At 38.1% G+C, this 72,089-nt stretch overlaps 2 protein-coding genes and 2 pseudogenes across 2 annotated transcripts; 1 reads left to right on the plus strand and 3 right to left on the minus strand.

Annotated features, from left to right (window-relative positions):
* The first annotated feature begins 9,355 nt into the window (after window positions 1-9,355).
* On the plus strand, window positions 9,356-10,304 carry LOC143399088 (RING-box protein 2). The gene has a single exon (XM_077109382.1). It carries the CDS (start codon window positions 9,419-9,421, stop codon window positions 9,758-9,760), a length of 342 nt encoding a protein of 113 aa, XP_076965497.1. The 5' UTR covers window positions 9,356-9,418; the 3' UTR covers window positions 9,761-10,304.
* Window positions 10,305-31,810: 21,506 nt separating this feature from the next.
* LOC143400356 (olfactory receptor 2Y1B-like) lies at window positions 31,811-32,773 on the minus strand (annotated as a pseudogene).
* Window positions 32,774-33,367: 594 nt separating this feature from the next.
* LOC143406156 (swi5-dependent recombination DNA repair protein 1 homolog pseudogene) lies at window positions 33,368-34,514 on the minus strand (annotated as a pseudogene).
* Window positions 34,515-68,605: 34,091 nt separating this feature from the next.
* LOC143399089 (olfactory receptor 2Y1B-like) lies at window positions 68,606-69,535 on the minus strand. The gene has a single exon (XM_076855811.2). The coding sequence runs from the start codon at window positions 69,533-69,535 to the stop codon at window positions 68,606-68,608; it is 930 nt and encodes a 309-aa protein (XP_076711926.2).
* Between the last annotated feature and the right edge of the window lie 2,554 nt (window positions 69,536-72,089).

Below are 72,089 nucleotides of genomic sequence, written 5' to 3' on the forward strand. Positions count from 1 at the left end.
TGGACTTAGCCTAAGCAAATCCATTTTAAAATAAAACTGCAGTTCCCACCGGGCAAGCCTACAGAGCCCTCCAATACTGTCATCAGGCATAGCCTGATAAAATAAGTCACTTTTCACAACCCTGATAAAACTCAGAATGCAGTCACTGTCATTTGCCTTCACCCTGATAAGAGATCAGGGCAAAAACTACCAAATCATATGTCCTGATTCTAAGATGTGAAATGTCATTAAGAAACCTGGTTAACAGCTGATAGGGACCCGAAGGGCAAGCAGAAGCTCCCAAAATTTAGTATAAATGATGGAGCAAGTAAACAGACATTTGGGCCTACTGACACAGATGCACACAAGCCTGAGAGCCTGATGAAGACCCAGACTGACATCCAACTCTCCTCATCATCTGCCTGATCCTCTGCATCATCCTCAACACTCTCAAACTCTACAGCAGCCTCTTGACCCTGGTAAGGATGGCGACATCTCCTTATGACCATCTTCTCAGTCAGCCATCAGCTCCACACCAGAATAAGCCTCTATCAGTTCCTGATCTTGTTGCTGCAGTCTAAGTGAGTGTGCATCTGCTGGACTGAAGACCTAACTTAAGACTTTAAATCTGGCACTTAAATTTAGCATGCAGAGGGAATGTCTGTAATAGGTCTAGTAGATTAAGTGTTTTTTCAGTGCTTTGAATTAACTTAGAATTGTTTGCTTTGAATTGATCATGTCTATTGCAGTGCCCAGCATTAAGGATTGTCATTTCTTGATTAAGAACCTATAGTGTAAAATTGTATTGAGTGATTTTGAATGAATAAAGCATTGGAAAGGGCATTAGCGCATGGACATTCTTTCTCTCTCCCCTCAACTGCAGATGTCTGACTTTTGCCCATTGCAGCACCAATCTGTAAAGCAGTATGGAGATTGCTTAGGAAACTTGGAATGGAACCACCATATGACCCAGCTATCCCACTCCTTGGTTTAATACCCAAAGGAGTTAAAATCAGTATACTATAGTAACGCAGCCACATCAGTGTTTATAATAGCACAATTCACAAGAGCTAAATTGTGAAACCAACCTAGATGCCCTTCAGTAAATTAATGGATAAAGAAACTGTGGTATACTCACTCAATGGAATATTATTCACCATTAAAAGAGAATAAAATTATGACATTTGCATGTAAATAAATGGAGTTGGAGAATATCATGCTAAGTGAAGTAAGCCAATCCCAAAACAACAAATTCCAAATGTTTTCTCTGATATGAGGATGCTGATCCATAATGGGGATGGGGCAGGGGGGAGCATGGGAGGAAGGCAGGAACTTTAGATAGGGTAAAGGAAGTAGGGGGGTGGGAGAAAGGGGATAGAGGGTAGGAAAGACTGGGAATGAGATGGACTCTGAAGTAATTTAAATAACCTTTGTGAGAGTGCCATTTCACTGCTTTTTGCTAGCTACTACCTAACATGTGGATGTTTACAAGGAAAGACAATGGTTCTTTTAATGTAATTTGAGATGTGCACCTTTGTCACCCTACCAAAAGTAAGTAATGCTGGGAGATTATAAAGGAAGTATTCTTTCACTGGCATGCCTACAATGACTATTACAAAAGTCTCTGATAGAGTCATGAGTTTGTCCTGAGTCAATTTGAGCCTGACCTCACAAACTTACAAATCTTTCTAACCTGATACATGTAAGCAAAAATAACCAACACAGTTTTGGCACCATTATGGAAGCAAAAATAACTGGATGGAAGCAGACCTCAAATGGATCAGCAAGCTTTCCTTTATTTCACAATGGATTCAATCAATCAGACATTGTAAGAACTCATTTTTCTGGGTAGAAAAATGGTCCATAGTTACAGAGGGGTTTGAGTTTTACAGTTTTCAATAAGGATGGTTTAATCATTGAAAACTGCAGGCATGTTGGTTTGGAAAGAAGTTTTAAAAAGCCTGGAACTCATTGTCACTGGGAAAAGCTTAGAACTCAGTGTTTACTCCTTATCTTCTTTCTCCAAGACTCATTGTTAGCCAGAGCTTCTCTATCTGTTTTTCTCCTTCCAGGACTCATTGACAATGGGAAAGGGTAAAAGTCCAGGGCCCAGTGCTTCAGGACCTATTGTGGTTGGGAAAGGATGAAAGTTTGCTTTTATTTTCCCCTGGGGCCCATTGTTACTGGGAAAGGATATACTGGGGGAGGATTAATGATTGGCTAATTTTCCTTCCTCCTCCCAAGCCACACCATCTTTCCATTTTTCCTAGGGGCTGTCTTGCAGGAATATGATTTTTCATAACCCTTCAATATATATGAAAACTCAATCTGGTTTTTGCTGGTATGATCATTTAACCCCAATATTTATCTTTATCCCTCAGATTGGTATAAGTAATGTAATGGGGCATAGGATTGCCGCAGGCTGGCTGCAGCAAAATAAGTGGGGGGTGACGAACAACTTGTTTACGTTGATGCAGCAGGAATGAGAGCCGTTTATTGTAGGATTTGAGCGATATTTATATATTTTATATAGCTTATCTAATTAGCATAAAATAGATACAGCAGTCAACCAATAAGGAATCTACACACTTAATGGCTCGCTTTTGTTACTTCACAAATTACTCCCTCTAGCATTTTGCCAGGTGCCATCCAGACTTGTTTACAGACTCTAACATTTCTCTGGCAAAATAACAGGTGCCAATCTGACTTGTTTACAGACCTTAACATAGGATCATTCTAAATAACTTCAAATAAGAAAGCCCTAAATAACAGAGCTTAAAGAATCCCTCTAGTAAACAGAGGTAACTCTAACAAAAAAATATTTTACAGAAATCAGATGCCATTAGATATCTTAATTTAGGATTAGGGGGACACATGCCATTATAAAAATTAACTGTTGTATATATATTTCTAACAACTCTGCTAATGTTTCTCAAGTTTTAAATAATCTCCACTCACAAGTCAATATCATGCTGGATTCCACCTTAATCTTTAATGTGTTACCATCTTCTTGGTTTTCAGAGACTTGCTAATAATATTAACTGCTTTTGTGCTGATTATTTGGAAACAATAAAGCTTGGATATCTCATTTATTATTGTCCTAGCATGATCCCCACCCTATGTATGCTTCATCCAGTCACCCCAAAACCATCATCATGAATCCCTGGATTACCCTGTGCTAAATACCCTTAACTGTCCTTGCCTCACCTCATAGAGAACAAGGATTTTGAGTCACTCCTTCCTCCCATCCATCTTTAACTTCTCTCAGCAGAAAGAAGCCAGATTTTAACATTGCCCAAGTACCCTAAAATAATGTATAGATTTAAAGTTCTTGCAGGGGGAATGATAGGGATGAAAAGTAACAGACAGATGTGAATGATGAGAACATGAGATTAAGATGATGATTCTGAAAACTGGACACTCTGCTGATCTCCACATGCTTTTTATCATGCTTTTTATCTGCATCCCTGTCTGGCTTGAATCAATAAGGTATTAACATTCCACAGCAAATAATCTGTTATCTTCAAAAGAAATGCAGGCTCAAAATGCTGATAAGAAGAACACAGTAACACTTAGGTAGGGGATGTGCTTTGTGACTCTTACACAGACCAGGTTCCAGAACCTGGGAGATAAGGATAATTCCCCCTAAAATCTGAAAGAATAATTCCAATCAGAGTTATTCATCGTGGGGCAAAATGACCTCCTGTTGCCATGGACATTTTTCATGCATAACAGGGGCTTGGAATTTCGATGTAATTCTGATATAATTTAAAAAGTCAAGAGGTGGATCTGGGTGGGAACCTCTAGAACTTCCCTGTGACCCCCAAAATAAAGCTGGAGGGTCAGCAAGGAGGGGCTTGCTGTCCTTCTCCGCTCTGAGAGGACCCATTCTTTCTCCCGAGAGTGTCTCCTTTTCTCTTTCCCAATTCCTTCTAAAAAGCTGAAGCCGAACTCTGAGAAACATGTCTAAAATCTTTCTGGTGTGATCACAAGAACTGGTGAAAGAAGACCCCTGTGACCTTCAGCTCTGAAACTGGCCCTTGCTCTTTAACAAAATGAAAATAGACTTTTAAGGTTAATGTACATCCATTTTATGTTAACAATCACAAAATTAAGACCTTTATATCAACATGAGCCTTTTCTAACAAGGAGACCATGAAAATAAACTTCAAGAAGCCTCAGAAGCTAATGTACAAAAACTTAACAAATTCTTTTAAACTTTTTAAATTTGTTCTTTTTAGATACACATGACAATAGAGTGTATTTTGAAACATTATACATACATAAAGTATAACTTATTCCAATTAGAATCCCATTCTTGTAGTTGTACATGATGTGGAGTTTCACTGGAGGTATATTCATATATGAACATAGGTAATTTATGTCCAGTTCATTCTATTGTCTTTCCTATTCCTATCCTCCTCCCTTCCCTTGATTACTCTTTGTCTAATCCACTAAACTTCTAGTAAATTTTTCTTGTATTCCATATAAGAAAGTAAAAATAGCTAGGTATAGCAATGCATGCCTGTAATTCCAGAAACTCAAGCGACAAGGCAGAAGGATCTCAAATTCAAGGCTAGCCACAGCAACTTAGTTATATCTCATTTCAAAATAAAATATGAAAATTGTTATGGATATAGTTTAGTGGTAATGTGCACCTGGGATTAGTCCCCAGTACAGGAAAAAAAATCCCTCAAAATTCTGTAAATGCTTATAACATTTAGGTTACTGAGTGAACATATAAACAGATGAAATTAATTTCTGAAAGTACTTCTAGGATCTGTGATCATTTCACAACAAAACCCACAATTTTTAGATCATTATAAAATAATGCTATTTCAGAAGTTAGAAACAGAAAATACATATGCTACCATTTTTAAAAAGTCATCTGTATTTCCTTTGGCTTATTTCAGGCATAGAACAAAAAAAGAAATACCAAATAAAATTAAATTCCTTGAGTTTAAGAATGATGGCCATTTGTTTTAAATAACACTCAATTATAAAAGTTTTAGGACTCAATACAAACTCAATCTACATATTTTACATATTGTCTTACTTCTGAATTTCCAGTATGTTAAATAGTTAATATTCTAGACAAATAATGAATGACATATATAGATGTAAGTATTATATATTTATAAAAAGTATACAACACAGTGATCAATAGGCCAGATAAATGGCAACCATCAATTCTATTTAGAATAGCTATAATCAATGGGATACTACAGTAAAACAACACATGTTTTTCAACAAACAGATTTGAACTTGCATAAATATCTGTCCTATATATTGATCTAATTTACTCATTTTAGTAGCTATTTTTAAATTACCTTCAGAAATTAAGCACTGTTAACATTATAAGTCTTGCCCTTTTGCAAAAATTCTAAAATTTGTTGCACATAGAAAACACTGAACATTGTCTTTTAAATATATAGAGACAAATTTTATCTCAGTTGGTTAGCAGACCAGAAAAAAATGTGTTATCATATCATAAAGATATCCTTATTGCCAGTAAGTTCAAATTAACTTATTTGTTAAAGACTTATTTAAGACGTGAATCAAAAGTCATTTGTGTTAACACTTTTAGATTATGTGCTTACTTATCTATAAGCAAATTTGGTGTCATGTAAACAAATAATATGTAAATAATATGTAAACATAAACACATAAGAAAATTTCAAAGCTTTGATTTATCATTAGCAAGTTAAAAAGCCAGGCTGTTGATCTAATATATAGTCTTAAAAATCTTAGGTTTGCATTTCCAAATGTAAGACTCATTGGAGGCCAGGTAGAATGTTTACATCTCAAAGACAATGAACTACAAGTAATGTCCAAAAATCTTAAATAACTGGATTTTTTTTTGACAGAGAGAGAGAAAAAAAAAAAACAGAGATAGATAGAAAGTCAAAAGCTTTCCATAAGATGAAACAAAAATATGCAATTTAACATGTAGAATTATAAAGTGAATTCACTAGAGGAAAAACAAACAAGAACAAAAAAAAGATCTCAACAATAAAATGATCATACATATCCCAGCTAGAGTTATTTCTGAAAATCCTGGCAGACTTCTTGGGTACGTTTTAATTAAACTTCCCATTTCTAGAGCTACTTTGGTTAGCGCTTCATCCACTGGCTGGAGCAAGAGTTCATGCTAAGGAGGTATTTGGGGCCAGTAAGATGTACCACTGTGAGGAATTCTTTCCAGTATGTCACCAGAGAGCCATAGATTCCTCCTTATATATCTCAGAAACTTCCACACACCAAGGGGTCTGGGTGGCTCAAGGTGCAGGGGTGACCAGGCCCTTATTTACACCTCCTAAATAACCTCTAATAAATTCCTTCTAACCTGGGAACCAGTATATGTTTCTGAAATGGAATTCCCAATGAGTCTGTGCTCTGCATCATAGGCCAGGTGCCTTTACACCTCTGGTAGGACTCTAGTCAAGTCACTTTGAGTAGGACAGAGTGAGCATTTGTCTCATCACTTCAGAGGCTGAGAGACAAATCTCTGTTGCTGTGGCCATCTGATTTTTACTTCTGTGAAGCCATTGTTAACAACCATATAAAACAGCGACATCGCATCACTGCGCACTTTCAGATACGCAGACCACAATCAAAAATACCTCAATCCAATTCTCTAAGGATCTCCAAGATGAAATCACCATTTTTCATTTTCACAAGAGAGATTCCTAAACAAACATTCTAATTCCTAATGCAAATTATCTCTTTGAAACAAACACAGACCAACAATTCCTGTCAGAGGCAAAACCAAAATTTTCTTGTCAAACAAAAGTTCAGGAAGGATTCCAAATTGATTCCTGAGAAACCCTGAATTGTCTAAAAAGCCCAGATGACAGGAACAGGAAGGATGCACTGCCAGTGAGACTAAGGGTAGTCACATGTGGAACCCACAGAACCTGCAGATTGAAGGGAAAAGAAGGGGAATCCTGAATCCAAAACTCAGTTTTAGAGTGGTAGGGACATTCCTTACCAGTTGCCCTCCTCCTGGATTGGCTAGCCACAGGTGACATAGTCCCACTAGTGTTGCCACTCTGTTACCAGCAACCAAGTTAGGGATCCTGCCTGAATCCCGGCTGGCTTGATTCGTTCACCCGCTCACATAAGAAATTAGCAAATGATGTAAAGAGAAAATGTGAATTTAATATAGTTTGGCCAGAACTGGGGAAAAGCAGTTCTTCTGTCTCTCCATCAGTCCTATTGAAGTGTTTTTGGTTAACAGAAACAGAAGGCAGGAGATATACATACATGGATTTAGCTAGGCTGTGATAGCCAAAGAACACATCACAATGCCTATTTCTGGTCTAGTGGGTTTTTTCTCAGTTTCCATTCTCAGCATGAGGAATTAAAAAAAATAATAATAATAACTTTTACCAGGAAGCTGGGGGGATGGGTTTTTCATTTTAATCAGACCTATAATGGAATCCACTAATGATGCATTTCTTAGAGCATGACCCCATCCTTAATCATAGTTAGCAAATACTGCTTTGTCAGCTTTATTAATTCTAAATTCATATATCACCCTGTTCACACATGTAACATCTAAAGTTCCGTGGCTCAAAAAATGTTCATAAAGTTGCATATCCATCATTTTCACTGTCTCATAAAGGTACCTCATGCCCATTTGCTATCACCATTCTCAGTCTAAAAGCAAACATAAATATACTTTATTTCTATAGATTTTCTTTTTTGTGACTTTTGAGCTTAATAGACTCTTACAAAATATGACACTTTGTTTCTAGCTTTGGTTCCCTTGGGATAATGCTTTCAAGTTTCATCCATGTAGTAGCTTTTGTTACATGCTATTTTTTTGACTCAATAATATTCCATTTTACAGATAGGTCACATTTTCTTTATCCATTGTCTATTGATGGACACTGGTTGCTTCTACCTTTTTATTTATTACAAATAATGCTGCTATGAAATATTTGGATATGAGCTATTCTATGCACCTATGGATTTTTGTGATCTCAAGAAAAATCAGATAAAAAATTTTAGTCAAAATAAAGATGCTAACTATTTATTTCAAAAACTTGGAAAAGACAAATGTTTGCACAGATAATGTCACCCTTCAATAACATTAAAAAAATAAATAAAGAGGATGGAGACAAATTCTGACTTTGTATGCAGAGATCACAAGCTGGTGAATATCTGAAAAGCTGTTTGGTCAACATAGCAGTCAGGTTTTGCCTGGAATTTTTAGCTGAGAGCAAAAATCAGTATAATCCACTTGGGATATGTATTTCCATCTTTCTGGTAGCTCAAAATACCTGGAAACACTGAATTCAAATTGTCTTGAATAATCTCAGTGGGAACAGAGCAACAGCTGCCCCTTCTCTTAGAAGGAGCCTGTAGCTTCTCCAGCCAGCCAGCCCTCATTTTTCACATCATATCTCTATAACTGTAGACATGGGAATGGGCAACCCTGAGTTAAGAATTATACAGGGGGGAAAGACTGAAATTTTTAAGATTGCACATTAGATTTTGAAGCAACTATTGAGGTTCTGACCTAACTTACAAACCTTCTAACCCTGGCTATATTGCTCTTATTTAAATACTCTGAGAAGGGCACTCACTGTCTCCCAGTCACTTATAATTTGGATTCTTTCTTGCCTTTGTAAATTCTTCCTTACAGGGGGCCACAAGCTTCAATGTATCCACCCTTAAATGGAAAATATCATGCTAAGAGAAATTAGCCAAACTCAGAAACTCCAAGTTCCAATGTGAAAACATTCTTGTATGTGGAAGCTAGAGTAAAATAAAGGAAAGTTGGGAGAGGATAAGATTACATAAAGAATAATTAAAATACCAATTAATAAATGAGCAAAAGGAAGAGTAGTGGAAGCAGAAGGGTAGAAAAGGGGGAGGGAAAGAGGGTGAGGGAAGAAAGGAGGATCATGAACAGAAATTGATATCCTTGTATGAATGGATTTGGAGGGAGTAATCCAACTACTATGTAAAACCATAAAGCTCTAATCATACTAAAAATGTATCCATCCTTATACTTACCTGGAGTCACAGGGAAAATTAAATTCCATCTCCTCATAGTAGACCTTCAAATACAGAGATCACAATCTCTTCTTTCTAAAAAAATCAAATCGATCAAAGTATATTTTCTGCATAAATATACTACACTTATTTTTAAAGTTTTAATTATGGTTAAAAAAAAGCCCACAGAGAATGAAATTTACTTTTGTATATATTTTAAGTGTATAATTCAGTGGTACTGTTTGTTCTATTGTTTTGCACAATCACTTATTAATAACAGAAATACATATTCCCGGGGCCGCGCCAGTGTGGGCTCCGCCGTAGCCCGCGGCCTCCGGGCGGCGCTATGGCCCGTCGGGCGGCCCCACAGAGTCGCCATAGCCGCCCGCTTCCTTTAACCCAACGTCCTCGCCTCCGGCTCCGCGCCTCCGCCATGGCCGACGTGGAAGACAGCGAAGAGCCCTGCGCCTTGTCATCCCACTCAGGGAGCGCAGGCTCCAAGTCGGGGAGCGACAAAATGTTCTCGCTCAAGAAGTGGAACGCGGTGGCCATGTGGAGCTGGGACGTGGAGTGCGATACATGCGCCATCTGCAGGGTCCAGGTGATGGATGCCTGTCTTAGATGTCAAGCTGAAAACAAACAAGAAGATTGTGTTGTGGTTTGGGGAGAGTGTAATCATTCCTTCCACAATTGCTGCATGTCCCTGTGGGTGAAACAGAACAATCGCTGCCCTCTCTGCCAGCAGGACTGGGTGGTCCAAAGAATCGGCAAGTGAGAGCGGTAGAAGGCTTTCTTGGTGCAGCCGTTCGCAGCCCTGGTAGATTTGCTGTCAGGTGCCCAGTGAAGGCTAGAACACTCCAGGGAACTAATTCTTCAGATAGGAGTCGCTGGATCTGTGGTTCTTTGGGACTCATCAAAGGCATGGTTTAGCATTTCGACATTTTAATTTTCAAGATTCTCTACAATTAAGAAAATAATTTATTAAAGATGGTCTTTCCTACCTCTGTGGTATGTGTCACACACGCTGCTTTTAAAAGTGCTAAAAAAGGAGAGAATTCCAGGTGGAATGAAATTTATAATTTACCTATCTATATACAAGGAACTGTGGAAACAGTTCCATTCACAGGAGAGCTTTTTGCATGCTTCTGGTTGATCAGTTAAAAAGACAGAGAATGTTATAGTGACAAATAAAGTGCAGTGTAAAACCTAACTCTTATCCTCAATTTGTTACTAATATTTTTATGGGAAGAAGGGACAATTCATGACATCTTTATTTGATATAATGATAATTTTGATTTTGGACCAGGGTAAATAAAATCTTTCAGGCAAATGGAAAAAAAAAAAAGAAATACATATTCCCTCAACCTTCATCATAAGAATTTAATAAAAAAATGTATGTATCCCCTTCATAATTTTTGTAACACCTGGATGAAAAATATATTGGTAATGAGAATGAACAACAGTAAAATAGTACTCTTAGATTGTAATCATTAAAACAAATTAATGTTTCCATCTTTATTCCTGTAAATTCAATGGGAATAGTCTTTCCCTCAACCAGGATAAAACCTGAGCAGGTTCATAACTGTTTTCTCACTTGAACTTCTAATCTAAAAAACACCTTAAATAAATGTATACCAACTAATTGATATAACTTGGGGAAGTGTCTGCTCCTGAAAGAGGAGATTAAAAGAGTACCATGGAACTTACACATCCTCAAATTGGTTGTATTTTGAAAAATTGGGATCAATTTGATCCTCTGATGCTTAAAGGAAAATGCCAGATGTTTTTATGCACTCTTTAGATAACTGAAGTTTCTACCCTTCTGTTTTTCTGTCTTTCAGAAGTCAGTTATTCAAGGGTTAATTCTCAAATACACTGGAAAAGGAAATATATCTTCTCCTTTGAAGAGTTCTAAGGAGGGAGAAAAAAATAGTGATGGGGTGGTAGGAGTGAACCTGCCCCAATATAGCATGAGTGGGAATCTCAACCTTAGATTTCAGCATCCATCACAGCCAACAAATTCTACACCTAATACTCCCAACAGCAGAGGCCCTTCCCACGTCTGAGTCATACTGTAAAAATATTCAGCTGGCTATTTTTTAATATCTAAAGGGTTAAATCTGACAGTCTCTATAATAAACAAGCAGCTCTTTTGTCTCCTATCTCTGGGAGTCTAATACCTGGAAAAAAGCTATAAAGTCTTTATTTCCTGGTGATTTTTATGTGTATGTGTGCATACCTGTATATTGTATGTTGTGTCTACATGTGTGCTTTTGTCTATATATCACGTACATAGTACCAAAATTAGTATATAAATGAATGAATGCTCATAGTTAAAAAGAAGGAATAGATCCAAAATGCCTTTCAGTTTATGCAATTTAAAATGGTTCAATCTGTAACAACAAAGTTGTCTCCAAAACTAATAACCCACATGGTTTTTTCCCTAGGTATCAGTCAATAAAGACAAAGTGTTTAAAGTGTAATGTTCATTGATTTTAGGATTTTTCTTCAACAGAAAAAAAAGATGATTTAAAATGTTCATAGACTTGGTTTTCATGAGTAACCTAAGTTAAAAATGGGTAAATTAGATTTAACATAAATTGGACAAACATTTATAAATGTGTTTGTAGAAGAGACATCTGATTAATTTTCAAAGTTAAAATATTCAATTTTCAACTGCTAAATATAAATTTAAGTACTATTGGATTTTTTAATTCTATAAGACAGCAAATACTTTGGTTTATTAAATGTGTTTTATAAATTGTTGGTAAATGGAAAGACATTGTAAGATTGTTTTGTTTCTGGGTCATCAAAAAGATCAAAATGATTAGGGTTAAAATTCTACTAACATATGTTTTTCTATGTGCAAGGAACAAAAAGAAACCATACAAGTTTTGATAAGAAAACTATAAGAAAATCATATTTTACTGCATTGAGAAAAAAGAGAAATTTGTATACATACATAAGTTTTTAAGGATTGTTTTAAAATGTAGACTTTTCATGTTAGGAAAGAGATATAAGGAATTTATAGGTATAAAAATATATTTTGAAAAGGAAAATTAGAGGGTAAAGGGAATGTTTCTGAATGAGAAGATTTTTTTCTATGATAAAGTAATATTTTTGTCCTAATGTTCAAGATGAAAGACAGGAATAAACTAAGGATGTAAACAATTTTTAGAATGTATAAGTAAGGTACAAAATGTTTATGAAAGGTAAATCTCAAAAGTTTGTGTGATATTAAGTTGGCTATAATCAGCAGAGCCAGTTAAAGTTATTTGAGGGTTTTTCTAAGGTCAACTTGTAATGCATTGATAGGAAAGAAAGTATAATCCCCTACATTTAAAACAACAAGTGTTCCTTAAAATGTTTATCTGATTTATTGTAACAGGAGTTCACTTTATGCTTTCAGTATAACCCTTACTGTCCTGCCACTGCAGTTTATTTTTAAATTGACATTGCTTTTTTTTCTTTTTCTCTTCTCTTTCTCCCTCTCCCTAACCTTAGACAAAGCAAGATTATCTTCATTCCTATTTCAAGCCAAGTTATCTGTCCTTGAATACACACACATCATAGGAATGAAGTAATTCAGATTTCAGTGGTGCCAGAAGATCTAAAAACAAAGCAGCTATCTCATAAAGTTACAAGTAATTTAACTGAACGGGCACAATTGAAATGTGCCATTTAATCATGTGCCATTGAATCATGCTTTTAAGGGCCCAATATTCCCCTGGTAGGTAGTCACCTACATTTCTCCTTTGTTCACAAAGAAAAATTTTTTTTCTCTTTTTTTTTTCTCAAAATCCTGTCTTCAGTATTGGATTTGCAACAGGGATAAAATACAGACCAAGTTTTTGGTAACCCTACCTATTAAGATAATTTCTTGTGTCTGTTAGATTCACAAATCAATTTTGAGTTTGCTCTTGCTAATTTCATTTATTAACTATTACCCATTAGTGTTTTAAAGAATTACTACTTCTAACAAACTAACCTGAGTTAAAACAATAAGACATCATCTCCAGGACAGATAGGATATAATGCTGACTTCCCGTACAGATGTCAACCCATTACTTCCATTTCAAGAATGGTGGAACCTGGCCTGCTGGATGTTAAACCAAAGTGTAAAGACCAAAGCCAAGGAAGTAAAAAGGTGAAAGAAAGAAAAAATCAGCCAATATTTTGGTCCTTGTCCTGCAAAGTCAACCAAAACTCAGGGAAGGACAGGACTTCTCTAAGCATCCTGCAACTCCATACTGATTTCCACTGTGGTTGTACTAATTACAACCTCACCAACAGTGTATAAGTGTTCCTTTCCCCACCACAGCCTCCCCATTATTTATTATTTGTATTCTTGATGATTACCATTCTAAATGCAGCAAGATGAAACCTCAGTGTAGTTTTGATTTACATTTCTCTGATTGATAAAAATGTTGAACATTTTTCCATATACTTGTTGGCTGTTTGAATTTATTCTTTTGACTAGTATCTTTTAGTTTATTTGCCTATTTACTGACAAGTTCTTTTTCTTATAGTAGGTTTTTAAGTTCTTTTTACATTTTGGATATTAATCCTCTGTTGGAAGAGTAACTGGCAAATATTCTCTCCCATTCTTTAGGGTCTCTCTTCACACTTAATTATTTTTTTTCTGTGCAGAAGATTTTCAACTTGGTGCCATCATTTATTAATTCTCATTATTATTTCCTGAACTTGAGGGGTCTTATTGAGGAAGTTGCTTCATGTACATGTATGTTGAAGAACTGACCTTATGTTTTGTTGAAATAGCTCCAATGTTTCTGGCCTAATTTCTAGGTCTTTGATCCATTTGAGTTGACACTAGTGATCTGGTGTCATTCTGCTACATATGGATATCCAGTCTTACCAATAGCATTTGTAAAATGATATGTTTTCCAGCATAGTTTTGGCATCTTTGTCAAGGGTTGATGATTAAAACTATTTGGATTTGTATCTGTGTCTTCTCTTCTATTCCATTGGCTTGTGCTTGTTTTGATGTCAGTACCATGTTGCTTTAGATACTATAGCTCTGTAGTATAATTTAAAATTTGGTGTTGTGATGTTTCCTGCATTGATTTTTTTGATTAGGATTGCTTTGGCTCTTCCATATTCCACATGAATTTTTAGGACAGTTTTTTCCAGTTTTGTGAAGAATGTTGTTGGCATTTTGATGGAAATTTCATTGAATCTGTAGAATGCTTTCAGTAATGTGGCATTTTAACAATATTAACTCAGCCTATCCGTGAACATGGGAGGTCTTTCCATCTTCTGGTGTCTTTTTCAATTCCTTTCTTCACTGTTCTATAATTTTGACCATGGAAGTTTTTTACCTCCTTGGTTAGATCTATCTATATTATTTTACCTTTTAGGCTATTATGGAATTGGTTTTGTGATTTCTTTTTTATTGAATTCATTATTAGCAAATAGAAAAACTGCTGATTTTTGTGTCAATTTTGTATCCTGATACTTTGCTAATTTTTTTATTACTTCTGTAACTCATCTGGTGGAACATTTTGGATCTTCTAAATATAGGATCATATCATGTGCTAACAGTTATAATTTAACTTCTTCTTTTCCTATTTATATTCCTTTTATGTCATTCTTTTGCCTAATTGCTCTGGATAAAATTGAATAAGAGATGTGAGAGTGGACATACTTGTCTCTTTTTCCTGATTTTGGAGAAAATGATTTTAGTATATACCATTCACTATGATGTTTGGTTTAGGTGTGTGTGTGTGTGTGTGTGTGTGTGTGTGTATGTGTGTGTATCATATATATATGATATATATCCTTTATGATGGATATATATATATATATATATATATATATATATATATCTCCTTTATGATGTATAGATAAGTTTCTTCAATGTTATTTATCATGAATGGGTGCTGTATTATGTCAGAAGACTCTTTCTGTATCTGTTGACATGATCATGTGGGGTTTTTTCCTTACTTCCAGTTATGTTGTGAATTACATTTCTTGATTTACATATGTTTAACCATGTTTGCATCCCTGGAATGAAACCAACTTGATCATGATGTAGTTTCTTATTTTTTTTAAATACAAATTGCTAACATTTTTAGAGGGACATTTGCATTTATGTTCAGAAGGGATATGGGTCTGTTGTTTCTTTCCTTAATGTTTTCATATTTGTTTTACATGACAGTAGAATGCATTTGGATACATCATGCATAAATGGAGTATAATTTTTTATTCTTCTGGTTTTACATCTTGTAGAATCACACTGAGCATTGAATCATACAGGTACATAGGGTAATAATGTCTGATTCATCTTACTGTCCTTCCTTCCCTCATACCTCTTCCCCTCCCTTCACTCACCTTTGCCTAATCCAAAGTACCTCTATTTTTTCCCTAGCTCCCCCACTTATTGTGAATTAGCATCTACCTGTCAGAGAAAACATTTGGCCTTTGATTTGGGGGGTTGGCTTATTTTGCTTACTATGATGTTCTCCAGGTCCATCCATTTACCTGCGCAAATGCCATAATTTCATTCTTCTTTAAAGTTAATATTCCATTGTGAATATGTACCACATTTTCTTTATCCATCCATACGTTGAAGGGCATCTAGGTTAGTCCCATAGTTTGGCTATTGTGAATTGAGCTGCTATAAAAGGAAAGGGCTGGAGGGGGAGGGAAGAGTGATCAGAAAAGGGAGGAATGAGGGATGATTGATATGATGATGGATATCAAGTAAACATTAAATGAATATTAGATAGTAACTAGTACATAATGGTACATAGAAAAAAGATGAAAGGTTACTCAGAATGTTAATGATGGCTATCATTCACAGACTGTAGATGTAAAAAATATATTCTACTCTGAAATAGTTTGTCTCATTCCTACCTCTGTTTTTAAGTTTTCCTTATTCTTTATCCAATTTTAATGTAGTCAACTCTGCATTTTTTAAAACATTTGTTTGATAGATCATGGACAAATTTTTATTAGCACATTAGAGTTATGAATAATATTGGAATTCACTTTGACATAATTATGCAAATTTGGAGTATAATCTTCTCCAATTTAGTCCCTGGTACTTCCCTTTTCTTCCTGTCTTTCTTCCCCCTATTCCCTTTCTTCTACTCTAATGGTCTTCCTTCTATTACCTGTAATTTTCTTAAATTGGTTCTTTATAATACATAAACTTGAGATTCACTCTAGTATATTCACATATTTACATAAAATAGTGTTGGTAAAATTATTCCCTCATTCCTCCCTTTTCTGATCACTCTTCCCTCCCTCTCCAGCCCTTTCCTCTGTTCCACTAATCTTTCTTACATTGTCCATTGCCACAAATTCCTACCCCTTGTTTTGGTTTGGCTTTCTCATATGAGAGAAAATATTTGACTGTCCGATTTTTCTGAGTCTGGCTTACTTCACTTCACATGATATTCTCTAGTTCCATCAATTTACCAGCAAATGCCATATGTTCATTCTTCTTTATAATGGAATAAAACTCCACAGTGTGTATATACCAAATTTTTAAATTTATTCACTTGATGACAGGCATCTGGGTTGGTCCCATAACTTTGCTGCTGCGAATTGCACTGCTATAAACATTTATGTGGATGCATTACTATGATATGCTGATTGTAGTTCTTCAGGAAAATTTCCAAGGAGTGAGATAGCTGGGTCATATGATGGTTCTCTTCCTAGTTTTTTGAGGAATGTTCATCCTCACCAAGCATTTATGACTTGATAACTTGGAATTTCACCAAGACATATGACTTGTTCATTTTGAGTAACTCATATGTCTTGAAATTTGTGAATATATTCTAGATTTTCTAGTTTATTAAAGTACAATTTTTCAAAATAGTTTCTAATGTTCTTCTGGATTTCAGAAATGCCCTTAGTGATATCCCCTTTTTTCACCTCCAATTTTGTTTGTGTCTTCTCTTTCTCTCTCTCTTGGTTATTTTAGCTAAGGGTTTATCAAACTTATCTGTGTTGGATGTACAGTTTTCCCAGCACCATTTGATTAAAACTTTATCTTTTCTCCACTGATATTTTTGGTACCTTTGTCAAGTATCAAGGACTGTACCCTGATGGATTTGTCTCTGTGTCTTAAATTCTATTCCATTGGTCTTCATGTCTTTTCTGGTGCTAATACCATGCTGTTTTCATTACTATATTTCTGTAGTATAATTTGAGATTTGGTATTGTAATGCCTCTGGCATTGTTCTTCTTGTCAGAATTGATTTGGCTATTCTGGGTCTCTTAGTCTTCCAAATGAATTTTAGAATGTTTTTTTCCTAGTTCTTTGAAGAATGTCATTCATATTTTGAATTGGATTGCACTAAATTTATATAATGCTTTTGGTAATATATTATTTTTACAATATTACTTCTGTCTAAGAACACAGGAGGTCTTTCCATCTTTTAGGGACTTATTCAATTTCTTTCTTCAGCATTCTACACTGTTTACTTTAGAGGTATTTCACTTCCTTGGTCAGATTAGTTATCAATTATTTATTTAATTTTTTGAGGCTGTTGTGAGTGGGATTGTTATCCTAATTTCTTTTGCAACAGTTTCATTATTGTGGTATTGGAAGGAAAATTATTTATGTATGTTGATCTTATATCCTGCTACTTTGCTGAATTTATCAGCTCTGAAGTCTTTGTGTAGAGGTTTGGGGGACTTCTAAATAAAGGATTATGTCATCATCAGATATGTTGTATCTCTTGTCATTTGTTTCTGAGAATTTTTAATTTCTCCCCTGATTTCTTTTCTGATCCATTCTTCATTCAAAAGTGTATTATTCAACCTTGAGAAGTTAAAATGTTTTTTGTTTCTATATTTTATCTCAGTGTTAATTTCCAATTTTATTCTTATGATCTGATAGCTTTGGAGGACTTATCTCTAGTTTTTTTTTCTGTATTAGAAAATACAGAAAAAATACAAGAAAATACTTGCTTGTGCCCTCCAATATGATCAATTTGAGAAAGTTCCCTATGCTGCTAAGAAGAGAACAAATTCAGTTTTCAATAGATAAAATATTCCATAGATATATGTTAAGTTCATTTGATGGACAGGTTTTTTTAAGTTCTGAAGGTTTTATGTTTGGATGAACTATCTAGAGGTGAGAGAAGTGTTAAAATCACTCAGTATTATTGCATTGGTGTCTATTTGATTCTTTATGTCAAGTGAGTTTTGTTTTATGTACATAGACATTGATGTTTGAGCCAGTGGTTACAATCATCATATCTTGTTGTTGAGTGATTTCCTTAATCAGTGTGAAGTGGCCTTCTATGTCTCTTCTAATTTTGGCATGAAGTCAACTTTGTCTGATAGTAGCTACCCCTGCTTACATTAAGTTTCTACTTGCATGGTGTATCATTTTCTATTTATTCATCTACAACCTATGGATGTCTTTGCCTGTAAAGTGAGTATCGTAAACCACATATGTGGTGAGCTTGTTTTCTAATCTAATTTGCCAATCTATGTTTTTTGACTGGAGAGTTTAGACCATTTACATTTAGTATTATTGTAGAGAGATGTTTTTTTTCCTGCCATTTTAATTTATTTTTAATGCTTAATTCAGATAATTCTCATTAATTGCATATTTTAGTATGATTCATTCCTATGCTGTTTTTCATTTTTATTTATTTATTCTTTCTGCATAAAATATTTCATTGAGCATATTTTGTTGTGTTGACTCAGTGGTTAAAATTCTTTTTTTTTTAAGGAGAGAGAAAGAGAGAATCTTTTTTTTTTTGTAGATGGACACAACACAATGCCTTTTTTTTTTTTTTAATGTGGTGCTGAGAATCGAACTTGGGTCCTGTCCATGCTAGGCAAGCGCTGCACCGCTAAGCCATAATCCCAGCCCCTAAATTCTTTTCATTTCTGTTTCTCATGGAAGTTTTTATTTCATCTTAAATTCTAAAGTATAGTTTTGCTGAATAAAGTAATCTTGCTTGGCACCAGATATCTTTCAGAACCCTCCTTACTTCTAGAGTCTGGTTGAAAAATCTGTTGCAGTCCAAATTGACTTATCTCTTATCTCTTATTTTATCTTTAATAAAGACCTGTCTTTTTTCTCTTGTGGCTTTAAAATTCTCTCCTTCTTATGAATATTACATATTTTAATTATAATGTGTTTTGAAGGGAATAATTTTGATCTTGCCTGTTCATTACTCTAAATGCCTGCTGTGTTTGGATTTCCATCTTATACTCAAACCCAAGGTTTGGAAACTTTTATTTTATTGAAAATGTTGTGCATGTCTTTAGTTTGCATTTTATTGCCTTCTTCTATACCAATAATTCTTATATTTGGTCTCTAAATATTATCCCAGATTTTTTTAATATTCTTGTCATGGTCTCTTAACATCTTTTATTTCTTGTCAACTTTATGTTTAGGATTTTATACTTTGAGACCTGAGAACTAGTCATCAAAGTGTCCTAATCTATTGATAATGCTTTCCATCAAATTTTAATTTGATTTTTTGTGTGTCTTTCATTTCCAAGAGTTCTGATTGGTTATTTTTTCAGAATTGCTAACTCTTAACCAAAATGGCTCTGATCCATCTTTACGTGCCTTCCTATGAGTCTGAGTCTCTTTTATCTTTAATAAAGACACAGCATTATTGGATTAGAGCCTACCCTATTCTGGTAGGATCCCATCTTGCCCTAACTAATTGTATTTGCAATACTCCTGTTGCTAATTAAGGTCACATTCTGAGGCCCTTGGAAGGACACAAAGTTTGGCAGGACCCCATTCAATCCTGTACACATTTCTTCCAGAACTCGACACGTCTACCCAGATCTCTTCAGCCCTGCTACTCCAGTGGGTCAGTCACTGGCTGTGCCACAGAGCTCCTATAGGACAAAGTTGTCTTCCAAAATTCCATGGTGACCATCTTGACATTTGACCTAATTTTGTCATACATAAGCTTCCATGAAAGCTCTACCCAGATTAATACATGGAACATTCAGACATCCTGAGAGGAGAAAGGCTTTTGAGAATAGGCCAAGGTTTTCAGTTTCACCAAGTCAAGAATCCAAAGTATTACAGCATAAAGCATTTCATTCATTAAAATGTCTTCCAAAAGGAGCCAAGTGAGGACATGGCACGCAGGTGGCTGACTGTAAGCCTGGAAAAGAGACCTCACCAGAAAATGGATTTGCCAGCCAATGCATCATGGAATTGCACTTTCCAGAACTTTTAGAATTGAATTTCTGGGTTTTTTTTTCTTTTCTTTTTTGTTTGTGATATTGGGGATTGAAGCCAGGAGCTCTTAACCCCTGAGACAAATGCCCAGAACTTCTTGTATTTTATATTGAGACAGGATCTCACTAGGTTGCTTAGGGCCTCACTAAATTGCTGTGCTGGCTTTGAACTCATGATCCTCCTGAGCTGCTGGGATTACAGGTGTGTGCCACCATGCCCAGCTTCAGTGTCTGTAAATTAAGCAATCCAGTCTGTACTATTCTGATATGGGCAGCCTTAGACTAATACATTAGCACAGGAGCAGTAGAAATATCCAAGTGATTTTAGGGGGAAACATATAGTTGTCTATGTCTTCCTCAAATTCAAAAGATGAATTCTATCATCCAAGGTGACAATATTAGATATTAGGGCCTGTGAAGATGATCAGGCCTTGAGAGCAGAACCTTCATAATTGAGCTTAGTGCCTTTATAAAAGAGACCACAGAGATCTTGCTAGTTCCCTCTGTCATGTGAAATCACAGTGAGAAGTCACAACTATGAACAAGGAAATAGACCCTCACCAGACACAGAATCTTCACAAATTGTTTTGGAAACCTGAACTTCCAAAACTGTGAAAAATAAATCTTTGTTGTCTAAAAAATGTGTGTGCATGTGGATGCATGCACACACATACACACCCACCCACCCACACACACACACACATATGATGTTCTACTCTGTATTTTCAAAATTCACGCTTTACTTCTTCTTTTAGCTCACTGAAAATTTTTTTTACTTTATAAGTTTTATTTTTTATTAGTTGTTCAAAACATTACAAAGTTCTTGACATATCATATTTCATACATTTGATTCAAGCAGATTATGAACTCCCATTTTTACCCTATATAAATAAAGTAGATTCACATTCGTTACACATCCACTTTTTTACCTACTTCCATACTAGTGTATGTTGTATTCTGCTGCCTTTCCTAACCTCTACTATCCCCACTCCTCTCCCCTTCCCTCCCCTCCCATCCCCTCCCTTCCCATCTTCTCTCCCTACCCCCTCTACTGTAATTCATTTCTCTCTCTTGTTTTTCCCCCTTTCCCTTCACTTCCTCTTATATGTAATTTTGTGTAACAATGAGGATCTCCTTCCTTTACCATGCAATTTCCCTTCTCTCTCTCTTTCCCTCCCCCCTCTCATCCCTGTTTAGTTATGATCGTCTCATGCTCTTCCTCTCTATTCTGTTCTTAATTGCTCCCCTTATATCAAAGAAGACATTTGGCATTTATTTTTGAGGGATTGGCTAGCTTCACTTAGCATAATCTGCTCTAGTGCCATCCATTTCCCTGCAAATTCCATGATTTTTGTCATTTTTTAGTGCAGAGTAATACTCCACTGTGTATAAATGCCACATTTTTTTATCCATTCATCTATTGAAGGGCACCTGGGTTGGTTCCACAGTCTAGCTATTGTGAATTGTGCTGCTATGAACATTGTTGTAGCTGTGTCCCTATAACATGCTCTTTTAAGGTCTTTAGGGAATAGCCCAAGAAGGGGAATAGCTGGGTCAAATGGTGGTTCCATTCCCAGCTTTCCAAGGAATCTTCATACTGCTTTCCAAATTGGCTGCACCAATTTGCAGTCCCACCAGCAATGTACAAGTGTACCTTTTCCCCACATCCTCTCCAGCACTTGTTGTTGTTTGACTTCGTAATGGCTGCCAATTCACTGGAGTGAGATGGTATCTTAGGGTGGTTTTGATTTGCATTTCTCTGACTGCTAGAGATGGTGAGCATTTTTTCATGTACTTGTTGATTGATTGTATGTCCTCCTCTGAGAAGTGTCTGTTCAGGTCCTTGGCCCATTTGTTGATTGGGTTATTTGTTGTCTTATTGTTTAATTTTTTGAGTTCTTTGTATATTCTGGATATTAGGGCTCTATCTGAAGTGTGAGGGGTAAAAATTTGTTCCCATGAAGTAGGCTCTCTATTTACCTCTTTTATTGTTTCTCTTGCTGAGAAAAAACTTTTTAGTTTAAGTAAGTCCCATTTGTTTATTCTTGTTATTAACTCTTGGGCTATGGGCGTCCTATTAAGGAATTTGGAGCCCGACCCCACAGTATGTAGATCGTAGCCAACTTTTTCTTTTATTAGACACAGTGTCTCTGATTTGATATCTAGCTCCTTGATCCATTTTGAGTTAACTTTTGTGCATGGCGAGAGAAAGGGATTCAGTTTCATTTTGTTTCATATGAATTTCCAGTTTTCCCAGCACCATTTGTTGAAGATGCTATCCTTCCTCCATTGCATGCTTTTAGCCCCTTTAGCAAATATAAGATAGTTGTAACTTTGTGGATTAGTCTCTGTGTCCTCTATTCTGTACCATTGGTCCACCCACCTGTTTTGGTACCAGTACCATGCTGTTTTTGTTACTATTGCTCTGTAGCATAATTTGAAATCTGGTATCGCTATACCACCTGATTCACATTTCCTGCTTAGAGTTGCTTTTTCTATTCTGGGTCTTTTATTTTTCCATATGAATTTCATGATTGCTTTATCTATTTCTACAAGAAACATCATTGGGATTTTGATTGGCATTGCATTGAACCTATAGAGAACTTTTGGTAATTTCGCCATTTTGATGATGTTAGTTCTGTCTATCCATGAACAGGGTATACTTTTCCATCTTCTCAGATCTTCTTCTATTTCTCTCTTTAGGGTTTTGTAGTTTTCATTGTATAAGTCTTTCACCTCTTTTGTTAGGTTGATTCCCAAGTATTTTATATTTTTTGAGGATATTGTGAATGGGGTGTTTTTCCTCATTTCCATTTCAGAAGTTTTGTTGCTGATATACAGGAATGCCTTTGATGTATGCATGTTGATTTTTATATCCTGCCACTTTGCTAAATTCATTTATTAATTCTAGTAGTTTCTTTGTAGACCCTTTTGGGTCTTCTAGGTATAGAATCATGTCATCTGCAAATAGTGATAATTTAAGTTCTTCGTTTCCTATTTTTATGCCTTTAATTCTTTCATCTGTCTAATTGCTCTGCCCAGTGTTTCGAGGACTATATTGAATAGAAATGGTGATAGAGGGCATCCCTGTCTTGTTCCAGATTTTAGAGGGAATGCCTTCAATTTTTCTCCATTCAGAATGATGCTAGCCTGAGGCTTAGCATAGATAGCTTTTACAATGTTGAGGTAAGTTCCTGTTATCCCTAGTTTTTCTAGTGTTTTGAACATAAAGGGATGCTGCACTTTGTCGAATGCTTTTTCTGCATCTATCGAGATGATCATATGGTTCTTATCTTTGAGTCTATTGATGTGGTGAATAACATTTATTGATTTCCATATATTGAACCATCCTTGCATCCCAGGGATGAATCCTACTTGATCATGGTGCACAACTTTTTTGATGTGTTTTTGTATCCGATTCGCCAGAATTTTATTGAGGATTTTTGCATCTAGGTTCATTAGAGATATTGGTCTGTAGTTTTCTGTCTTTGAGGTGTCTTTGTCTGGTTTCGGAATCAGAGTGATGTTGGCCTCATAGAATGAATTTGGAAGAGCTCCCTCTTTTTCTATTTCCTGAAATAACTTGAAAAGTATTGGTATTAATTCTTCTTTAAAGCTTTTGTAAAACTCCGCTGTATACCCATTCGGTCCTGGGCTTTTCTTGGTTGGTAGTCCTTTGATTGCTCCTTCTATTTCATCCATTGATATTGGTCTGTTCAAATTGTGTGTATCCTCCTGACCCAGTCTGGGCAAATCATATGACTTAAGAAATTTATCGATGTCTTCACTATCTTCCATCTTATCGGAATATAGGGTTTCAAAATAATTTCTAATTGTCTTCTGTATTTCTGTAGCATCTGTTGTGATATTTCCTTTTTCATCTCGTATGTTAGTAATTTGAGTTCTCTTTCTTCTTCTCTTTGTTAGCATGGCTAAGGGTCTGTCGATCTTATTTATTTTTTCAAAGAACCAACTTTTAGTTTTGTCAATTTTTTCAATAGTTTCTTTTGTTTCAATTCCATTGATTTCAGCTCTGATTTTAATTATTTCTTGCCTTCTGCTATATTTGCTGTTGTTTTGTTCTTCCTTTCCTAGGGCTTTGAGATGAAGTGTGAGCTCATTTATTTGTTGTTTTTTTCTTTTTTTGAGGAATGACCTCCAGGCAATGAATTTCCCTCTTAAAACTGCTTTCATTGTGTGCCATAGATTCCGATATGTTGTGTCTGTATTTTCATTTGTCTCTAAGAATTTTTTTTATCCTCCTTTATGTCTTCTGTAACCCATTGATCATTCAGTAACATATTGTTCATTTTCCATGAGATGTATGATTTTTCCTTCCTTTTATTGTTGATTTCCAGTTCCATTCCATTATGATCAGATAGAATGCATGGTATTATCTCTACCCCTTTATATTTACTGAGGGTTGCCCTATGGAATAATATATGGTCTATTTTTGAGAAGGATCCATGTGCTACTGAAAAAAAAGTATATCTACTTGATGATGGTTGATATATTCTATATATGTCAGTTAAGTCTAGGTTATTGATTGTGAAATTGAGTTCTATTGTTTCTTTATTCAACTTTTTGGAGGATCCGTCCAATGGTAAGAGAGGAGTGTTGAAGTCACCCATAATTATTGTGTTGTGGTCTATTTGATTCTTGAACTTGAGGAGAGTTTGTTTTATGAATGTCGCAGCACCATTATTTGGTGCATAAATATTGATAATTGTTATGTCTTGTTGGTGAATGGTTCCTTTTAACAGTATATAATGTCTTTCCTTATCCCTTTTGATTAACTTAATCTTGAAGTTGATTTTATTCAATATGAGGATGGCCACCCCTGCTTGCTTAAGAGGACTGTGTGCATGGTATGTTTTTTCCCAATTTTTCACCTTCAGCCTGTGTAAGTCTTTTCCAATCAAATGTGTCTCCTGGAGGCAACATATTGTTCAATTTGTTTTTTTAATCCATGTTATCAGCCTATGTCGCTTTATTGGTGAGTTTATGCCATTTATTTTTAGAGTAACTATTGATATATGATTTGTATTTCCACCCATGTTTGATTATTTATCTTTTTTTTTTTAAATTTGGTTTGTTTCTCCATGATTAGCTGTCCCCCTGCTCTCTGGCTTACTAGGTACTTCCCACTGTTGGTTTTGGTTATTGTTTTTCATTTCTTCCTCTTGTAGTGTTTTGCTCAAGATGCTTTGCAATGCTGGTTTTCTGGCTGCAAATTCTTTTAACTTTTGTTTATCATGAAAGATTTTTATTTCGTTGTCATACCTGAAGCTTAATTTTGCTGGGTACAAAATTCTTGGTTGGCATCCATTTTCTTTCAGAGTTTGAAATATGTTGTTCCAGGATCTTCTTTTTTTTTTATTGTTGGTTGTTCAAAACATTACATAGTTCTTGATATATCATATTTCACACTTTGATTCAAGTGGGTTATGAACTCCCATCTTCTTGCTTTCAGCATCTGTGATGAAAAATCCGTTGTTACCCTTATTGGTTTACCCCTGAATGTAATCTGCCTTCTTTCTCTTGAAGCTTTTAATATTTTCTCTTTGTTCTGTATATTGGATATCTTCATAACAATGTGTCTTGGCGTTGGTCTACTGTGGTTTTGTGTGCTCGGTGTCCTGTATGCATCTACAATTTGTACATCCATTTCCTTTTTTATGTCTGGAAAGTTTTCTATAATTATTTTATTCAACAGGTTGCCCATTCCCTTGGTTTGAACCTCTATGCTTCCTCTATCCCGATGACTCTTAAGTTTGTTTTTTTTATGTTATCCCATATCTCTTGGATGTTTTTCTCATGATTTTTTACCAGCCTTCCTGAGTTGGCTAGACTCTTTTCAAGATGATATTTTTTGTCTTCATTATCTGACGTTCTGGCTTCTACTTGTTCCACTCTGTTGGTGATACTCTCAATTGAGTTTTTAATTTGGGTTATAGTTTCCTCCATTTCTAGAATTATTGTTTGATTTTTTTATAATCTCTATCTCCTGATAAAGATGCTTATTTGCTTCTTTTATTTGCTTGTGTATTTCCTTTTCAATGAGTTCTTTCATTGTTTGAATTTGCTGTCTCATATCCTCTCTAAGATTCCATTCCATCTGTCTATGGTATTCTTTGAGTTCTTTATTTGGCCATTTTTCTGATGCCTCTAGGTCCTCCTGTATATTTAGACTGTCCTGCATTGTTTGTACTCCTTTTCTTCCTTGCTTTTTCATGCTGCTCATGTTACTTCTTGTTCTGTTTGACTGCTAAGTTACTGTTTACTCCTATAAATTTATTTGGTTTTGTGTGTCTCTGGGGTCTCTCTTTTGTGATGGGAGACTATGACTAGAGATGATGAGTTTTGTTGCACTTTAATGTAGATTCATTCGTTTCCTAAGCTGTGTACGGATTCTGATGGCATATAGTGGTCTGCGGTTTGGTCTTGGGACTTATATTTAGATCGAATGATGTGATGGTATTGAGGTTAGTATCTCTTGGCAACCTTGGAAGGTTGCTCTACTGATGAGGGATATTAACAGGAGAATGGTCTGGAGTATTTGGGGGAAGTTAAGGTCTTGGTAGCACTATATAACATTGACCTATACATATTTAGTAAATTACACATAAACAGCATTGTATTGCTTGGGAGGAAAGGTATTAGAAGGGAAGGGAAGAAGTCACTAAAGAGAATGAGAGTAAACAGATAGAAATCAAGGAAGGGGAATAAGGAAATTGAAAAGTAATGAAAAGACAAAAGAAAAAATAGAGAATAAAAAAAGAAAATATTTTAAAAAAATAATCAAAAAAAGTGATAGTAAAAATAAATAAAAAATACAAAAAATATTTTAAAAAATTAAAAAAGAAAAAAAAATTAAAATTAAGAATTTAAAAAAAATTTAAAAATGCAGTCTTAGAGTTCGATTAACTTCTCTTCCAGTAGGTGGAGCTGTGCCCACCGGGCCAAGCTTCTCCTCTCAGTGCGTGGGAACCAATCACTGTGCAGCAGCTCCTCCTCCATGACTGGGCGGGTCTCCACTCCTGTGTGTCTCCGGCCGTTTCTTGTGTCTAGTCACCTTGCCACTGGCCCCGTTCACAGGTGACGCTCACCACAGTACTGGCTACACGCCAGGTCTGCTGCTCACGGGAGCCCTATCTTCTTGAACAACTGGGCACCCTATCCCTGCTTGCCAATCCCTCAGCCCCTAAGGTTGTGGAGATTGGGTCTGAGAGCCCTTGGCGTATTTTGCTTGCCCTCCGGTAGCCACGCCCCCAGTTGTCTGCACTGGTGGGAGTGGTAGCCCGGGGGTCCCACGCCACAGTTTCTGCGCCACTCCCGAATCCCTCCGTCTGACTATCGCGCTCACGGGAGAGCTGGGAGGGGCCCTTGAGGTTTCCCCGCTGTGTGGAAGGGGGCTAGGGGATTACACACCTGTCGCCGCTGGTATCAATGAGGTTATCTCCTCCGCCGCTTTCTGATGACGTCAGATCTCTGCCATGTTGGTATCCCATGCGTATGGCAGCATTTCGTTCCCTTTGCCGGGTGACCAAAGGAACATGTGGGTCCTGACCGGCCCTCTCAAGCCCCGTCTCAATCCTGTTGCCACTGCCTATGAAGGCTTGGTTGCTCCACAGTATTCAGCAGGACCTGGACCGTGCAGTTTCCGCGGGTTCTTTAGCCCTGAGCCAGAGCCGTTTGTCTGCGAGACACAGGCAACGGGAGCCGGATATCGACCGCTCAGGGCTTGGTGTATGTTCTGATAGGAGCAGGCTCTGAGAAGCAGTTTCCGCGAGTTCTTTAGCCCTGAGCCTGAGCAGTATGTCTGCAAGATGCAGGCAAATGGCAGCCTGAAATGACCTGTTCTATAGCTGAATCTCACTGAAAATTTTAACTGTAAACTTACTAAATAATTTCTCAACCATTTTCTCTATTGCAATATCAATGTGATCATTTGTTGAAGTATTTACTGTTTGGGGTTGTTTGTTCCTTTTCTTTTTTGTACTGCTAATTTCCACCCATCTGCCAGCATGATTATAATCTCCACTTTTATGCAATAGACTATTTAGAGCTCCTATCCCATAAGTGCCCCAGGCTGGGTGAACATCCAGATGTTCATACTTTCACTTAACTTGTGATCGCTGCTGTTTTAAGTATCAGCACCACTTTGAGAGAAGACACTAAAGTATTATCACATTGAGAGAAGATACTAAACAGAGGAAAGCCACATATTTATCAATCTTAAGGAAAACAAAAACTTGAAAATGCTCTCTACAGTCTCTAAGACAAGTATATTATCATAGGAGTATTCAAGAATAGTTTGATAAGTTGGTTATTAAATCTAGTAAAGATACTACTATGTTATATGGGGGAGAAAAGTGGAGGAGAGAAAAATTGGGATTTGAGACAGTTGCAGGTAAGGTAAGAGGACAAAGAAGGACTAAGAAGAGCAAGTGTAAATCTGGGCTTGAAAAAAAATGATTCCAGTTAATTCTCTGAAAGCTTGGAACAAATGTAATTAAATGGTTGAGAGTTCAGTATCAATAACTAGGGGAACAACTTGAAATCAAAATGAAGAGTGATATATATATATATATATAAATCCAAGTTGGCAATATACCCATTCATAATAATTTATGCCAATGGGGAGAGAATACTTTGAGTCTTCCTTCTTCAAGATTTGGGAACTTTGGAAGATGCCTATCACTCTTCATGTTTTGTTCCTCCTAGAGGTGTTGAGCACAGCAATCCCTGGTTGCTATTGATTTCCCAACATCCAGTTCTTTTTCATCAGTTCAGGGACCTGAGGATGCATGTCTGCAGGGTTGTTTTGTTGTCTGTTGGTTATTTCTACTGGGTGCAGGAGCACAGGATGTGGGTTCAGGGTTGTCACACTGCTTATGGCAATGGACACCCAGTTCCTCCTAAGGGCCTTCTTTAAAATGGCATAGAGCTTTGTAACTGTCTGAAAGTGTGGAATCTGTGATGGTGTGTTTCTGTGGGTGGTATATGGTGCAGAAGCCTCCATCCTGACTGTTGTAAATTGCTGGAATACCATCCCTGTGACTGTACTATAGAGTCATTTGGCCTTCCTTTGTCTGAGTTCCAATCGCCTATGGTTATTAATCACCAGCGCAGGCTCCCCTCTGCTGGGTCTTCCCTGGAGTGGTGCAATCAAGCACCTGGTGATTGCCTGCAACCATGGGGCCCATGGGTCATCTGTGGAACTGACCCTATACCTAGGCTGATCTAGATTACTGGGGTACTGACCCTCTGACTGGGATAGAGAGACACTTGGCCCAAGAGAGCTCTTAATGCCTGTGAGTATGAAGAGTGAGCTCTGTTCCCCTCTGCTGACTGGGTAAAAGAGTCAGTTAGACAGCCTGCCCCTGGTCTCTTACTCTTCACAGTTTTGAATTGCTGTGCTGCTTCCTTCTTCTGGGATACCCTTGATACTGTGCTATCCAAGCACCTTGAACCCTTCTGCAACCATGAGGCCTGCAGGTACAAGCTGTCTCTGGCCTCCCTGCACTACAGAAGCCTCAGTTCTGGTGGGTACAGCACACTGGGTTACTCATCACCATGATGGGGTGGGGTGTCAGTTGGCCCATCTTTGTCTGAGCTCCCACAGAGGCTGTGTTGAGTGCTGGGTCAGAGTTAGCAGTCCCTGAGAGCAATTAGCTCTTGGTCAGCTCCACTGCACTCCTCTTCTCCATGGTGAGGGAAAGGGGGTCTCAGTAACTTTCAGTTAGCAGTGATTCCTCCACAGGTAACTTCTAGACAGATTAATCAATTTCAGAGGTATTCCCTCCTGTTTTATTTGTTGCTATCTGAAGGTGGAGTGGCGCTGTGTTGATGTAATTTCTTTTAGGGAGGTTGGCTAGCTATGAATTCTATAAAATGGCTACCAGACCTGGCATGGCTTTCAGTCCACAGCTTGTTCTAAGCTACTTGATCCTTTTCACTGTCTTTGTTATTTATGTCACATTTTAAGTTAGCCTGCTTTTCTTTCCAGCTGTTGTTAAGGAAGTAAGCACACATGCTTTTCTTCTCCCTTTCCCAAAACTCCACCCTGGTCAGGGTTATGGAACAAGGAATGTTGACTTATTTTCTGCTCCAGTAACCAAACACCAGTCCCTCCAAGTGTCAAACTGTTCAATATTGAGTTTCAGAATATTTACTCTGTCTCCACCCCCTGGGCATTTGCTCTTTCCCTGATTTCACTCAGGACTATGGAGGGTTCAGGGATTGCAGCCTAGCTCTGATCTTCCAACTTTGCTCCTCCTCAGTTGAAGCTCTATTTGAAGATATCTTTAAATGTATGTTATGAGCATGAAATTATATCTCATTATTACTGTAATTTGCATTTAATTCATTATGAGTTGGACTCAATGTCTTTTCATATAGTTTATTGTAAAACTCATTTTATTTTTTTAATGTTTTTAGCTTTTACATTCTGAATTTCTTTTTTATTATTCATATCATTTTCTTCATGAATTATCTGCTTATATACTTTTACATTCTATTCGACTATTTTCTCTTTTCTAAAAGATTTGTAGGATGTTCATTATATTTTATTTATTTATTTTTTTTAATACGGTGCTGAGGATTGAACCAAGGACCTTGCACGTGCTAGGTGAGTGCTCTACTGCTGAGCCACAATCCCAGCCCTGGATGTTTGTTATATACAATACAAATATATTCTAATCTCTAACCTAGTTTTTCATTTTAATTATAAAATATTTGTGTGCTATTACATGGTGCTCACCTATGTGCATTTACTATTAATCCATTTGTTTTATCATTTAAGTTTGGACAAAAAAATCTGTTTGGACTAGAGAGAAGATGATTAATAGGCACTAATATGCAATTATATAGAATGAATAATTTTTATATTTTATAGCCCAGAACACATTTCTTATTGTTTTGGTGCTCATTCATTTTTTTATTCTCCTCTCTCTTGCATGAAAATATCTCGTCCATGACACCAAGTCACATGATTAAGACTAGGTTCAGCTGACCAGATTTGGATGCCTCCTTTACTCAATACTATCCTAATGACTTTGACTTTTCTTAAGGCAGGTAAATGACACTCATATCTGAAACTTCATATGTTCAGTAAAGTACCTGTAATCATGATCTCCTCTTTCTGCTAAGCAATTGTAACCACTAGAATTCTAGAAGGTTAATCATTGTAGGAGAACTTAGAACAGGTACTCAGATATGTGAGGAAGTGACCAGGGGCCATTTATTAGAAACGAAGTGGTGAACTCTTGTTCTCCACATTTAAGGACAGTGCCATCCACATTGGGAGTCATTGACTTTGGAAAAGGCATTTTTCACAATTAATTTTCCCTTCTCTCATGGAAATGTCTAGAATCCTTCCCCTACTCTAATCTCTACGTATGGCCAGAACATATCCTTTTCTCAGCGTTATTTTTGTGGGAAGTTGTGATACAGATCAGCAGTGACTCCCTGCTGCACAATGAGAGTATGTATGAGCTACATAGCAACTCATGAGATTCCCACTTGCAAAAGGAAGGAGCTAAAACCCTGAGTCCCACCACCACTGTTTTCTAGTGACCAGCTAACTCTAAATAATAGAAAGTGTTTCAGGGTAAAAAAGTTATCACAGAAAATGTTCTTTGGCCACCTTACCCCTCCTACCTGAAAGTGCTTTCTCTCCCTGTACATTCCACAGAGCCCTCTTAACATCCTTGTTCCTTAGGGTATAGGATTAAGCATGGGACTAATGACAGTATAAAAAAGGGCAACAAGCTTTCCTTCACTATCAGAGTAACTGCCCATGGTTGGAGATATGTGTACATGGCTGAGCCATAAAACAGACAAACCACCAAAAGATGGGAGCCACATGTCCCAAAAGCCTTTCTGCACCCAGTCATTGACTTGATCTTCAGCACTGCCTGAGCAATGTGTGCATAGGATCTTAAAATTAGTGTGACAGGAACAACCAATGTTATGGCTCCAGCCACAAAGAGATTGGCCTCTGTTCCTCCTGTGTCCTCACAAGCCAACTTCAGTAACACAGGCATTTCACAAAAGAAGTGGTTCAGGCAGTGCAGGCCACAGAGCGGCAGGGATGCCACAAGGCTGTCTGAATAAGAGCATTCAGGAGGCCTTCCACCCAGGAGGTGATAGCTAGTGACTGGCAGAGCAGGGGGTGCATGATGGTTGTGTAGTGGAGTGGACGACACACGGCAGCATAGCGGTCAAAGGCCATCACCACCAGGAGCACACACTCAGTTCCACCCAAAGCGAGGACAATGAAGAACTGGGCCACACACCCTCCATAGCTGATGGTCCTGTCAAGTCCAGAAAGATTGATCAGCAGCTGGGGCACAGTGCTGGTGGTATAGCAGAGGTCCAGGAAGGAGAGGTGGCAGAGGAAGAAGTACATGGGCGTGTGCAGCCGAGGGTCCAGTTGTGAAAGTGTGATAATGGTGGTGTTGCTAAAGAGAGTCAGAGAGTAGAATACTGAAATGAAAGTAAAAAAGGGGAGCTCCAGGTGAGGCCAATCTGAGAAGCCCACCAAAATGAAACCCTCTCCCAAAGTGGTATTGAAACTTCCCATAGCCTTTTACCTGCGCAAATAACAGAAGACAATTCAATGCTCTTGTTAAAAACATATTAAATTTCTATGTCACAATATTGCCTAACACTGTTTTGCTATTATATGCATTTTTGTCCTGTATTCTTTTCATAGCTCTTCTCTAAGGAAGATAGCACTGGATTAGGAGTGATAAGAACTTGATTTGAACTCTAGTTTTGCTGCTTGTTTGTTCTATGTCTATAGCAAAGGCCTTGTGTCTGAGGTTTCTTGTGTGAAAATATCAAGGATGCATCGCCTCCCTCACTGCACTGAGGACCTACTGCAGTTATGTGGAATAAGCTTTTAAAATGTAGAATGTGGGGCTTGGGTTGTGTCTCAGTTGTAGAGTGCTTGGCATAGCACATGTGAGACCCTCAGTTGGATCCCTGCAGTGCATAAAAAGAAAGAAGTATTCTTGATGATTGCCATTCTTACTGGATGAGATGTAATCTCAGTGTAGTTTTGTTTTTCTCTAATTGCCAGGATGTTAGAATATTTTTTCCATATTTGTTGATTGTATTTCTTCTTCTGTGAAGTGTCTGTTCAGTTCCTTAGCCCATTTATTGATAGTTATTTGGGTTTTTTTTTTGGTGTTAAATTTTTTGAATTCTTTATGTATCCTGGAGATTAATGCTCTGAGTTGAATGTGATAAATTTTTCCCATTCTGTAGGCTCTCTCTTCACATTGTTTCCTTTGCTGTGAAGAAGCTTTTAAAGTTTGAGTCCATCCCATTTATTGATTTTTGATCTTATTTCTTTTACTCTGTGAGTCCTGCCAAGGTATTCAGTTCCTAAGCCGATATGGTAGAGATTTGTGCCTACTTTTCCTTCCAATAGGCGCAGGGTCTCTGCTCTATTGCCTGCAAATTCTTCTTCACTTCTATTAAAATGCAGCAGTGTATCATCCAACCCATAGAGGTCTATCAATTGAGTAAGGGTTATTTTCTTCTCTTCCGACATGAGTGACTGCAGCTCATAAAGCAACAGCTGGCTACAGTTTCTCCACTTTGATATTAATATATCTAACTGAGACAGGTTATTCTTTGATCTATACATTTTGACTAGTTTTAGCCTCCGAAGCAGCTCTTCTTTGTCACGAACCTGCTTCACCAATAGTGCTTTTTCTTCATTTAATCCTTGTTTAGGTTTCTCAATCACAGAATCAACGGACTCAGATTTACATGCACTGACATTCTTGACTGTATTTTTCAATTGTGCATTTTCTTCAGATTCACTGCCTTTGTGTTTAGAACTTTGAGATTCCAAACTGTTTTCTACTGTTGAAGATGCCGGTTTCTCCAAAAAATTCTGATCATTTTCTTTCTTCTCTACTTTAAGACGTTTTATCACACTGCAAGAATTAGATGAAATCCTTGTCTTCTTTACTTTGTCTTTAAGTGTTGCACTGGTAGGTTCTTTTTGTGAACTATCCGAATCAGGAGATGGTGGATCCACAGAGTCTTGTGGAGTCCTAGCTTTATCTGGTGAACTTTGCATTGTGGAAATGAGATCTTTACTCTCTTCTGCATCCTTGTTTGTGTCCCCAGCACCGTCCTCCCGGTTGATTTCGGGCTTGTCTGCGCGCTCACCACAGCACTTGCTTTCCTCAGACATGGCGGGACCCGAATTGTACAGCTCACAAACGCTCCAAAGGGCAGAGACCGCCAAAGAGCAGCGATGGGTTCCAACCAGTCAGCCAAATGCGAGCTAAAATGAAGACAACGGAACAAGAATACAAGCAACAATAAATGTTGGCGTGGTACACTCAAATATTGCTGGTGGGACTGCAAATGGGTGCAACTACTATGGAAAGCAGTATGGCCATATCTCAGAGAACTTGGAATGGAACCACCATTTGACCCAGTTACCCCACTCCTAGGTTTATACCCAAAAGACTTAAAATCAGCAGCCTACTACAGCGATGCAGCCACATCAGTGTTTGTAGCAGCTAAACTATGGAATCAACCTAGGTACCTTTCAACAGATAAAGAAATTGGTATGTATACACAATGGAATAATCCTTAGCCTTAAAGAAGAGTGAAATTACGGCATTTGCCAATAAATGGATGCAACTGGAGAATATTCTGCCTAGTAAAATAAGCCGATCCCAAAGAACCAAAGGCTGATACTAATTCACAACAAGGGGGTGGTGGGGGAGAATAGTGGTATTCAGGAGTGAAGGGAGGGGAGTGGGCGTGGGGTTGGAATGATAGTAGAAAGAATCTGACATTATTACCCTATGTGCATAAATGATTTACGTGACTTGTGTAACTCTATATCATGTACAATCAGACAAATGAGAAGTTATACTCATGTATGATGTGCTAAAATGCATTCTCATGTATTCTCATGTATAAGAAATTTAGAGTAAATTTACAAAATGTGCTCTTTAGTATAGAAATTTTCAACCCAATGCTAGGATTGAAAGGGATTCAGATGGATGGGTTTGCACAGATTTGAACAGCCAGTAGGCATTTTCCCCATGAGCACTGCCACCTGAGACAGCTCAAGACTGAATAGGTAAACCTGAACGAGAGGTTCGCATTACAGGAGGAGTTCATGGAACACTTTTTCAATCTCACGCTGCACATGTTCATCATCCTCAACTCTCTTCCGGAGGAAAGCCATCATTTCAACTAAGCCAGCTGCCTTCTGCTTCACCTTAAGAAACCCAACAGCAAACTTTGACTTCAGAAAACAAAAACATCTTTAATTTTGTTTAAAAAAAATCACCAAATCTTAACAAGCCCATCTTTCTAAGATTAAAAAGAATTTAAATTCCTGCCATTATGTAATAAAAGGTGTGTAAAACTTGGCGGGGCACATTCCATGAAAATTTTGAAGTACATAGAATTGGCTTCTTGCTGAAAATCAAGTATGCAAGCAACTAGAATTTTCTTATATCTTTTTGACATTTGTTCCCTTAGATAAAATTGTCAGATCATAGATACTTCAACAAAAATAAGCCAGCCTGATTATGTGGCACTAAGGTAGGAATCTGGGGAGGGGAGGAGGAAGCCCCTTGAGCATCAGCAAGAGAAAGGATTCTTTCCCCGGATTCTTACTCTCAATTTCCGCCCTGCATCTTTTCTATTCTCTCAATTTCTATTCTCTCAATTTCCGCCCTACATCTTTTCTATTCTAGAAAAACTAATTTCTGCCCTTTGCTACGTCTTTTCTAGAAAAACTATATAAAGTTGGTCTAGTGAGCTTAATATAACTCTAGTCTGCAAAACAGGGTCATCTGTAACAGTGTTGTCCAACAGAAATGTGAGTCATAGCCATTTAATTAAAAGTGAAATGAAACAGATGAACTTAAATCTGTGTGAAAAACATTAATGAGACATTTCTCCTTTCCCCCCCCATAAACTAAATCTTATAAATGTGTGTGTTTTCCACCTTCAGCACATCTCAATTAGGACTGGCCACATTTATTTCAAGTGCACAATAACCGCACATCACTAATGGCCCAGTTTTGGATAGTGTGGATCTATAAACCTGCTTGAGGCCCTTGATAGCATCAAAGTTAATATTTTACTTTGTTATTTTATTGTTAATATCTAAATCGTTAGCTTTTCTGTATGCATTGGTCAATGATACTATATAGTTGATATTAGTATATTAAGAATAAAATGAAATAAAAAATGAAAAAAAAGAAAGAAGTAAACTACAGATATTTTGTTCACATACAACTAAAGATTAAAAAAACTGCATGTTAAATGTTTTTATATCCAATAATTTTCTGACATAATAGCTCTCAATTCAGAGAAAAGGACATATTTAAAAGATTTTAGTGAGTGTAGAAACAACAAAATTATGCAAAGAGGACTGTGCTACAGATAGCAAACAACTCTTTCTGGAGAGTTTAAGGATGGATATAACAGTTGTATTCTATATGGTTCTCTTTTGCTCTCCTTCTTAATTAGGTAGAATCTTACATTAGATTAGGATCAAGGTTTACCCAGGATGAAAGGTCAAGTTTGAACACAGGTGCTCATTTATTTCTTTCTGCTCAGAGAATGTGGTCAATTCAACATTAATCCTTGGAAGTCCACCTCATGACCAGCTGCCATCTGTCTCCAAGAACTGAGAGAGTCTAGATTAATCTTGGAAAAAAATTAAAAACACATCAGTTCATTATAACAAGTTATGATACATTGAAATATTTTCCACTCTTTGGCTTCTTGTAAATTCATCTTTTCACTTGGAGTTGAGGAATAGAATCATGACATGCAAGTTTTACTGGCCTCCATATTCCTCAACCAAAGGTGACAGATTGAAAATATCTACTTCCTTTCATATTGCCTAAGTCTTTCATCCCAGTAAAAGAAAGAAATGATATTAGGCTGGTATAGATGGTTGATAATAACTCATACTTTCATCCCAGGCATGACTGGGTGTTCACATATTATCCTACTATAACTTCACATTCAAAAAACTGGGTTAGTAACTCACAGTCTGCACTTACAGATAGAACATGGGGTATTATTCAAGTTCATGGCCATAGACATGCATTATGACCTTGAAAAAATAGATTAACATAATAACAAAACTAATAAGAAATTTTAAACACTGTGCATGAGAAACAAGTGTTCCTGAAATCTTTCAGATTAGAAAAGAAAATGCTTAAAGACACACAGTTTCGTTTATATAGATGTTTAAAGATCTGTCATATGAAAATGTGGTAGATTTCCTTTGTTTTTCTCAAAAAACCAAACTCAGAACAAGTGCTGAAATTTGTGAGAGGACAGTTGTGACTCAATAAAGAGAGAACTTGAAAAAAGTTCAGTCTAAAATTAGATTACCTAGAAAAGAATTGATATCCTTGTACCATGAATGCTTCCTGTTCAAACACTGAAATTTGACCCATGAGGATGCTATAACAATGTTCTTGCATCAAATATAAAATAGGTAGGATGATTTTCCTTAATTTACTAATCTAATTTTTAAAAAATTAATTTTTACTCCTGATCTTATTTTGTGCACAAAATGCATTTTTCATTTGCATATGTGGTTTTCTGCAATTCAACTGTCAGTGATTATTTGTGATTATTTCTCTGTGTTTTTGTGTCCAAATGTGTGTCCATCTGTGTGTATATGTATTACCTCTATAAATAATAAAATCCTTGATCAGAAATTTTTTTTTAATTTTTTTCTAATCACCTGTGGTACTACATCCTTCTGTCTAGTCTACCAATATTATAGCCATATTTCAAAACCATAATATATAATTTACTATCTGAACACAGATATTTGATCATTGCTTTAGAGAATATTTCTTGTCTTGTAGATTTTACCTGGAAGCTGAGTTATCTACTCAGTCATCACTCACTTGAAGTTCAAGAAATGAAAACTACTGTATTTACATCTCTCAACTCAATTGGTTTCAAAGGATATGTGAAACTCATTGCAGATTGGTGGCCTCTAGTGATGTTTGAAAAAGACTCTTTCCTCTTTGGTCCTGATTTCACCTGTGGTGAGAAGTCCTGCTTTCTTATGGTTCCTTCCTTCAGTAGAAGAGATTGCTGAGACTCCCAATATAGGAGGTGGGAGCATCCTTCTCACTGAACCCCAGTTGATCGCCCAAACCAGCTGACACTGGGAAGGAGCTGGTGTAGTATTAAACTATCTCCTGGTCCTACAGCTAAGAACAGAGTTCTTCCCTGGGGGCACTGCCAAAGACTCTTAAGAACAGCAGAGAGAGTGTTGCTCACCAAGTGTGTGGCCTTGGAGACCTCTGGGCCCCAATGTCATAATTATAACCAACTGACTGGCCCTCCAAGATCTACCTTGCAGTCCTCAGCTCTCACTATTCCCCATACTCTGCCTAACACACTTCTCTGTGCAGTGTCTTCATAATATATGTTCTCTCTTGACTCATGTATGTCTGCAGCCTGGGATTCCTCTCACTTCTCTTATTTTGACTCAAAATGGACCAGACTTCATGTTTCACTTGAAACCACCATGTTTGCCATACCTCAAATCTTCCTTCCCTGGATTCCTCATATAATGTTTATATAAAGAGAAAACATGTGTATCAATAATGCAAGTAAATATTTTTTCTTTGATTTGAAGTTTATGCTTTTATTTTATAATTTATTAATATTTCTTGTTAACATATCCTGTTTTTATTTCTAATAGAACTAAAATGAATTTACTCTGAAATTTTATATAGAGCAAATGACACTTTTTTACACACTGTAGAATAACAAAGTACATGTTCACCAGGAATAAAAAAGTAAATATTCAAAATTATCATCATTCACTTATAGAATCATTATGTAATACAAGGAAATAGCTCTGCCATTGTGAGCTGTATGACTGTGAAAAAGTTTCCTGATATACTTGAGCTTCAGTCTCCCCATCAGTAAGATACTGTCTATGTGTCCTATCTAGCACCACTGTTTGAGTATGATTAATGGCACATTGTATGGGAGGTGACTGATGTGTGGTGCACATGTATTCAGAGGTGGTGGTACATAATACAAACATTTATTTGGTACCTTTCATTTGCCTGAAAAATTTCAGAAAACATGATCTTGGACTCCAAGGAAATCCACAGTGCAAGGAGAGTCAGCTATGAACTGAAATAATTGCCTTTAAAGTGTAAGTGCTGCACTCTTCTTTTTCATTCAGAGAGACTATAATCATTATTAAAAACCTTAGAACATAATTACCTTACTGAGTCTAACTTTGTATACAATCAATGCACATGGCGCATTATGATGTATACCTTTATATGAGAGTTAACTTCCATGAGGATGGAGAAAGTTTGAAATGTGCTGTTTTGTGGAAGAAAAATCATGTCTTCATACATGTACTTTGGATAATGAAGTCCACCACATTCCACCATCAATGCTAACAATTCCCTCCCACCCCTCTGCCCTATGTAGAATTCATCAATTCCTCCCATGCTCCCCGTCCCTTCCCCACTATAAGTCATTTACCTTATATCAGAGAAAACTTTCAGCATTTGTTTTTTTGGGATTGGCTAACTTCACTTAACATTTTCTTCTCCAACTGCATACCTTTACCTGCAAATTTAAAAAAGAACTTGGTATAATGATTGGCACCAAGTCAACACGGAATTAATATAAGGTATTCCTAATACTATGTAAGGTGATATAGAAAAAAGACTGAAAGATTATTCAAAAATGTTAATGGTGGCTACCCTGGATAGTTATAGGTTAAAAGAAAAAAAAGATATTCCAAGCTGTTAACTTTGTTTCATTCCTACCTCAACCTTAAATAAGTTTAATGAATATAAAATTATATCTCACTGTTATTCAAACTTGAAATTCATTGCATTTCATTGATTGTAAGTAGGACTGAATACCTGTTCATATGGTTTATTGTACATTTCATTTTCTTTTTGGATTATCTGCTCCTATACTTTTGCATATTATTGGAATATTTTCAATTTTATAAAATATTTGTAGGATGTACATAGCAAATATCTCCTAAGTTCTAGCTTAATTTTTCATTTTATGAAATGTGTGTGCTCACATATGTGACCTTTTTTGTTTGAGTCTTGACAAAACAAAAACTACCTCTAGGAAAATGGAGAGAAGATAGTTAACAGGTACATATGTTTTGGATAGGAGGAAATATTTCTATGTTCTAGAGCAACTAAGGTTGATAACATTTAATTTACTATTTCAAAATAGTTAGTAGAGAATACTTTTTTGGGTGTGTACCAGGGATTGAATTTAGGGTACTTAACCACTGAGCCACATCCCCAGCCCTATTTTGTATTTCATTTAGAGACAGGGTCTCATGAGCTGCTTAGTGCTTTGACATTGTCAAGGCTGGCTTTGAACTCTCAATCCTCCTGTCTCAGCTTCCTGAGGCTCTGGGATTATAGGTGTGGACCACAGCACCCCCTAGTAGAGAGTATTTTTAATGTTCCTAACACAAAGAAATGATAGGTGTTTGAGGTGATGAATATCTCAATTACCTTGATCTGATCACTACACATTGTACAGATTATTTCAAGCTGAATCATGAGAGGAAATAGAACTCCTGAAAAGGCAATGTGAGGTACACAGAAGATAATGAAGCACATCTAGGTAGCAACCCTTGACTCCTCCATAGCCCAGAAATGAAGGAGTGAAAGAACAGCTGGTCAGAGAAGTGGGTGATAGAGCAAACACTTCAAAAGTTAGCATCGGTCAGATTGAAATGTGGAGGAACTTAAAGATTTGTATACTGGAATAGGAAATAAGAATCGAATTTCTTTAATCTAAACACCCAGCGTGGTTTAGAGGGGTGGGTAACAAGAAAGAGGGAGAGAAAAACCACATAGGCTGACTTAACAGATGGAAAGAAAAACAGACCAATTTAAAATGGGATAGGAGCAGCAAAGACAGTGAAGGAGGTCACAAAGTTTAGCCCACATTGTGGCCTGAAAGCTGTGTTGGACAGGGCAGCCATTTTGTAGAGTTCACATCTATCCACATTCCCTCAAATCACTTAAAACAATACAGTTTTCCCCTCCTCCTGTTATGAACAAGTAAAACCAAAGAAAATGCCTTAGAAATGGGTTGTCTCAGAATTTATCTAGAAGGAACTTGTAGAGAGAATGCTGCTAGGTATAGGCTATTGAAAGTCCTACCCTTCACTGTGGAAAAGGGGAGTGAAGTGGAGCTAATCCCTCCCAGGAGTGCAGCCCTAACCCAGGGCTCTCCACCGCATGGGTGAAGATGGGCCATCGTACACCCTGGTCCACTCAGGCATCTTTCACCCCTGCATCCATTGAAGCAAGCATCAGATGAAGCACCCTCCAACCATGAAGACTAAGCCCTCTGGTCTAACATACAAGTATCAGTTGGCAAGAAAATCATAGCAACCATGAAAGTAGCTGCTGTGTCCCAGCACCTCCCTGTAAGAGGGTTCACAGCTACAAGTCCCAGAATGGTCAGCTAACTCAATTCTCATTTAGTCACATGACCCACTGAAGGCATTTGCTTAAGAAACCTCTAGCAGCCAGCAGAAAACTTTAGAGCACACACAACAGCAGTACACCTCACAAAGGGGCTTGCAGAGGAGTGTCCCACAGACATCAGCCACTGCCTGGTAAGCCCAGCTACAAGTCCACTAACCTGTGACCTGTACCTTCCAGAGGGATCCTAAGCCAAACACCTCCCATGAGTTACACAATACACATCAACCCGACTACAATAACTCTACCCTAGAACATGATACCCTGACCACTCTGAAATATACATGACAGAGCCCACATTGAGTTTGACAGTGATGGATACATGCAGCTTTTCTTCAGGAGGAAATACAGGACTGCATCCCCTAACAGGGAGTAACCTGGCTTCTAAATCATAGAGAGCATGTCTTCTGACCCATCAGAACGCTATCAGGTATCTGGACACACCAAAAATGAGAGGTACTTCCTAGGATTGTGAGGTAGTGTGATGACTATATCTTCACATCCAGGGATACAGAGGTAAAACTGAGGAATGGTCAGCATCTTCTGAAGTCTCCAAATCCTGATAAAATCCAAACCAATAAGACTCAATAAGTAATTTCCTTACCTCAGCATGAATATCTTAAATAGCTATAATGTCAATTTTGGTCTTACAATTTTTTTTATATTAAATCTGTAGATGTTCCCTGATTATTTGATATTTGTCTGCATGAGGCTTAGGCACTGGGAAGAAGGTTTGATGTTCTGGCAGTAGAAAGAAGAAGGTGCAAGGAATAGTTGGGATGGCGGACATGTTTTATGTAGAGATGGCAGAGCCCCCTGTGTCTTTGCATAGATCTTTTAAAATATGTAGGCCAAACAAGAAGGCACATTGCCAACAGGTTACATAAATGAGTGCATGTTCACAGGCAGATGTTTATGACCTTCAGTACACATACTGAATCAGTGTGTTTGTGATCTTGACTACATACTAAAAACTGCTTGCTGGAAGTGTCAGTGACAGAACTTAATTATAATCATCTTGGGTCTACCTACAATATTATAGCCCTTGATCCAAATGACCGAATTTCTTCTAGTGTTTTAAAGCTATAACTGGAATCTTTTTTTCCTTGTCAGGTTTACACTTGCTCCTATTAGTCTTTGTTTTCCCTCTTGAATTACCTGCTCCTCTTTCAAATACCCCCATTTTTCTTCTTTGTGTCTTAGTTTATATTTTAAAAAATATTTCCTCTTTCTTTTCATGTTTTTCTCTTCTCCCCTTTTCAAGCTCTATATAGTATAATAGTAATTTTAATATCTTTAATAACTATTTTTCAATTATTTAAGAATGTTAAGGTCTGTAAACAAGTCAGATTGGCACCTGTTATTTTGCCAGAGAAATGTTAGAGTCTGTAAACAAGTCTGCATGGTGCCTGGCAAAATGCCAGAGGGAGTGGTTTGTGAAGTAACAAAAGCGAGCCATTAAGTCTGGAGATTCCTTATTGGTTGACTGCTGTATCTATTTTATGCTAATTAGATAAGCTGTGTAAAATGTATAAATATCACTCCTGTCCTACAATAAACGGCTCCTATTCCTGCTGCATCAACGTACACAAGTTATTCATCACCCCCCCCCCTGTTATTTTGCTGCAGCCAGCCGGGCTGCGGCATAAGAACATGACTACAATTTCATATTTGGATTAGAGGACTTGTGGAGGAAACTTTCAATAAGTTGTATGTCTAATTTATGATTACTACATGGCTTTGTAATTAATAGAGTTTAGTATCTTCTCTCAAAGTGGTTATGATACTGAACATAGAAGCAGACACAGGCTGACTGGGAACATTAATACTAGGATATTTTCCCCACCAAGGGAATTTAAGAGAAAGTAGCTTACTAAGTCATTCCTTTCATAAAAGTGGAAGAGATAATCATCCAGGAAGTTGGGTGGACACACAAAATAATATGAAAAAGCAAGAGATAGAACTAACCAAATAGCCCCAAGTGCCATAGCTGATCTCATTGAGAAATGTGGAGAAAATGTTATATAAACATAAAGATAGTTGACAGTTCAATGTTCAAAGAAGATATAAGAAATTATCTGAGAGAGAAAACACAAAAGTGAAATGACATTTCAGTAAAGACATAGAGATTCTGAAAAAAGAACCAAACAGAAATCCTGAAAATGTAAGGCTCAATAAAGCAAATTTAAAATCCAGTTCAAAGCATTGATAATAGATTAGACCACATAGAAAACAGATTAACTCCCCACCAAATATATATATAATATTTAAAATAAAGCCAAAAAATTAGAAAAGATGTTGAGACCATGATCAGAAAATTCAAGAAGTCTGAAATAACTTTGAGAGATCAAATCTAAGAATTATTGTTGTAGAGGAAGTCACCTAAGGGAATGCAAAATGTTTTCAATGAAATAATATGAGAAAAATATCCAAATCTTAGGAATGACATGCAAATTCAAATACAAGAGGTCATTGTTGTGGGTGTACACAATGGTGGGATTAATTTAGGTCTTTTCTCATATGTACATAGGAAAAGTATGTGAGATCATTCCACTGTCTTTCCTATTTCTATTCTCCTTCCCTTCCCTTCATTTCCCTTATCTAATCTATGGAATTTCTCTTTTCCCTCTCCCCATTTATTGTGGTTTAGCTTCAACATGTCAACAAACACATTTGATCTGTGATTTGGGGGCATGGGCTTTTTTCATATAACATGATATTCTCCAGATCCATCAATTTGCTTGCAAATGTCATAAAGTCCTTATTCATTATGGCTGAGTAATATTCCATTGTGTATATATTAATCAAAATTTCTTTATCCCTTTATCTGTCAAAGTGTAGCTAGGTGGTCTCCATAGCTTAGCTATTGTGAATTGTGCTGCTGTGAACATTGATGTAGTTGTGTCACTGTAGAATGCTGATTGTAAATCCTTTGGATATATGCTGAGGATGAAAATCACTGGGCAAAATAGTGATTAGTTTTTTGGGTTTTTTTTTTGAGTAATCTCCAAACTGTTTTCTGGAGTGGTTGCACCAAGTTGCAGTCCCACCAGCAATGCAGGAGTGTACATTTTCCCCCACATCTATGCTAAAAACTCCTGTTACTGCTAATTTTGTTAAGTGCCACTTTGACAGGAGTGAGATGAAATCTCAGTGAATTTTAATTTGCATTTCTCTAACTGTAAGAATTGTAGAACTCTTTTTCATGTATTTATTGACCATTTATATTTCTTCTTTGGAGAAGTGTTTGTTTAGTTCCTTTCTCATTTAATTGGGTAATCTGGGTTTTCATTGATGATAAGATGTCTAAGCTTTTTGTATATTCTGGAAATTAATGTCCTACCTGATGTGGAGGTGGTAAAGATTTTCTCTCATTTTGTAGGCTTTCTCTTCATGTTTTTGATTGTTTCCTCTGCTGTGAAGAAGCTTTTTAGTTGAAGGACCTCTAAGTTGGTTCCATAGTTTAGCTATTGTGAATTGAGCTGCTATGAACATTGATGTGACTGCATCACTACAGTATGCTGATTTTAAGTTCTTTGGGTATAAACCAAGGAGTTGGATAGCTGGGTCAAATGGTGCTTCCAGGTCAAGTTTTCTGAGGTACCTTAATATTGCTTTGCAAGTGGTTGCACCAATATGAAGTCCCACCAGCAATAGGATAAGTGTACCTCTTCCCCCGCATCCTCGCCAACACTTATATCTTGTATTCTTGATGATTGCCATTCTACTGGAGTGAGATGAAATCTTAGAGTAGTTTTGATTTGCATTTCTCTAATTGATAGAGATGAAAAACTTTTTTTATATGTTTGATGATCAATTGTATTTCTTCTTCTGTGAAGTGTCTGTTCAATTTCTTGGTCCATTTACTGTTTGGGTTATTTGTTTAGTTTGTGTTAAATTTTTTTGAGTTCTTTGTATATCCTGGAGATTAGTGTTTTGAGATGCATGTGGTAAAGATTTTTTTCCACCTGTAGGCTCTCCCATTATGTTTTGGTTGTTTGCCTTGCTGAGAAGAATCATTTTAGTTTCATACCATCCCATTCATTGATTCTTAATTTTACCTCTTGCGCTTTAGCAGTCATATTAAGGAAGTCATGGCCTAAGCCAACATGGTGAATATTTGGGCCTACATTTTCTTCTAGTAGGTCCAGGTTCTAGTGTCTAAGTCTTTGATCCACTTTGAGTTGAAGAATCAACCTTTTGATTCCTTAATTTTTTGAGTTTTTTAAATTCCCAATTTCAGTGAGTTTGACTCTGATTTTAATTATTCCATGTCTTCCATGATTTGGGTGTTGATTTTCTCTTCTTTCTCTAGTTCCTTGAGAAGTAATGTTAGATTATTTATTTGGTGACTTTCTATTCTTTTAATGAATGAGCTCAGTGCTATGAACTTTCCTCTCAGAACTGTGTTCATAATGTCCCAGGAATGTTGGTATGTTGCATCACTATTCTCATTTACTTCTAGATTTATTGTTTAATTTCATCCATGATTTATTTTGCTCTCCTTTCATCATACAAGAGTGAATTTTTTGGTCTCTAGATGTAAAGTAGTTTCTGCTTTTTGTCTTGTAATTGACTTCTAATTTTGTTCCATTAGCATCTGATATAATACAGGGTATTTTATATATATATATATATATATATATATATATATATATATATATATATATATATATATATAGAGAGAGAGAGAGAGAGAGAGAGAGAGAGAGAGGGAGATTGAACAGTGGGCCTAGTGCATGCAAGGCAAGCACTCTACCAACTGAACCATATCCCCAGCCCTATATATGTTTTTTGTGTTTGCTGAGATTTTCTTTGTGTCCTAAAATGTTGATGGTTTTAGAAAATGTTTCATTTGCTGCTGAGAAAAAGTTGTATCCAGTCATTTTTTGATAAAATATTCTATAGATGTCTATTTGATCTAGATTAATAATTGTATTTCCTTTGGTTCTGTAGTTCCATAAATGGAGTACAACTTCTCATTGTTCTGGTTGTACAGGATGCAGCATCACACCGGTCATGTAGCCATGTATGTACACAGAGCAAAAATGCTTGATTCATTCTATTGTCCTTCCTACCTTCATGTGCACTCCCTTCCCTTCACTCCCCTCTACCTAATCTAAAGTATTATTTTGTTGTGTTCTATTTGATTCTTGATATTGAGAAGGGTGTGTAGATGCTCCATATATCAGATATTTGGGGCACAGATATTTGTGACTATTATTCCTTGCTGGTGTATGACTACCTTAAACAGTATGAAATGATCTTCTTCATCTCTTCTGATTATCTATGGCTTAAAGTTCACTTTATCAGATATGAGACTAGAAAAGCCTGCTTATTTACAAGACCCATGTGAATGATAAGTTTTTTCATGCCCTTTCACTTTCAATTTCTAGATATCATTGCCTATAAGGTGGGTCTCTTGGAGGCAGCATATTGTTGAGTCTTGTTTTTTAATCCTCTCTGATAGCCTATGTCTTTTGATTGATGAGTTGAGTCCATTAACATTCACTGTTATTATTGAAGATGATTTTTATTCCCTATCATTTTCATTTATTTCTAGATTTTTAAAAATATTTATTTTTTATTTTTAGGTGGTAAAATTTTATAAGGATTGAACCCAGCACCCTTTACATGCCAGGAGAGCGTGCTACCTCTTGAGCCACATCCCCAGCCCTATTCTAGTTTTTAAGTTGAATTTGATTCTCCTTTGATATACTATTCTTCTAGTTTAGTATATTCTGCCAGTTTTCATTGTATTCCACATTTCTGCTTCATGAAGTATTTTATTGCATGTATTTTGAAGTGCTAGATCTCTAGTGGTGAATTCTTTTAAATTTTGTTCATCGTGGAAGATTTTTACCTCATTTTCAGATCTGAAGCTTAATTTTGCTGAAATACTATTTGCAAACTCTTGGTTGGCATCCATTTTCTTTTAGAGCTTAGTAAACATTATTTCAAGACTTCCTAGCTGTTAGGGTTTGGGTTGAAAAATAAGCTTAGGTTCAGATTGGTTTTACCTCCAAATGTGACCAGTTATTTTTTTTCTGGACACTTTTAAAATTCTATCCTTATTCTGTAGTTAAGCATTTTCATAATAATTTGTGTAGAAGTTAGTTTGTTGTAATTTTATATATTTGGATTCCTGTATGCCTCCTATATATGATTTTCCATTTCTTTCTTAAGATTTGGGAAATTGTCTGTTACTATTCATTGAAAATATTGTGTATTCCTTTGGTTTGTATCTCCGAGCCTTCATCTACCCCTATAAATCTTGAGTTTGGCCTTTTAGTGATATTTCAAATTTCTTGAAAATTCTGTTCATGGTCTCTTAACATTTTTCTCCATGATTAACTTTATTTTCAAGATCATGCGCTTCATATTTGTTGCCTGAAAATCCATCTTCCAAGTGGTCTAGACTATTGGTGATGCTTTTTACTGAATTTTTATTTTGCTTTGGGAAAGAAAAAGATATGAGTGTAGAAAATGGTCTGTAGTTTCAGGAGGTAAATAGGGCAAAAGGTGGTATAGGATGTGTTGTTTATGAGAAATGAGGAGCAAAATAGAAGTAAAAGAACTGAAGGAAGATGAAAGAGAGAACAGTAGAATTTGGCAACAGAAAAGAGAGAAATAACCAAGGAAAACAGAGCTGTGAAACAGACAATATAAAACCAATCCAAAATATACCAGTCAAAAACCCTAACCCTCAAAATACAGAGTAAAGAAAAGTAACTACCTTCAAGAAAGACTTGAAATGAGAAACCAGAAACAAACATGTATGTGTACAAATGTCCATCATATCATCATCAGTACATATTCCAAAAGAAAAACAAAAGCAATATTTAAATAGGAAATGAGAGTATGTGTTTGCTGTTTGTGCCAAATTATCTTCCCATTTCTCATCTTCATGTCTCAGAGGATGTCTCACTTGCCTCACAGAGAAGTAGTTTATTGCTGTTTAACTACTGTGTCACAGAGCTATGAGAAAGCCACTTCCCACTAATCCACCATCTTGTTTCCCCTATGTCTTTTATTTCTTCTTGATGTATGAACTGAATAAGGATCCAGGTATTTTATTGCATTGAAAATTGTTTGTTGGTGTTGAATCAATATGTTTCTTGAGCCACCCATCTGTTCAAATTGCTAAGACAATATACCTGACTTTGTGAGTTCCTGCGAGCTATTGGGGTCAAAGAGATGAAGGGAACCAGGTCCTCCCTGGTCTCTCCAGCTTGTATTTCCCCAGACAAATTGCTTTCTGTGTTTGAATTTCCCCTATTTTTCTAGTCTCAGATAAGCCTTTGGATCTCCTGGAGCCAGTTGCAGACCAGATCTGAATTCCCAGTTTCTGTTGGCACTGCTGAAGCATAATCTCAAGATAAGTCCAGACTTGATTCCCTGTGGATGATGGCTAAACACAGGGTGTCCTTTGGGGACCATTTAATGAGTTGAATAGCCCATGAACTGGCTAGGGTAGGCTGCCTCTCCTGTTCATAGTATTTCTTAGCTTTTTCCATCCTTGTGTGATAATTTCACTGGTCCAATAAGCAACTTATCTCTAATTTTGTACCTTTTTCTTGCTTAATATGCCCAAATTTTCCATTTTTCTAAGAGTTTCTGTCCAAAATTGAATATTAACAAAATTCCTTTTTTGTCTACCTCAGGGAGAAGCAGTATTGCTGCTGCTTGAGTCCCAGGTAGCTGAGTGATGAGAAACACTACCACACTCACACAAGAGACATTTAGAACTCCAGATAGTGTAAAAAAAAATAATTTCCTCCAGGACACATTGAAAGAATGATCAAGGCTTGCCGTCAGAGAAAATGCCCCTTTATTGAGGAAGAGCTCTGCATATTTATAGAGCCGGGGGAGGTTTGACAGTTATGACAGTTTAATGGTTGAACGGTTTGACAGTTGGCTGGAGTGCTTTCTTATTGGTGGGTAAGGATCATGTGAGCCAGCAGGGCTCATCATTGGACAGCTCTTTCTGGGGGATGGGGAAATTAGTCTTTGGAGCCGGGGTGACTCTCAACATTCCCCCCTCTTTGTTATTAAATGAGAGTGGGCGCTGACTCATTCTGGCTGCTTCCTGCTAAGATGGGTCAGTGTGGGAGAAAGAGAGGAGGGAAGTAAGGAGCCCCCACAGGGGGGCAGAGAAGACCGGTATCAAGGAAGGTTCCTTGCCACCACAGATCCATGATGTTGTCAGTCTCCATTCAGCATAGGTCTCAACTGGAGGTATCATCAGTAGCCAGGCCTTGGTAATTCCTGAGGAGAAGCTGGTTAAAAGCTTGATTAGAAATTTTACCCACCTGAGTCTGAATGAACTTTATGATAAAGGGAAGGAACAGACACAGGGAGTTTTTATAGCCCAAATCTAATGGGGTCTCTGGGTCTGCAAACTGCCTTGTTGGCACAAGGAGGGTTAAGTGTGCATCCTTGAGCGAGGGCTTGGGCATTTGGGCTTGAAGCAAATAGGTGATAAAGAAACAGACAGAGGGTTTGAGAAGCCAGGTCATCCTGTAGCTAACTTTGTTTGGCATGACCTGCAGACCAGCCTGTCCTGCACCTAACACCCTCAATTCCACTCTTCATTCCTAATACAATCTAGCTCCCTCCCCTCTCTATTAAGGCTGCTCTTCAAATTTTCTCCTAACTGGGTGTACCAGCTTGCTTTTCTCAAAGGTGGCCAAGGGAGGATGGTGGCCCATTGTTTCCATATTTCCTTTTGAGAGCAGTCAGATCTCTCCAGGTTTTATGTGAAACACCTCAACTTTAAATACTGATACTTGAAATTCTTATGAAACTAGGAGGGTAAACAAAACACACATGTTCCTCCTTAGGCCCAAAAGGCAACTGGTAAATTGCTCTCTTCTGTAAGGAAGAGAAGGGGGTCTGGCTGGAGGGAGCCCTTAGGGTCACTTGCCTTTAAAGCTCTGTAGGACGGCTGATATTCAGGGGTCACCATGCTCTGGACACCTAAGTGGTTTGTCAGAAGGACAACACACAGTGGTCCCACTACTGGCCAGATCCAAGCAAGTAGGGGGTCGAGCTCCTTGATAGGCCTTGGAATTCCCCATAGTCCAAATGGCTGCGTAGGAGATCAGGATATGGAATCTGTATATAGGGAGAGGGTTTTTCCTCCGCTAGCTCACATGCCCTTGTGGAAGCTATGAGTTCAGCTTGTTGGTTGGTGGTATTGGGTGGGAGAGGTTTTGCCTCCATGAGGGATGAGAGGAAAACAACAGCATATCCCGCCACTTTAACCCCTTTGTGTAAAAGGAGCTACCATCTGAGAACCAGACAAGGTCTGAAGAGGGCAGGGGTCCCTCAGAAATGGTGGTAGGGCAGGGTAAAATTATCTCTAATGCCTCCAGGCATTTGTGGACAGGATCTTCTGAGGGAGAAGATGGGAGGAGGGAGGCAGAGTTTAGAACCCTGGAAGGAGGAAGTGACTGTAGCCCCTTGTAAGTGAGGAAATCCTTTAGATGGTGAGGAGATGAGATGGTTAATGGGGAACCAAAGATAAGCTTGTGTGCTTCTTTCTGGAGGTCATGGGATGCTGCTAGGGCTCATGGGGGCCAGCCCCTGATGGTGGGGTAGAACTGTTTGGATAGGTAGGCCACTAGTGCAAATGTGGAGCCATATTCCTGACCCAGAATGCCCGAACTTTGTCCCTGTTTTTCATGTACATAGAGGGTGAAGGGTTGGGAGAGGTTGGGGAGATGCAGGGTGGGTGCCCAGAGGAGGGTCTTTTTGTAAAGGGACCCAGCCAAACCCAATAAGGAGAGTCATCTTTGGTCTTTGGTGTAGGTATAAACACAATAAGCTGTTTTCTGTCTACTGTAATGGCCTTTTTCCCTTGAGAGATAGAGAACCCTAGATACATGCTATTTGGGCCTTTTGTGGAGAGGCCTGATATCTCTTTAAGGCCAAGAAATTAAGTAGGAGAACTGTGTCATCTGTTGAGCACTCTTTGGATGGGCTAGAAGAATTTGTAAAGGTTTGCAAGGGGTGCAGAGAGCAGGATTGGATTGGAGCAAGAAGAAAGCCTGGAAGAGATCCCTTAGAATGGAGGAATCCAGGGACCTAAAAAGGGGCCATCTGCTTTGGTTGTCTAAGGGATAAGTGGGCCAGGCCTGGGTGCTATATTTGGTCCAAGAGGCATTGTAGGGGAGAGTCGACCAGCAGAGAGGACACATTACTCATGTAAGGAAGAGGGAAAAGGATGCAGTGAAGGAGGAAACTGATTTATTGTCAAAAGGGGTGTCCCCGCTAGAACCAAAAAATCAGGAGTGCCTAAGTGGCAGTTATGAGCTGCAGAGATTGGTCGTCACCGAATTCTGACAGTTGAAGCTCTTGTCCTGAACGGAGCCGGAGCCGTGGGAGACCTTGGCCAAGGCTTTTCAGGACCCCTCCTGGAAAGGCTGGATACTCCCAGGGCCGGAAAGAGGAGAGAGGAAGGGAAGGGTAAGTTTCTCTCTAGCGGCTGAGTCTTAAGGTGAGAGGACTAGGACTTTCGAATCTGCCCAAGGAAAGTGTCCCTGAGGGCCACTGTAGCCGTAAAGGCTGTGGTGGGGTGCTTTCCTCCCTGCAGGTGGGCAAAGAGATTTGCCTGACGATAATCAACATATTGCAAGAGGGTGGATTCGGGGCACTGGGGGTGAAAAGATTGGAGGTCAGAGGCCAAGGTTTGTCCAAAGAGGTGTCGACTATCTTGAAATCCCTGAGGAAGGACAGTCCAGGTTAAAGGCAAAAAGATATCCTTTAAATCTATGACCGAGAAGTGAGTGACAATGTGGGGGATCTGAGACAGCAGAGTGTATGGGTTGGGAACCAAAGGATGTATGGGCCTAATGGAGGTGTTGATGAGTTGTAGGTAGGACCCGTTGGGCTTTTTTACCACTAGTATGGGAGCAAGGGGAATGAGCAGGATGGAGCTACTTCTTGCTAAGAAGGTCCTGAATAATAGGTTGTAGGCCCAGAAGAGCTTTTGTGGACAGGAGCCTGGTTTGGGAAGGTGTTAGGATCTTTGATATGAATGTTAACTGGTGGGCAGGAAACGGTGGAGGGAGTGTGGGTATCCCATACAATCGGGTCAACCAGGTTAGTATGGTATTTCATGTCAGCCTCACAAGTGGAGCAGAATGGCCAGTCTCCTGCCAAAAGAGCCAGAAAAGATGAATAGGCCGATTCTGGGGCCTGACTGATGCCAGGATCCTGTATGTTGATTGTTGTATTGAATTTAGAGAGAATATCTCGGCCGAGCAAAGGAACTGGACATTGGGACATAACTAGGAACGTCTGAGATAATGGGAAGTTGTCTATGGAACAGAGAAACAGAGGAGTCTTTCTTGGATAGACGGTCTTTCCTCCTATTACCCCGACAATAGGAGAGGTGGACGGCACTGTTTGCCTCCAGAATTCTGTCAGGACTGAGAAGGTAGCCCTGCTGTCAAGGAGAAAGTCAACCTTGCGTCCACCCACCTGAATCTGCACCCTGGGTTCCTATCTATTGATCGTTATGGCCAGGGACAAGGACCCAAGGCACTGTCAATTGATTGCCATAGGCCTCCTGTGGGATCTAGGAGAGTCAAAGCCCCAATGACCTTGTTGTTGACATTTAGGGCATGGAGTACCCGGAGTGTACTGGTGCAGGGCATGCCCTGGCCCAATGTTCCTTCCTGCCACATTTGAAGCAGGCACCCGGGGCGGGGGGGTTCAGTGATGGGCAGCGACCCAAGGAAGCACCCTGCAGGGCCTGGGCGAGCATCTGAAATTTCTCAGTCGGGAGGGTGGCAGGGCCATGTTCGAGCTTTTTTAGTTTGGCCCAGATGTCGGGGTAGCTCTGTGAGAGGAAATATGTCATAAGGACCTGACGGCCATCTGGGGTTTCAGGATCTAGGTTAGTGCTGAAGGGCTTTCGTAAGCCGATCCAGAAATTCCAATGGGGTCTCTTGTAATTTTTGGAAATTGATGGCCTTACATGCTGCTTTTTTGAGCCCAGCAATAATACATGTGGAGAATCGGTCCCTGCTCTGTATGCCAGCTTGTGATTTTAATCCCAGTCGGGAGTTTGATCTGGGGCAGCAAGTGGCCCTGGAGGGTGATTGGGATTAACTCAGTGAGTTTCATCCGCATGGGCTCTGGCAAGTTCCCAGACTCTGGTAAGTTCCTCAAGAAGGAGAGTATTAGCCAATAACACATAAGTGAGGCTATAAGCCTGGAGGACCCATTGAAACTCTCTTCTGTGGTGAATGAGCCCAACCTTCTCTCGAGTTGCATGAGGTCATTCATAGAGAATGGGACATGTACCTGGATAATGCCCTCAGGTCCAGCAACCTCTCTTAAAGGGGCCAAGGTTTGTGGGACTAGGGGCGGGACCTAGTTTGGGGGGAACTAAAGGTGTCGGCGGAGTCAGGGGGAGCACCTGAGGGGCTAGGCGGAACAGACTGGGGAGGTCGGTAGGGAGGAGGTTCATCTGCCAGATAGGTCAGGGTGAGAACAAAGAAGAGAAAAAGCCTCAACATAGGGGAACTCCTTCTACTTTTTTGAGTGCTCGCAGAAGTTAAACAGATTTCTGAGAATTGCGGGATCTAGGGATCCTCCTGGGGGCCATTGACTTTGATTGTCTTTGATAATAAGGCCAGGAGTCTGCAGGGAGGGAAGAAGAGGTCCCCATAGGTCAGGAGAGGGACAAGGGTAGTTAAGAGAGAGAGAGAGAGAGAGAGAGAGAGAGAGAGAGAGAAGAGTGCCTGTTATTCCACCCCTCAGGACCTCCTGCTCATGAACCGGGTTCCAGAGAGTCCACCGTGACCGTGAAGGTCATGGTGGGGTGCTTTCTCTCCTCCAGATTGGGCGTCAGAGGTTTGCCGGACAATCATGGTCAAAGCCCCTGAGTAGCCAATCTGAAGTCGGATACCCGATAAGGGAACTCACCTATTGAAGAGCCAGTGTTGTGTGAGTAGCAGCGCTCGAAAGAGTGGACAAGGACAGCAAGCCTTGAGAGAGGGGACCCTTGAGAAGCGAGGCATTCCCCCTCCCGGGTTTCAGCACCAATGAAACAACAATCAAGGCTTGCCGTCAGAGAAAATGCCCGTTTATTGAGGAACAGCTCTGCATATTTATAGAGACGGGGGCAGTTTGACAGTTACGACAGTTTAATGGTTGAACAGTTTGACAGTTGGCTAGGGTGCTTTCTGATTGGTGGGTTAGGATAATGTGAGCCAGCAGGGCTAGTCTGATTGGTGGGTAAGGATCATGTGAGCCAGCAGGGCTCATTATTGGAACGCTCTTCTTGGGGAATGGGGAAGTTAGTCTTTAGAGCTGTGGTGACTCCCAACACACATCATAACTAACATGCTTATTATACAGGACAAGACAAAATTTTATAAGCAACAAAAGAAAAACAGCAAGTCAAATTTAGAATTAATTCAATTGATTTTGAATTTGTACTGATTTCTTAGTCCAGACAGTACAAGCTGGGAGAGTTTGGAATAAAGTACACCAAGCCACAAAAGACAATGGGTGCCAACCCATATTATTTACCAAGAAAACTTTCCTTTAGAATTGAAGATAAGTAGAAGTTAAAAGAATTTATAACCATCAAGGAAGATAGCAGTATAGAACATACTCAGTGAAATTTTTCATGCAGAAGAAATGAAAAATAAATATGAGAGCCAGTGTATTAGTGAATCTCTCTAGAAAAATCAAAGGAGAATAATTAATTAAAGGAGAATCATTCTTAATTAACCATTAGCAATAAATTAAAATAGCAGGAAATTAAAACAATCTTAACAATGTAAATTGTCTAAACTCTCCAATCAAAAAAATGTAGATTGGTAAATTGGATTAGAAAACAAGATCCAAATGTGTGGTTTATAAGAGACTCATCTTACAGGAAAAGAACTCACAGGCAGAAGGAAACAGGATGGGAAAATACATGACCTGCAAATGGACACTAAATTCAAGCAAGGTGGCTACTATTATATCAGACAAAGTAGACATCAAGCAAAAATTGACCAAAGAGACAAAGAAGGGCACTTGATACTTTTTAAGGGAATCATTCAAGATTAATATAAAACAATTGTAAATATTTTTACCCTAAATGTCAGTACACCTATATAAAACAAACGTTATTTATATATGTATGTATGTATATCTCAATAATTTGATAGATCACAACACAATAATACTGGACGATTTCAATACAACTCCACAAATAGATGGCACTAAGTAAAGACTCTTCAGAACTAAAAGATACTATGAATCAAATGGACTTAACAGACATCTATAGAATGTTCCATTCATCAACAACTGAATTCAACTTCTTCTCAGTTGCACATGGAACCTTCTATAAAATACACATATTTTAACAAAATACACATAGCAAATATTAACAAATAAAAATGAGACATAATTTATTGTATCCTATTAGAACATAATGAAATAAAATTAGAAAACAATAAGATAAAACACAGAAATCATTTTTATACTTGAAAGTAAAAAATACAATTGTAAATTGTTTTTATTGGTTATTTTTAGTTATCCATAACATTAGGATTCATTTTGACATAATTATAAAAGCATGGCATATAATTTGTTCTAATTCAGTCCCCAGTATTTCTCCTTAACTTCTTATCCACCTACTCTTATTTTCTTCCCTTTACTCTACTAATCTATCTTTTATTTTCATATAGATTTTTTAAATTGGTGTATTATAGATATATGTGATGTTAAGAGTCACTGTGGTATATTCATATATGTACATAGGAAAGTTGGGTAGGTCAGATTAATTCCACTGATTCCTTACCTATCCAGGAAGGGAGAAAGGATGACCCAAATCAACAATATTAGAGATGAGAAAGAAGATATCAACACAGACATGTATGAAACCCAAAGGATCATTAGCAACTCTTTTGAAATCTATACTACAATAAACTGGAAAATTTAGAAGATACTGCAAATTTCTAGACACATATGACCTACCAAAAATGAACAACAACCTTATAGAAAATTTGAACAAAGCAATTAGAAGCAATGAGATTGAAACAGCAATTAAAAGTTTTTCAACAAGAAAAGTTCAGGGTCAGTAGATTCTCAATCAGGTTCTCCTAGGTCTTTAAAAAAGCACTAATTTTGACCCTATTCAAAGTATTCTATAGAATACAAAGAGAAGGAACACAACCACATTTATTCTACAAACCAGTATATATGTGATATCAAAACCAAAGACAAATCAAGGAAAGTAAACTTCAGACCAGTATCCCTAATGCAAAGAGATGTATAAGCAAAGCATATTTAAAATATATTATAAATATACTGTACCATGATCAAGTGGATTTTACCTGAGGGAAACAAGGATATTTCAACATACACCAATCAGTAAATGTAATTAACCACATAGATAAATTAAGAACAAGAATCACAGGATCAAATTAATAGATGCAGAAACTCTTTAAAAAATTCAGCATCACCTTATGTGAAAAATGCTGGAAAAGCTAGGGATAGAAGAAACTTACCTCAATATTATAATGGAAATATATGACAAACCCAAACTCAATAGCTTATACAATAAAGAATAATAGAAAACATTTCTTCTAAAATTAGGAACAAGACAAGGATGTGCACTCTCACCACTGAGATTCAACATAGTTCCTAAAACTATGCAGAGCAAACAGGATAGAGAAGGAAATTAAAGGGATACAAATAGGAAAAGAAATCAAAATATCTCTATTTGTCAATGACATGATCCTGAATCTAGAAGACCAACAAACCTCACTAGAAGTCCTCTGAAGCTGAAACATTTAGCAAAGTATCAGATGCAAGATCAACATACCAAAATCAATAACTTTTTTATGCTCCAGTAATGAATCTATTGAAAAAGAAATCTGGATAGTTATCTCATTCACAGTCACCTCAAAAAAATACTTGGGAATAGATCTAACAAAGGTGAAAGACCTCTACAATGAAAACTATAGAAAACTGAAGAAATAAACAGAAGACCTTTAAAATGGAAAGATCTTCCATGTTCTCGGATAGACAGAATTTATATTGTAAAAAGGCCATATTACAAAAAGCAATATCCATATTCAATGTAATACCATCAAAATTTCAATTACATTTTTCACAGAACTAGAAAGTCTTAAAATTTATTTGAGAGAAGAGAAAAAGACTCCAAATAGCCAAAACAACACTGAACAAGAAGACTGATTTGGGAGAGCCAAACCCCGAGCCTGCAAGGTAGGCAGACCTGCGACCCACCGGCAGGTCAGGCCCAGCAACCTGCGGAGGGGCACAGCTGCCCCACGCGCCTGCTAGGTAGGCGGAACCGTGACCACCGACGAACAGGCCCAGCGGCCGGCCAGACACATCGCCCCCGTTGGGGGAGGGGCAGAGCCGCCGGGCGCCTGCAAGTTAGGCAGACCCGCGACTCACCAGCAGATCAGGCCCAGCAACCCGCAGAGCCGCAGAGCCACCCCCCACGCCTGCAAGGTAGGCGCACCTGACACCCACCAGCAGGTCAGGCCCAGAAACCTGCGGAGGGGCACAGCTGCCCCACGCACCTGCTAGGTAGGCGGAACCGTGACCACCAACAAAACAGGCCCAGCGGCCGGCCAGACACATCGCCCTGGTTGGGGGAGGGACAGAGCCGCCGGGTGCCTGCAAGGTAGGCAGACCTGTGACTCACCAGCAGATCAGACCCAGCGACCCACGGAGCGGCAGAGCCACCCCCACGCCTGCAAGGTAGGCGCACCTGACACCCACCAGGAGGTCAGGCCCAACAACCCGAGGAGGGGCACAGCTGCTCCACGTGCCTGCAAGGTAGGCGGAACCGTGGTCACCAACAAAACAAGCCCAGTGGCCCGCCAGACACATCGCCCCGGTTGGGAGAGGGGCAGAGCCGCCGGGCGCCTCAAGGTAGGCGGACCCACGACCCACCAGCAAAACAGGCACAGAAATCCACAGAGCGGCAGAGCCACCCCCCGAGCCTACAAGGTAGGCAGACCTGCGACCCACCGGCAGGTCAGGCCCAACAACCTGCGGAGGGGCAGAGCTGCCCCACGCGCCTGCAAGGCAGGCGGAACCGTGACCACCGACAAAACAGGCCCAGTGACCTGCCAGACACATCGCCCCGGTTGGGGGAGGGGCAGAGCCGCCACCAGCGCCTGCTAGGTAGACAGACCTGCAACCAACAGACAGAACAGGCCTAGCGGAGGGGCAAAGCCGCTGCTCACGCCTGCAAGGTAGGCGGACCTGTGACCACCGAAAGAACAGGCCCACTGAAAGTACAGGCCCAGCGGCCTGCCGGCATGGTAGGCACATTGCCCCAATTGGAGGAGGGGCAGAACCACCGCCAAAGCCTGCGAGGGAGACTTTGCAACTATACAAGAGCAATATAAATATATAGGGGGAAAAATCAATAACACAACAGTTTCACCAAGCAGAAAGAAACGCAATCAGTATGAAAAGACAAGGAAAGAAAGGACCACAAGCAATGCAGGTCAACTCAACTTTAGAAGAGGTAATATCTGCAGCAGATGGAATGTCAGATAAAGAATTCAGGATATACATGCTTCAGATGATCTGGAGTCTCAAGGAAGACATTAGACAGCAAAATCAGACAATGAAAGACCACTTCGACCACTTCGACAATGAATTACATAAACAAATCCAAGAAGCAAAAGATCAATTATACAGGGAGATAGAGGTTATAAAAAAAACAAACAAACAGAAATCCTGGAAATGCAGGAAGCAATAAACCAACTTAAAAACTCAATTGAGAATACTACCAGCAGAGTAGAACACTTAGAAGATAGAACATCAGACAATGAAGACAAAGTATTTCAACTGGAGAAGAACATAGACAGCTCAGCAAAGCTGTTAAGAAACCATGAGCAGAACATTCAAGAAATATGGGATAACATAAAGAGACCAAACTTAAGAGTCATTGGGATACAGGAAGATATAGAGGTCCAAACCAAAGGAATGAGCATTCTATTCAACGAAATAATATGAGAAAACTTCCCAGACTTCAAGAATGAGACAGAATCCCAAATCCTAGAAACCTACAGGACGCCGAATGTGCAAAATCATAAGAGATCCACACCTAGACACATTATAATGAAGATGCCCAACATACAGAATAAGGAGAGAATTTTAAAAGCTACAAGAGAAAGGAAGCAGATTACATTTGGAGGTAAACCAATCATGATAACAGCTGATCTTTCAACACAGACTCTGAAAGCTAGAAGATCCTGGAATAACATATTTCAAACATTGAAAGAAAATGGGTTCCAACCAAGAATTGTGTATCCAGCGAAATTAAGCTTCAGGATGGAAGATGAAATTAAAACCTTCCATGATAAACAAAAGTTAAAAGAATTTGCAGCTAGAAAACCATCTCTTCAAAACATCCTCGGCAAAATATTACAGGAAGAGGAAATGGAAAATATCAATGAAAACCAACAGCGGGAGGTATTACAGTAAAGGGGGGGGGATAATCAAAGAGGAAAACAAACCATGTTTAGTAACATAAATAAACAAATATGGCTGGAAGAACAACCCATATCTCAATAATAACCCTAAATGTTAATGGCTTAAACTCACCAATTAAGAGACACAGGCTAGTAGAATGGATCACAAAACAAGACCCAACAATATGCTGCCTTCAGGAGATGCATTTGATAGGAAATGACATACATAGACTGAAGGTGAAAGGTTGGGAAAAATCATATTACTCATATGGACTTCGAAAACAAGCAGGAGTGTCCATACTCATATCAAATAAAATAGATTTTAAGCCAAAGTTAATCAAAAGGGATAAAGAGGAACACTACATACTGCTCAAGGGAACCATACACCAACAAGACATAACAATCACAAATATATATGCCCCAAACAATGGTGCAGCTATGTTCATCAAACAAACTCTTCTCAAGTTCAAGAGTCTAATAGACCACCATACAATAATCATGGGAGACTTCAACACACCTCTCTCACCACTGGACAGATCTTCCAAACAAAAGTTGAATAAGGAAACTATAGAACTCAATAACATAATTAATAACCTAGACTTAATTGACATATATAGAATATACCACCCAACATCAAGCAGTTACACTTTTTTCTCAGCAGCACATGGATCCTTCTCAAAAATAGATCATATATTATGTCACAGGGCAACTCTTAGACAATATAAAGGAGTAGAGATAATACCAGGCATCTTATCTGATCATAATGGAATGAAATTGAAAATCAACGATAAAAGAAGTAAGGAAAAATCATGCATCACTTGGAGAATGAATAATAGGTTACTGAATGATCAATGGGTTATAGAAGACATCAAGGAGGAAATTAAAAAATTCTTAGAGATAAATGAAAACACAGACACAACATATCGGAATCTATGGGACACATTGAAAGCAGTTCTAAGAGGAAAATTTATTGCTTGGAGTTCATTCCTTAAAAAAAGAAAAAACCAACAAATAAATGATCTAATACTTCAACTCAAAATCCTAGAAAAAGAACAGCAAAACAACAGCAAAAGAAGTAGAAGACAAGAAATAATTAAAATCAGAGCTGAAATTAATGAAATCGAAACAAAAGAAACAATTGAAAAAATTGACAAAACTAAAAGTTGGTTCTTTGAAAAAATAAATAAAATCGACAGACCCTTAGCCACGCTAACAGAGAGAAGAAGAGAGAGAACTCAAATTACTAGCATATGGGATGAAAAAGGCAATATCACAACAGACACTTCAGAAATACAGAAGATTATCAAAAATTATTTTGAATCCTTATACTCCAATAAAATAGAAGATAGTGAAGCCATCGATAAATTTCTTAAGTCATATGATCTGCCCAGATTGAGTCAGGAGGATATTGACAACCTAAACAGACCAATATCAATTGAGGAAATAGAAGAAACCATCAAAAGACTACCAACTAAGAAAAGCCCAGGACCGGATGGGTATACAGCAGAATTTACAAAACCTTTAAAGAGGAACTAATACCAATACTTTTCAAGCTATTTCAGGAAATAGAAAAAGAGGGAGAACTTCCAAATTCATTCTATGAGGCCAACATCACCCTGATTCCTAAACCAGACAAAGACACTTCAAAGAAAGAAAACTACAGACCAATATCTCTAATGAACCTAGATGCAAAAATCCTCAATAAACTTCTGGCGAACCGGATACAAAAACATATCAAAAAATTGTGCACCATGATCAAGTAGGATTTATCCCTGGGATGCAAGGTTGGTTCAATATACGGAAATCAATAAATGTTATTCACCACATCAATAGGCTTAAAAATAAGAACCATATGATCATCTCAATAGATGCGGAAAAAGCATTCGACAAAGTACAGCATCCCTTTATGTTCAAAACTCTAGAAAAAATAGGGATAACAGGAACATACCTCAATATTGTAAAAGCAATCTATGCTAAGCCTCAGGCTAGCATCATTCTGAATGGAGAAAAACTGAAGGCATTCCCTCTAAAATCTGGAACAAGACAGGGATGCCCTCTATCACCACTTCTGTTCAACATAGTTCTCGAATCACTGGCCAGAGCAATTAGACAGACGAAAGAAATTAAAGGCATAAAAATAGGAAAAGAACTCAAATTATCACTATTTGCAGATGACATGATTTTATACCTAGCAGACCCAAAAGGGTCTACAAAGAAACTATTAGAGCTAATAAATGAATTCAGCAAAGTGGCAGGCTATAAAATCAACACGCATAAATCAAAGGCATTCCTGTACATCAGCGACAAATCCTCTGAAATGGAAATGAGGACAACCACCCCCATTCACAATATCCTCAAAAAAAATAAAATACTTGGGAATCAACCTAACAAAAGAGGTGAAAGACTTATACAATGAAAACTACAGAACCCTAAAGAGAGAAATAGAAGAAGATCTTAGAAGATGGAAAAATATACCCTGTTCATGGATAGGTAGAACTAACATCATCAAAATGGCGATATTACCAAAAGTTCTCTATAGGTTTAATGCAATGCCAATCAAAATCCCAACGGCATTTCTTGTAGAAATAGAGAAAGCAATCATGAAATTCATATGGAAAAATAAAAGACCCAGAATAGCAAAAACAATGCTAAGCAGGAAGTGTGAATCAGGCGGTATAGCTATACCAGACTTCAAACTATACTACAGAGCAATAGTAACAAAAACAGCATGGTACTGGTACCGAAACAGGCGGGTGGACCAATGGTACAGAATAGAGGACACAGAAACCAATCCACAAAATTACAACTATCTTATATTTGATAAAGGGGCTAAAAGCATGCAATGGAGGAAGAATAGCATCTTCAACAAATGGTGTTGGGAAAACTGGAAATCCATATGCAACAAAATGAAACTGAATCCCTATCTCTCGCCATGCACAAAAGTTAACTCAAAGTGGATCAAGGAACTTGATATCAAATCAGAGACATGGCGTCTGATAGAAGAAAAACTTGGCTATGATCTACATACTGTGGGGTCCGGCTCCAAATTCCTCAATAGGACACCCATAGCACAAGTGTTAATAACTAGAATCAACAAATGGGACTTACTCAAACTAAGAAGTTTTTTCTCAGCAAAAGAAACAATAAGAGTAGTAAATAGGGAGCCTACATCCTGGGAACAAACCTTCACTCCTCACACTTCAGACAGAGCCCTAATATCCAGAATATACAAAGAACTAAAAAAAATAGACAATAAGATAACAAATAACCCAATCAACAAATGGGCCAAGGACCTGAACAGACATTTCTCAGAGGAGGACATACAATCAATCAACAAGTACATGAAAAAATGCTCACCATCTCTAGCAGTCAGAGAAATGCAAATCAAAACCACCCTAAGATACCATCTCACTCCAGTAAGATTGGCAGCCATTAGGAAGTCAAACAACAACAAGTGCTGGCGAGGATGTGGGGAAAAGGGTACTCTTGTACATTGCTGGTGGGACTGCAAATTGGTGCGGCCAATTTGGAAAGCAGTATGGAGATTTCTTGGAAAGCTCGAATGGAACCACCATTTGATCCAGCTATTCCCCTACTCGGTCTATTCCCTAAAGACCTAAAAAGAGCACACTATAGGGACACTGCTACATCCATGTTCATAGCAGCACAATTCACAATAGCAAGACTGTGGAACCAACCTAGATGCCCTTCAATAGACGAATGGATAAAAAAAAAAAATGTGGCATTTATACACAATGGAGTATTACTCTGCATTAAAAAATGACAAAATCAAAGAATTTGGAGGGAAATGGATGACATTAGAGCAGATTATGCTAAGTGAAGCTAGCCAATCCCTTAAAAACAAATGCCAAATGTCTTCTTTGATATAAGGAGAGTAACTAAGAACATAGTAGGGATGAAGAGCATGAGAAGAAGATTAACATTAAACAGGGATGAGAGGTGGGAGGGAAAAGGAGAGAGAAGGGAAATTGCATGTAAATGGAAGGAGACCCTCAGGGGTATACAAAATTACATACAAGAGGAAGTGAGGGGAAAGGGGGAAAAATATAAGGGGGAGAAATGAATTACAGTAGAGGGGGTAGAGAGAGAATAGGGGAGGGGAGGGGGGCGGGGGGATAGTAGAGGATAGGAAAGGCAGCAGAATACAACAGACACCAGAATGGCAATACGTAAATCAATGGTTGTGCAACTGATGTGATTCTGCAATCTGTATACGGGGTAAAAATGGGACTTCATATCCCACTTGAATCAAAGTGTGAAATATGATATATCAAGAACTATGTAATGTTTTGAACAACCAACAATAAAAATTAATTTAAAAAAAAAAGAAGACTGATTTGGGAGGCATCACTGTACTGGATCTCAAATTATACTACAGAAGTATGATAACAAAAACAGCATGTTAGCACCAAAACAGACTTCAAGACCAGTGGAATAGAATAAAAGACACAGAGAAAAACCCACAGAATAGAGTCATCTGATACTTGACAAAGCTGTGAAAAAACATCTGTTGGGGAAAAGACAGATTTTAAACAAATGATCTTGGCTACTGGGTATCTATATGTAGAAGAATGAAACAAGATTGCTATCTTTCATCCTTCACAGAAGTCAACTCAAAGTGGATTAAAGACCTAGGAATTAGACCAGAAAATTTGCACATCTAGAAGAAAACATGCACACAACACTCCAACAAACTGACACAGACACTGACTTCCTTCATAAGACCATAAATTCAAAAACAAAACATAGAATAATAAATGGAATAGCATCAAATGGAAAAAAATTAACTCCTCTGCACATCAAAGGAGATAAGTGTGCAAAGACAGCTTACAGAATGGCAGAAAATATTTTCCAGCCTCCTCTCAACTAGAATCCAAAATATCTTTTTTTTAATTTTAATTTTTTTAATCTTTCATACATTTGATTCAAGTGAGTTATGCATTTCCATTTTTACCCCAAATACAAATTGCAGAATCACATCAGTTACACATTCACAATGTTTGCATAATGCCATATTAGTGACTGTTGTATTCTGCTGTCTTTCCTATCCCTTACTATCCCCCCTCCTCTCCCCTCCCATCTTCCCTCTCTACCTCAGCTGTTGTTGTTCCGTTCTCTCCCTCCCCCCACTTTCCCCTCACAACCTCATATATGTGATTTCATATAACGATGAGGGTTTCCTAAAGAATTAAAAAACTTAATACACACACACACACTGAAAAAAAAACAAACAATCTAATTAATAATTGGGCAAAAGACACAAACAGGTATTTCTCAAAAGAAGATATACAAATGGGCCAAAAATATATGAAAAATGTCTAACATCCCTAAACAATAAAGAAAATGTAAATCAAAATTATACTGAGATATCCTCTTGCTCTAGTTAGCATAGCAGTAATCAAGAATACAAACAATAACAAACTTTGGTGAGGATGTGGGGGAAAAGGCAACTTATATGTTGTTCTTGAGACTGCAAATTAGTACAATCACTTTGAAAACCAATATGGAGATTCTTCAAAATCCTAGGAATGGAACCACTATATGACCTAGATATTCTAATCTTCAGTATTTATCCAAAAGAATTAAAATCAGCATAGTCTAAGGATACAGACACAACAATATTTAGAGCAGCACTAAACACAGTAATCAAGTTATGAGATGAGCTTAGGTGCCTGTCAACAGATGAATGAACATGGTGTATATGGGTTATACATACACAATGGTGCTTTACTCAGCCTTGAGGAAGAATAGAATTATGGCATTTGCTGGTAAATGAATGGAACTGGAAAACATTATGCTAAGTAAAATAAGCCAGACTCAGAAAGTCAAGCGTTGAATATTTTCTCTCAGATGTGAAAGCCAGAGTGAAACAAAGGTGAAAAGGGAGGAATCCAATGAAAATAGAAGGGAGACCAATATAGTAAAAGAAGGGGATAAAGAGAAAGAAAGAATCCAGGGAAAAAGTGAGGAACTGTGAAATGAAATTGAATAAATTATGCTGTATACATATATGACTATACCACAGTGAATTTCACCTTTAGGTATAAGACAGGAATTTGAAAACAAATATATTGCTGGGTGCTGTGGTGCACATCTGTAATCCTAGTGGCTTGGGAGGCTGAGGCAAGAGGATCACAAGTTCAAAGCCAGCCCCAGCAATTTAGTGAGGCCCTAAGCAATTTAGCAAAAACCTGCTGTAATGGTTAATTTGAATTGTCAACTTGATTGATTGAATTAAGAGATGCCAAAGATTAAGAGGCTTCTAGGTGTGTTTGTGAGGTATCTAGGAATGATTGGGACATGGGGTAGCAAACTGAAGTGGGAACCCTCCCTAAGCACGGGCAGTACGAATATGCTAGAGGCTTGGATGGTATAAAGGTTGGGAGAACAAGGAAGCAGCAAAAGATGCAAGCTCCATTCTTCCTGAACAGGTTCTTGATTGCTGCTGTGGTCACATGAGGATATCAGATTTTTGTTTCTTCACTCTTCCACAGGGGACTCTGCCAGTGATTCTACAGGGAGTTTCCAGAAGCCTTTGGCCTCCAACTTGGGTAGCATCATTGATCCTTCTTGCTTCGAGGCATCTTGGACTGTGCAGCTACAGGTTCCTCTAGCTCTCTAGCCCAGATGGCCATTGTGAACTATCTAGCCAGTATAATAAATTCCCTGATTATAATCACACTTCCTGTTGATTCAGTTCTTCTAGAGAAAACTGATTAATACACTAGCCTCAAAAAAAAATTAAATTAAATTAAAAAGGGGCTGGGGTTTTGGCTCAGTGGCTAAGCATCCTTGGAATTCAATCCTTGGTCCCCCAATAAAGAAAAAAAAATAGAAGGATGACCATTACAGTAGAGGAAGGGGACCAGGGAGAGGGAGTGGAGATTTAAAGAAGTACTGAGGACAGAATTTGAGTAAATTATTTAAATTACTTGTCTCCTGTGGTGTGTGTTCAAAGACAGATAACTCAGGCTTAGGATAGAAAAAAGGTAATCCAGTTTCCCTTGAGGTTAGGGATAGGGAGAGGGAGAAGAGGAAAAGAAAACATACCCATTTAAACTAAGCTTCAGTGGCAGAGCAGCCAGGGCTACATATACACTATGAAGTGGACAACTGTTACTACAGGAACTTCTCTCTTGTGTTCTGTTTTGGGGGGGACATTATTTCTTTATGATGACACTGGTGTTGAGAATTAGGTTCAAGTTCTCTTCTGCCAGTGTTTAAGACTGAACTGTCCAGAAATGTTTAGGCAAGTGCAAAGAGTTTTATTTAAAAGATAGTACACACACACACACACACACACACACACACACACACAGGGAAAAAGGCTCTGCCACAGGGGGGTCCTAGTTTTTGCCCAAGGGAGTAGGGGTGTCCTTCCCTTTTCATACATTTTAATTTTCCTTTCTTCTCATGCTCCCTCCTCCTCTTATCTTGCCTACATGACAAACAGTTGGGCCAACAGAAGCCTCCCAGGGGTACAGGCAGGAAGGGAGCAGCCCAGTGGGCATTCATTACCTCCACCATGCAGGGAGGAACAGTTCCCTGGAGGTAGGGAACCTTGAGAACAGGTTGGAGGAGATGGGTATGTTCAGAAGGTATTAGCATTTTATTTCCTCTTGAATCAGTCCTCAAGTTCCTGACCCATTCATTAGTTACCTACACTGACTGTCCTTTTGCCCCTGGCCTAGACAGATGTCATGACTAACACACATGGTGCAAGTAATAAGACTTTTATTCTTTTCTTTTGTCAATGCCATACTACATATTTTGCTTTTTTTCCTTGAGGAGGTAAATGACATTCACCTTGAGACCCTATCTGCTCAGAATAGGGCATCTGAGCAGGACCCCTTATTTGCTAATAACTGTTATGACCAGAAGGCTAGAGGAATGACTATTGTTTGAGACAGTAGAAATAGGTCTGAATTGTGTGGGAAGGTCGTCAGGGTCCCAATTTATTAAAAAAACTACAAGTGAACATATGCCTTTCCAATTTAGGCACACTGGGAGTTAATGACAATACTGGGAATCAGTCTCTTTGGAAAAGGGTTACCACATTTATTAGTCTTCCCTGGCTCTCAGACATGTATAGACTCCATCCCTATTCTCCACATATGGCAAAATGTACTCTCTTTTCAAGTTCATTCTTTTTGAACATTGTGATACAAAAGAAGACTTACTCCCTCCTGAACAATAATCATAAAAACACTGAATTAGAAATTCCCACTTGTAACTTCCCAAAAGGAACGTATTGGTATTCTGAGGACCCAAGAAGGCTATTTTCTAGTGGCCAACTGCCTCCAAAGAAAATGGTAGTTTTTAGAAAATGCAAGTTACCATGGAAAATGTTATTTGGCTTTGTTTCCCCTTGTACCTTCAATCTCTATTTCTCCCTAGTACCTTCAAGAGAGCCCCTTTCACATCCTTGTTCCTTAGGGTATAGATCAGAGGATTGAGCATAGGAGTAATGATAGTATAAAAAAGGGCAACAAATTTTCCCTCACTCTCAGAATAACTGCTTGTAGGTTGGAGGTATGCATAGATGGCTGAACCATAAAAAAGGCAAACCACTAGGAGGTGGGAGCCACATGTCCCCAAAGCCTTTCTACCCCCAGCCATTGACTTGAGCTTTAGCACTGCCTGAGCAATGTTTGCATAGGAGCCTACTATCAGTGCTGCAGGAAAGATCAAGATTATGGCTCGGGCCACAAACATCTTGGCCTCTGTTCCTCCTGTATCCTCACAAGCCAACTTCAGTAATACAGGCATCTCACAAAAGAAGTGATTCAACGAATTACCACAGAGAGGCATGGCCATCATGAGGCCTGTCTGAATCAGAGAGTTCACGAGGCCTCCCACCCAGGAGGCAATAGTCAGTGCCTGGCAGAAATGAGGGTGCATGATGGTTGTGTAGTGGAGGGGACGACACACAGCAGCATAGCGGTCAAAGGCCATCATCACCAGGAGTACACACTCAGTGGAGCCCAAGGCAAGAGATATGAAGAGCTGAGCCACACACCCTCCATAGCTGATGGTCCTATCAAGTCTGGAGAGATTGATCAGCAGCTGGGGCACAGTGCTGGTGGTATAGCAGAGGTCCAGGAAGGAGAGGTGGCAGAGGAAGAAGTACATGGGTGTGTGCAGTCGAGGGTCCAGTCTTGAGACAGCAATGATGCTGGTGTTTCCAAAGAGGGTCAGAGAGTAGAAAATTGAAATAAAAGCAAAAAGGGTGAGTTCCAGTTGAGGCCAGTCTGAGAAGCCTACCAAAATGAAGCCATCTTCGATACTGGTATTCTTACTTCTCATAGTCATTTCCTTGCCCAAACAACAGAAAAAGATTGATGCCTCTTCTGAAGAAATGGAATTAAAATATTATTTTCACTGTTGCTTGTGTATTCCTACATGCATTCCCTATGTATTCCTAAAGCATACATTTAATTTACACTTTGCTATTTAGTTCAGTTCCATTCAGTCTTCTATTCCTACTCTTCTCTTCTGTAGTGTGGAGATTAGGAATTATGGGCCCTTGTGTGAGCCCTATTCCTACTGCCTGTTTATTCCATGATTTGAGGCAATCTATTCAATCATTTTGACATGATGCTTCCTTGTATGAACATATAGACGATGTATTGCCTCCCTCTACTGAGACAAGAATCCAATGCATTCATGTAAAAATTGCTTTTAAAAAAATCTAATTTGTTGCTGGGAGTGTAGCTCAGTAGTAAAGTACTTCCCTGGAATGCACAGACCCTTGGTTTGATCCCCAGTACCACAAACAAAATAAAAATCTAAAGTATAAAAACATAACATCAGTATTCTATGTTATTCTCTTTGTCATTTTCTTGGTCTAGTAGGTAGGATTTTTCAGTGTGCTCATGTTCAGGACTTATGAGGCTGAGATCAAAAGTTGGGCTCCTGGGGTTGGGGATGTAGCTCAGTTGGTAGAATATTTCCCTCCCATGCACAAGGCCCTCTTTTCAATCCCTAGCACCACAAAAAATGAAAATTGGCTTCTTGTGCTCCTCTGCTTTCTTCTGTTCAGAGAATAACTTCAATACACCAATCCTGAAATCCTTGCTCATGATCAACTACCAACTGGTCACTTAGGACCAGAAAGAGTAGAGATGCATCCCTTTAGGGCATAAATAATTCATAACAGATACATTCCTTATGATGAGTCATCATCTTTGGAGTATCCCCACCTGTTAAGTCACAAATCCATCCTTCGACTCCCCAGGAAGAGTTTTTCTTTCCTCTCTAATCCAACATTTTTTGCAGAGTTTCTCTCTAGCACTTGTCACACCCACTTGACATCTTTTATATGTTTGTATCCTACTCCAAGCCCTGTGCACAACACAGTTTAAAAATACTAATATCCTCTCTTAGGGGTAAATTCACTTTACTTTTGTTCATGATATACACTAGATGTTATGGAACTTTTTCTGAGTGAAACATTTGACTCTCCCATTACATCTGATGAAGATATATTTCCTCTAGGAACCCATAGGATTAATGGTCTACACAGTTTAATAAACTATGGCAGTGAAATATGTGTAAAATTGCTTTTTACTTGAAATCGATTGATATTTCTTACGATTAAAATCTAAATACCATATAATAAAATTTACCAGAAACCAAAAAAATGAAAAATAACAAAAAAACATAAACAATAGATGTTTAGCCTATGCTCAACATGAGAAGTTTTTGCCAAATTAACACATTCTTCTTTTCATTAAGCCTGCTGTACTGAAAGATCATTAACAGTGCTTTAGTGCTGGATGACTGATTCCAGTAAAGTATTTACGTGCCATGGTTCGTGCCCTTGTGGAAAAGATGGAGAAAATATAAATTGTAAAGACAAAGTGTTAATACACATGTAATATGACCAACATACCTATGATGGGTTTTGGATGAACACCTCAGTAAATTAACTGTTGAAGTCTGCAGTCAGATCCCTACATATAAACTTTATTACTTCCCATTTCACCTGTTCTGAAATTTCAGTTCTGTGAGTCTCCAATCACTTAACTGTAAAAAAGCAAAGCAAAGCATAAACAAATCCTTATTTCACAAGATTTTGATTTGGACTAAAGGATCTCAAACATTCTGAAGTACCAAATTATGTAATATATGCTTTTAACACTTGTCTGTCTACACTAGTAATCTTTACAAACCATCCAACTGGGCCTGCTTAGTTCTTTTATCATTTTATCCCTCTTTACCCATGAAATGCCTGGAGAAGAAAAGGTCTTAGTAAAGATCTTTGAATGAACTGGTGAATAAGTTCTACATTCCAGTACTGCTCTTGGTGCATATAAATATCCCAGAAATATTTATTTTCTGTTCATCAGGAAAGAATCTGCACTTTTTCTCATTTTCTGGCAAAAGGGTTTTAATTATTCCTGCTATATGTTTATCAGTGATATTTATACTAACATATAGGTATGCTTAGGTAGACATATAAGATGGTTACATGAAAAATGTTGGAAATGTAATCCAAAATGATTTCAACATCAATAAGCAAAGAGTCATAAAGCAATAAGTGGACACCATAGTATATAAGTAAAAACTGAATAGGTAAAATTGAACCCAGCTTTGAAAGCTTTGAAACCTCAGTTGAACAGTTAGAATGGAGTAAAACACAATTGAAAGCTTGATAGTTATTTAAATAAAGAGTGGGTGATACTGGCCAAAACTTCAGTGTAAGGCAGCAGGATTTTTGAAATTTACCAAAGGAAAGATCAGACTAGATGAAAATCATGATATATAACCTTCACCACTCTAGTTTAGAATCTAAAAATCATTTCTGCACAGATCTTTGTACCATATGGTAATCTCTCCTCTATAAAGAATCTCAAAA

This window comes from Callospermophilus lateralis, chromosome 5, assembly GCF_048772815.1.
Source record: "Callospermophilus lateralis isolate mCalLat2 chromosome 5, mCalLat2.hap1, whole genome shotgun sequence".
NCBI lineage: Eukaryota > Metazoa > Chordata > Mammalia > Rodentia > Sciuridae > Callospermophilus > Callospermophilus lateralis.

Coding starts and splice junctions, on each gene's coding strand:
- LOC143399089 (XM_076855811.2), bottom strand. CDS start 69,535: ATGAGAAGTAAGAATACCAGTATCGAAGATGGCTTCATTTTGGTAGGC.
- LOC143399088 (XM_077109382.1), top strand. CDS start 9,419: ATGGCCGACGTGGAAGACAGCGAAGAGCCCTGCGCCTTGTCATCCCAC.